We start from the raw sequence: 72,089 nt of genomic DNA, 5'->3' as shown, positions 1-72,089 counted from the left end.
CCAATAAATACAAACCCTGGTAATATAGTGAAACATAGGGTAAGGGTGATATACGAGGTACAAAAATATACAAGCAGCTCACTATTCCAAAGTGTTTTTCCTCTCTCCTCAGTGAAAAACTTAAAACCTTAAAACCAATACAGCTGAGACAGGTACTAAGTTACACAATCCTCATTTTTTTCTTTTCTTACAAAACCGTTCCTATGTTGGTGAGCTGTTTTTGCTGTAATTGGACAAGTTAAATAGGAGAGGGATTCTAGTTACCAACTACAGGAGCTGGCTCCAGCCCATTAAACTGTGAACTACGAAACTGTTTTACTAAAGCTGGCTTTTTGTTCAGGGGCCATTATTTTGGAAGCATTTTCTTGGCATCGAGTGCATATCTGAACATGAACAAGTCCAAATACGCTAACAGATGTCTCTGAAGCAAGAGCAGTATAAAACCAGATTTTCACTTCAGTTAGGAATATATTTCCATCCTATTTTAAATAAACTTTTAATTTTACAGTAGTTTTAGATTTACAGAAAATTGCTAAAATAGTACAGAGAGGGTCCATATGCCGCACATCCAGTTGCCCCTATTACAAACATCTTATGTTAATTACTATATATGTTACAACTGATGAACCAATATTGATAATGTTGAGGGTAGAGTATGTAAATAAATTCATTGAAATCCTTCTGGCCAAGAGACTTGTCTCTTTACCTTCAGTTATTTATTTAAGCGCTTTTTATTTATCATTTATATCATTGTTTATTTGCTTATATCAGTATGGACTCATGGATATTTACTTTATACTTTGGATTATAATCAAATACTAATTTATTTATTTTTTGTTGGAACTGATGAAAGATATTTGGAAGGCAGGCAGGCAGGGGCAAGGTGCCCCCCACCCTAAGAGGAAACCACCTTTAAAAGGATTTTACCCCATCTTGGAAGGAGCCCTCCACCGTTTTCCATGTGACAAAAAACTGACTGGATGAGGTGCAGGGAGGGTTGATCAGATTAAAACAGCCTGCCGACAAGCCCATGAAAACCCCTAGACTTAAAAATCCCAGCCGCAACCCTGTTGGGTCCCCTCCCTCTTCAGGAGCTTTGTAAGATCCCTTTCTTATCAATCAATAAACCTTGCTTTGCTGCCCACCATTCTGTCTGGTCCACCTCTTCATTCTTCGAAGCAGCTTGACAAAAAACCATGGGCACCAACGGAGAAGAAATCCTGTAACAAAACTATTCTGGCTTTGGCTATTAAGGGTCCTTTCAGCTGGTCCCTGTGCCCCTTTGACATAATCATTGTGGATTTTGTTGTTGTTGTTTTTTTGTTTTGTTTTTTGCACTACTTTCTGGCACGAAATGCTCTAGGCCCATCTTGTACCTCTCCTACCACAATTCTAAAATCAGCCATTTCTCCATGGAGCTCCATTTCTTTTTAGCATTAGTTATTCTGGTTTCCATGGGGGTTGCTTGCATGTAGGACCTCTCAGCTGACTGAATAAGGAAATATAAGTGTGCATAATACATATATATTATATTATATATGCATTCACATATCTATAAATATTTCTATATGACACCATTAGTACCTATATTAAATCTATGAGTTCATACTTATGTTTCCAACTATAATCCATTACCACATGGGTTATTTTAGCCTTTCTACCTTGCTCATCTCTAACTTCTTACTCCAATAGTGAGAAACCTGGCTCCCACCACCCACCATTTAGTTGTTCTGTTCAGTTTCAGTATACATGTAAAGTGTTGTCAGAACTGTTAACTATGTTCCCTTGGAAAAAAACCTGATCATCTAGAATACAGTGCCTATGCACTGTTTCTTTTGCCTTTGGTCCTAACAGATTATACTCATGTCCAAAGTTAGTTAGGCCAGGACCTTTTGCCCCCTTCCCTGTAAGTAAGATTATTTCATATATTTGTAATAGTTAAAGTATTTTGTCTTACTCTGTATTCCATTCTGAGATCCCCCAATCTTCTAAATTATGTATAATTTATACATACTAAGGTTCACTTTTTGTGCTCTAAAGTTTTGGGTACTTAACCAGATTCATAGTGTCATGCATCCACTATTACAATATCATAAAGAATATGCCCTAAAAATATCTCTTGCCTTAGTTTCCTTGCGTATAAAATAAATGGGAATTCTAACCTTCTCTGTTTCCCACACTTGCCTGCCCTTGTCCCATTTTCTGTTTGTTTCAGCTATGATTTGTGAGGTAGTTTTTTATTACAGAGAAAAAAAAAACTCTGTAATCTTCACTTTGATTTTCACAACACAAACTTTCCAAGTAAATCATTCCAATATTCTTTCAATAGGAGAAAGGAATTCTGACTCTAAAGTTGCACAGACTTTGACCAAATAAGATTTTAAAACTAAGCTGCTTCCCTTCCTTTCTGCCCAAATTCTTTTTTTTTAATTTTTTTTTATTTCTTTTCAGCGTAACAGTATTCATTGTTTTTGCACCACACCCAGTGCTCCATGCAATCTGTGCCCTCTCCAATACCCAACACCTGGTTCCCCCAACCTCCCACCCCTCGCCCTTTCAAACACCTCAGATTGTTTTTCAGAGTCCATAGTCTCTCATGGTTCACCTCCCCTTCCAATTTCCCTCAACTCCCCTCTCCTCTCTAACTCCCCTTGTCCTCCATGTTATTTGTTATGCTCCGCAAATAAGTGAAACCATATGATAATTGACTCTCTCTGCTTGACTTATTTCACTCAGCATAATCTCTTCCAGTCCCGTCCATGTTGCTACAAAAGTTGGATATTCATCCTTTCTGATGGAGGCGTAATACTCCATAGTGTATATGGACCACATCTTCCTTATCCATTCGTCCATTGAAGGGCATCTTGGTTCTTTCCACAGTTTGGCGACCGTGGCCATCGCTGCTATAAACAGTGGGGTACAGATGGCCCTTCTTTTCACTGCATCTGTATCTTTGGGGTAAATACCCAGTAGTGCAATTGCAGGGTCATAGCGAACCTTTCTGCCCAAATCTGTAGTAGTCATATTTAGTAAATATTATGACTGTGAAGTACGTGTATCACAGAATTATCTCTTCAACCAAAGCAAACACTTTTTGAGGAGAGGCTACTATAAAGCAGTGGAAACAGAAATAGTCCATGGTCAGTGTCTTTAAACTGCTCACCTTCTGGGAAACCAATAAGGTAGCCATGTCAAATGTGACAGTAAAAACAAAGAGTGCTCTGGAAGAAATGGAACTCTGCATCCCTGGAAAGTTTTTCACATTTCTGGAAAGAGGAGCTGCACTGATATTGGCCTCAAAGTATATAGAGGAATTTTGATAGATGGGGATATATCATATGGGAGGATAGTCCAAAGAGCAGCATAAGCCAAGGCATGGATGTGAGGAATTATAGGACATACTTACGTAATGTAAGGTAGTGATCTCCAATGGCTGGACACCAATAACTGTGAGAGTAAATTGGAAGGGAAGGTAGGAAAGGCAGCTTAGGGTGAATTAAGATTTCATTCTGAATATGATCCAGAGGCATGATTTTGTTGTTGCAGTTTTAGCAAAGAAGTAACAAATTCCAGACTGTGTTTCAGAAAACCAAAGTATGGCAGCAGTGTATATGGAGGATAACTTTGATTGGGGACTGACCAGAAATAGGGACATTACTTATGATGTTTTTACTGAAGTCATGAGATTGGATCTAGAGGTTTGAATAATGGGAATGGCACTAGAGGGCAGGGAAAGAGGAATGGATGGGAGGGTTAAGGGTGGGGTACCCAAGCTGGCCTCCTCCTGCAGAGGACAAAGTGACAGTTCTGAAAACTCCAGGTCTGTACTCAGCAGAGCTGTGGCACTTCATTACAGTGGCATACAGTAAGTGTTCAATAAAGGGTGCTTGTTGTTAACTGTATCACAGGCTTTCCCTTGAAATGAAAAAGGTGGTGGAGACTTTGGAGGACAAAATACAGAAACTTGTCCATCGTATAATTCTATCCTGTCTCCTTTTACTCTCAACTAAAATAAAACAAAATCATTTTTGCTCTCCTGCTTATACATATTTACATTATATTTACCAAATATCCTCTTCGTGAGAAATCAATTTTTTGTTGCTTACTTGTATTCTTTTCCAAATGAGAGAATACTTTTATAGACATTTGGATAAGAATTAAAATAAAATGAAACATGTTCTGCGTACTTCAAGGTTTGATTCACCATGACAACCAATATTTTCTATTATACATCAGCAGACTTCTTTTAACCTCCATTTGCCATTACGCTTCTTGGAAAAAACTTGATAACACTGCCCCATACATTTTAATAGCTACATTTTAAACACAATTCAACTCCTGAGACACTGCATGCCCCTTTCTTCCACTGGCAAGAACAAAGCTCAGAAATAATAACAAACGTGTGGCATTTATTGAATGCTTGGTATATGTTCTGAATTTTGTTGGAGTATTATAGATTATTTTATTTAATCATCAAGAAAATTCTCACAATAAGCAGGTAACAAGTGTTAATGGCTAGTGATATTATAGTTGTCATTCTTTGTAGCCTTTTGACTGCAGAAAATAGCTCATTTATTAAAGGTTTTGCTTTCCTGAACCTCTATTTTTCTAAAAAGTGTTTCCCTTTTATTTTTTTTTTTAAAGATTTTATTTATTTGACAGAGATCACAAGTAGGCAGAGAGGCAGGCAGAGAGAGAGAGGAGGAAGCAGGCTCCCCGCTAAACAGAGAGCCCTATGCAGGACTCGATCCTAGGACACTGGGATCATGACCTGAGCCGAAGGCAGAGGCTTTAACTCACTGAGCCACCCAGGCGCCCCAAGTGTTTCCCTTTTATCTTCATCTCTGCCTCTTCTCTTTTTCCAGCCTTAATGATGTAGAGAAGCCCGGCCAAGCTGTTTTCATCTTTTATGGACTAAATTATCTCCCCTGTCAAAGGACATATGTTTAAGTATTAGCCTCCAGTGTGCCTATATTTAGAGACCAGGACTTTAAAGAGGTGGCAATTAAGGTTAACTGAGGTTGTATGATTGGGCCCTCATCCAATATGAGATGTCCCTATAAGAAAAGACATCAAGGGTGTGTGTGTGCATAGATGAAAGACCATGTGGAGCCATAGCAAAAAAGCGCCATCTGCAAGCCAGAGAGAGAGGCCTCAAAAGAACCAAAATTGCTGAAACCTTGATCTTGGACTTCTAGCCTCCAGAACTGTGAGAAAATAAGTTTCTGTTGTTTAAGCCACCCAGTCTTTGGTACTTTTTTATGGCAGCTCTAACAAATAAATATGCCATCTGACCATAAGATTTTTCAATTTTATTTTACTTCTAAAATCTTCAACTTCAAGGGCCCTGGCCATAAAGTAATTTTAAATGAATTTATGTCATTTTTTCTATTTCACTCAATTTCAAAATATTTTCTAATTTTCATGTGGCTTCTTTGACCAATAGGCTATTAAGTAGTATGCTACTTAATATCTGGACATTTGGGAATAATCTAATTATCTTTCTGTTGTTGACTTCTATAATTCTACTGTGGTAAGAGAACATATACTCTACAATTTCAATATTTTGAAATGTATTGTTTTTGGCTTAGACAAATGTCTATTTTAGTAAGTAGTCCATATGCACTAAAAAATAACTTGTATTCTGTACTTGCTGAGTGTTATGTTTTTGTAAACATTAATTCTATATTCTGCTTTTTTTGTCTGGTTTTTTTTTATCACATACTAAAAGAGGTATATCTTCTCACATATTTAATGCCAAGCATTCAAAGACCTTATTTTTACAATATGGCTCTTATAAGCAGATATACTTGTTGGTTTGTTTTTCATTGTTTGTTTGTCTTAGTAAGTCAACAACCTTTGTCGTTTACTTGGACTGCTAAGTCCAATCACATATAATATAATTATTAGTATAATTTGATTTAAGCCTACTATCTTGGTATTCATTTTCTTTTATTCATTTTTTTCTGTTCCAGGTTTCTTATTTTTTTATTCCTTCTGTTCTACATTCTTTTTTTATGAAGTGTTTTTATTATTCCATATTATTTTAACATTTCACATGATTTTATTTCTTCCATTAACTTCTTGGGTAAACTGTTTTGCCTTATTATTTTAGTGGTCACCCTGGAGATTACAATAGGTATCCTGAACTTAAATATTCTACCTTAAATTGTTGGTACTTCTCAAGTATTGTAGGAACCTTATCACAGTTTTTTTAACCCTTTCAAACCTCTGAGCTATTTTTTTATGTATTTTATTTCTACTACAAATATCCTATTGAATATACAAAAGCAAAAGAGAGAGAAATTAAAGCATATCATTATAGAAAGTCATCAAAGCACACTGCCATTTTTCAACGACCACTTGCCACTTGCCACTTACCAATAGACGCACAGGAGAATGAGGCACAAACAAGTCAGCTTCAAGAGAATGGGAGCAGGGGTTGGCAGTTGAGAAGACCACTGCTCAGAACAACTCAGTCTGGATTTATTAGATACAAAAAACAGTCAACAAAGGAGTTGAAGGAGATTATAGATAAACAAGATATGTCTGATCAAGTAATATAGGATTTGTGGTTGAGTAAACACATTTAAAGGAATCACCTAATTAACTACAGGTGATCTCTGGAGAAGGGGAGATAACAGAAAAAAGAAGCAGGTGGTATTCCACCCTGAGCTGGCCAGGCCTTCTCAGCTGCTGGGCTTCAATGATGTATAACATCCTCTCCTCCAGAGGCCTGTTGCTGGTACGTGTTTAAGCATGTTTGGTCAGTACATTGTTCTTAGGGACAGTTACAGCACACAAGAAGACAATAGAGAGAGAATAAATAAAAGAACTACAAAATGGCAGAAATAATTAACAAAATGTCAATAAGGACTTACCTATTAGCAATTCCTTTAAATGTAAATGAATTAAATTCTCCAATCAAAAAACATACAATGTTTAAATGTATGAAAAGCAAGACTCCACTACATGTTGCCTATACAAGACTCACTTCAGATTTAACAACACATATAGGATGAGCGAAGGGATGAAAAATCATCAAGAAGATAAAAAGATTGTAAGTATGAATGAACCCAATATTAGAGTACCTAAATATAGAAAACCAATATTAACAAATCTAAAGGGAGAAATCGACAAAATACAGTAATATTAGAGAATTTTAATATATCAATTTCAACAGTGGATAAATTATGTAGACAAAATTAATAAGGAATTATTGGATTTGAACTAAATTTTAGACCAAAAGAACCTAATAGACACACAGAAGAGTCCATCTAAGTGGCAGAATACACATTCTTTCTAAGTGCATGTGGAACATTCTAAGGAATAGATCATTTGTTAGGTAACAAAACAAGTATTAACAAATTAAAGAAGATTAAAATTGTATCAAGTATCTTTTCCAACCACAATAATATAAAACTAGAAATCAGTATTAGAAGGTTTTTCTTCTTCTAAGTCACAAATAGATGGAAATTAAACATCACACTGCTAAATACTCAGTCAAAAAAGAAATAGAAAATTTAAAATATCTTGAGACAAATGAAAATGAAAACACAGTATAAGAGATGCAATAAGACTTTGTTTTCCTGAACCTCTTATGGGATGCAACAAAGCATTTCTAAGAGGAAAGTTTATAGTGGTAACTACTTATTTGAAGAAAAAAGAAATATCTCAAGTAAACAACCTATCTCAAATGAAGACCTTAAAGAACTAGAAAAAGAACAAACTAACCTCAAAGTTAGCAGAAGGAAGGAAATAACAAAGTTAAGAATTTAAATAAAGAAAACAGATATCAGGAAAACAATATAGAAGATCAAACTAAGCTGGATTTTTAAAATACAAACAAAATTGACAACTCTTTAGGTAGACTAACCAAGAAAAATACAAGGGAAAATTCAAATAAAATCAGAAATGGAAGAGGAGACATTACCACTAATACTGTAGGCATACTAAAAATCATGAGGTTGCTATGAACAATTATAGACCAACAAATTGGATAATCTAGATAAAATGGATAAATATCTGGAAACAAATAACCTACCAAGTCTGAATCACAAAGAAAAAGAAGATCTAAACAGACCGATAACAAGTAGTATGATTGAATCAGTAATTTTTTAAAAGATTTTTTATTTATTTATTTGACAGAGATTGCAAATATGCAGAGAGGCAGGCAGAGAGAGACAGAGGGAAGCAGGCTCCCTGCTGAGCAGAGAACCTGATACTGGGCTCAATCCGATCCCAGGACCTTGAGATCATGACCTGAGCCAAAGGCAGAGGCTTAAACCCACTAAGCCACCCAGGCACCCCCGAATCAGTAATTTTTTTTTTTAAAGGAAGAAAGAAAAAAAGTGCTAGAAAGGAAAATCCCAGGACCAGATGATTTCACTGGTGAATTCTAACAAACATTTAAAATAGAATTAACACCAATCCTTTTCAAATTCTTCCAAAAAATGAAAGAGAAAGGTATTCTTCCAAACTTATTTTAGGAGACCACATTACCTTAAGTGAGGCAAGGACACTATAGAAAGAAAAAAAGAAAATTGCACCTCATATTTCTGATGATCCTGGATGCAAAAATCCTTAACAAAATAATAGCAAACTGAATTCAACAGCACATTAAAATGATCTTAAACCATGATCAAGAGGGACTCGTCCCTGGGAAGGAAGCATTATTCAATATACACAAATCAATAAATATGATATGCCACATTAATAGAAAGATAAAAATCACATGATTATCTCTATAGATTCAAAAAAAAACTGACAAAATTCAACATGATTTAAAACTCTTTGAAAAATTGGATATAGAAGACAGTTACCTCAACATAATATAGACAATATATGATAAGCCTACAGATAACATTATACTCAATGGTGAATGATTGAAAGCTTTTCCTGTAAGTTCAGGAAAAAGATAAGTGTGCCCACTCTTACCACTCATATTCAACATAGATCTGGAAGTCCTCACCAGAGCAAAAAGGCAAGAAAAAGAAATAAAAGGCATCCAGAGGAAAGGAAGAAATAAAATTGTAGATGATATAATTTTATATATAGAAATACCTAGGGGCGCCTGGGTGGCTCAGTGGGTTAAGCCGCTGCCTTCGGCTCAGGTCATGATCCCAGGTCCTGGGTTCAAGCCCCGCATCGGGCTTTCTGCTCAGCAGGGAGCCTGCTTCCTCCTCTCTCTCTGCCTGCCTCTCTGCTTACTTGTGATTTCTCTCTGTCAAATAAATAAATAAAATCTTAAAAAAAAAAAAAAAGAAATACCTAAAGACTCCTTCAAAAAACTGACAGAACTAATATACAAATTCAGCACAGTTGTGGGATACAAAATTAACATATAAAAATCAGTGGTATTTCTATACACCAACCAGTGAGTTATCAAAAAATAAATTAAGAAAACAATCCCAGGGCGCCTGGGTGGCTCAGTGTGTTAAGCCGCTGCCTTCGGCTCAGGTCATGATCTCAGGGTCCTGGGATCGAGTCCCACATCGGGCTCTCTGCTCAGCGGAGATCCTGCTTCCCTCTCTCTCTCTCTGCCTGCCTCTCCATCTACTTGTGATCTCTCTCTGTCAAATAAATAAATAAAATCTTTAAAAAAAAAAAAAAAAAAAGAAAACAATCCCATTTATAGTAATATCAAATAGAATAAAACATAAATAAATTTAACCAAAAAGGTGAAAGATCCATATACTGAAAATTGTAAAATATAATATTTTACATAAATGGACATAAATGGAAATATATCCTATGTTTGTGGGTTAAAATATTTAATACTGTTAAAATGTGCATACTACCTAAAAGCAATCTACAGATTCACCGCAATTCCTATCAAAATTCCTATGGTATTTTTCACAGCAATAGAACAGACAATTCTGAAATCTGTATGGAACTGCAAACAACCTTGAGTAGGTAAAGCAATATTTAGCAAAGAACAAAGAACAAAACATCACACTTCCTGATTTCAAAGCATATTTTGAAGCTATAGTAAACAAAACACAATGGTTCTGAGGTACTTGGGTGGCTCAGCAAGGTAGGCTTCTAACTCTTGATTTTGTTTTTTGGTTTTTTTTTTTTTTAAGATTTTATTTATTCATTTGACAGAAAAAGACACAGTGAAAGAGGGGATACAAGTAGGGGGAGTTGGAGAGGAAGAAGCAGGCTTCCGGTTGAGCAGGGAGCCCGATGCTGGGCTTGATCCCTGGATCCTGGGATCATGACCTGAGCGGAAGGCAGACACTTAACAACGGAACCACCCAGGCGCCCCTTAACTCTTGATTTTGTATCAGGTAATGATATCAGAGTCATGAGATTGAACCCATGATGGAACCTACACTGAGTGTGGAGGCTGCTTAAGATTCTCTCCCTCTCTCTCTCTCTGCTCCTCCCCTCCCACCGCTTGGGCTCTCTCTCTTTCTAAAACAAAACAAAACAAAACAAAACAATATGGTACTGGTATGAAAATATACACACTGACCAATGGAACAGAATGGAGCCTCCAAATAAGCCATGCATATATCGTCAACTAATCTTTTCCAAGGGCACTAATAATACACAATGGGGAAAGAATAATCTCTTAAATGGAATTGGGACAACTGAATATCCACATGCAAAAAAATCTGGACCCCCATCTTATACCACTCCCAGAAATTAACCCAAAGTGCTTTACAGAGAAACATAAAATCTGAAATCGGAAACCTCCTAGAAGAAAACATAGTGAAAAGGCTCCTTGACACTGATCTTGGTAACGATTTTCTGGATCTGACACCAAAAGTACAATCAACAAAAGTAAATATTAATTAAGTCTGACTGTATTAAACTAAAAAGCTCTGCACAGTAAAAAAAAAAAAAAAAAAATCAACAAAATAAAAAGGCGATCTATGAAGTGGGAAAAACTATTTTCAAATCATATATCTGAAGAAAGGTTAATGTTTAAAATATATAAAGTATTCATAAAACTCTATACCAAAAAAATAAAATAAATATGAAGTCCAATTTAAAAATAGGCAGAAAATAGAAATTTTTCCAAAGAAGGCATACAAATGGCTAACAGATACATGGAAAAAGATGCCCAATATTGCTAATCATCAGGGAAATACAAATCAAAACCACAGTGAAACAAATATAAGCTCATATTTGTGAGAACGGCTATCCTCAAAAAGAGATAACAAATGTTGAGGATGTGGAGAAAATGGAACCATATTTATAGTTGGTGGAAATGTAAATTGGCACACCCAAAATGTAAATTGGTACACCCAGAAGTGTCCTCAAAGAATTAAAAATCAAAGTATCAGGGTGCCTGGGTGGCTCAGTTTGTTAAGCTTCCAACTATTGCTTTTGGTTCAGATCATGACCTCAGGTTTGTGAGACTGAGTCCCACGTCAGGCGCCTTGCTCAGCAAGGAGTCTGCTTGAGATTATCTCTCTCTCTTCCTTTACCCCTCCCCCCTCTTCCTAAAATAAATAAATAAATCTTTAAAGATTTTTATTTATTTCACAGATAGAGAGACAGCGAGAGAGGGAACACAAGCAGGGAGAGTGGGAGTGGGAGAAGCAAGCTTCCCACTGAGCAGGGAGCCTGATGTGGGGCCTGATCCCAGGACCCTGGGATCATGACCTGAGCCAAAGGCAAATGCTTAATGACTGAGCCACCTAGGTGCCCGATAAATAAATCTTTAAAAAAGAAATCAAAGTATCATATAATCCAGCAATCCCACTTTTGGGTATATATCCTGGAAAAATGAAATCAGTATATTGAAGAGATATCTGCATTTCTATGTTCATCAAATCATTATTCATAATAGCCAAGATCTGAAAACACCCTAAGTGTCCATGGTTGTATGAATGGGTAAAGAAAATATAAAATACATACACACACTGGAATATTATCCAGCCTTTTAAAAAAGGAGGAAATCCTTCTATTTGTAACAACTTGGATTAACCCAGAGGACATTATGCTTAGTGAACTAAGCCAGACACAGAAAGATAAACACTGCATGATTTCTTCTATATGTGGAATCTACAAATGTCAAAGTAATAGTAACAGAGATTAGAATAGTGGTTACCAGTGAGTGGGGGCAGAAGGAGGGTTGGAAAGATGTTGTTCAAATGGTACAAACTTTTGGTTATTATATTAATAAAACATAGAGATTCGAGTAAAGCATGGTGAGTATAGTTAATATTACTGTATTGAAATTTTCTAGAAAAGTAGATCTCAACTATTCTCACCACCAAAAAAAAAGGGGGGGGGGAGAAAGAAACTAACTTTGTGAGGTGATGAGTATGTTAATTAGCCTGATTGTGGCAGTCATTTCATAGCATAAAAGTATATCAAAACATTACTTTGCACCCTTTAAATATATAAAATTTTTATTTGTTCATGGGCACCTGGGTGGCTTAGTTGGTTAAGCATCCAACTCTTGATTTCAGCTCAGTTCTTGATCTCAGGATTGTGGGATTGAGCCCGTGTTGGGCTTGGTGCACAGGGGAGAGTCTGCTTGAGATGATCTCCCTCTCTGTCTCCCCCTCCCCCTGCTCATGCACTAGCACTCTCTCTTTCAAATAAATAAATGAAATCTCAAAAAAAATTTTTTTATTTGTTCACTATTCCTCAATAAAGCTGGAGGGGGGAGGTGCGTGGATACAGAACTATGCTAGTGTCAATACCAAGCATGGAATTAGAGAAGTGTTCTAGATTTCACATTGCCACAGCAGCTACCATAACCTTCTGAAACTCCATGGGTTTCTCTTTCTCCTAGATGTGTCCTGTTGGCAATAGCAAGCCAGACTGACACCCTACTCTCAGATTTGGCAAATGTCTCTAGAAAAAGCCCACCTAGAAGGGTCTGTTTCCTCTCGAGAATATTAATTATCTATCCATGCTACCATACTTTTAAATGTATTTTTTTCCAATATTTCTAAATTTTGATTCTGTTATATGTGGTTGCTAGGTAGAAGCAAGAGCTTCTTAGTACTTACTTTATCCTGCTTAGAAATAGAATTTTGAGGATGAATTTGAGATGGGAAATTTCTCGACAACCTTCCTCTTATTCCTTCACCAGCTCTCCATCTTGAAAATCACAGTGAGTCCTTAACTTAATACCAGATACTGTACTAGCTTCAAGTGATACAAACATGTGTAATACATATATGGTCCTTGCCATTATAGAGCTTAAAATTGAGTGGGAGAATTACATTAAAAAATTACATTACATTAAAAAAAATCAGCATACAATTTAAAAGGTAAGTGCTACAAAGGAAAAGAATGAGGTAAAAAGTGCATAAGGTTAAAAAAAAAAGGCAGTTGATTTTTTTTTTTAATAAAGATTATTTATTTATTTATTTTGACAGAGGCCACAAATAGGCAGAGAGGCAGGGCGGGGAAGCAGGTTCCCTGCTGAGCAGAGAGCCTGACCCTGGCTGGATCCCAGGACTCTGGGATCCTTACCTGACTGAAGGCAGAGGCTTTAACCCACTGAGCCACCCAGGCGCCCCTTAAAGGCAATTAATTCAGATTTCAGGGTCATGTCAATCCTCCCTAAGGCAACAATTAAATTGAGACCTCAAAAATAAGAAATTATTCCAGAAAAGAATGGAAACAAGATCATTTCAAAGGGAAGAAACATTGTATGTAATATTGTGAAGTGGGAAAGTATGACATTATGATTTGTAGTGAGATACATATATATATATATATATATATATATATATATATATATATATATATCTTATATATGCATATGCATATGCACATGAATATATATGCATTTATTTTATCTTCCTGTTTCTGGCACAGAGCTACCAAAACCCTTGGATTTCCTATGGTGGGAGTGGTCAAAGTATTTTTTTGTTGTGTTAATGAAGTGATTTATAGAAGGCACCTAAGGATGGGTGCTGGATAACCAACAAATGATTAGAGGTTGCAACTTTCAACCCTACCTCTTGACCTCCAGGGAGGGGAGACAACTGGCAATTGAGTTCAGGCATGTATGCCTAACAAGTTAATCAATCATGCCTGTGTAATGAAGCCTCGATAAAGACTCAAAAGGAGAGGCTGGGAGAAATTCCAGGTTGGTGAACCATGATGTCTGGGGAGAGTGGTGCATTCAGAGAGGCATAGATGGTCCATGTCCTTTCTCATATTTTGCCTTATGCATCTCTTCCACCTGGCTATCTTTGAGTATATACTTTCATAACAAACCAGTAATCAAGTAAGTGTAATGTTTCCCAGAATATTGTGGAACCTTTAATCTAAGGCTGGTTGGTCAGAAGGACAGGTGATAAACTGGGCCCGTGCTGGGCATCGGAAGGAGGTTGGGGAAGGTCTGTTGGGAATGAGTCCTGAGATTGTGGGGAACTGATGCTACCTCCAGGTAAATAGTGTCAGCCCTGAGTTAAATTGTAGGACACCTAGCTGTAGTCAGGAAGCACTATGTGGTATGTGGGTGGGGGACCCACCTATGTATTTGGTGACCAGAAGTGTTTTGTGTGAGCAGTAAAGGAAATGCAAGAGATGGAAGATGGACTTTTTCTCATACAGAAAGATGTTTTCATCAAGTATTTGAAAACATGCAAGCCTAAGTGAAGAGTGTGTCATAAAAGGAGACTAGTGTAGGAGGCCAGGTGACACAGTGAAGTGCCAGTTTGCTTTTTGGAGACTGAGTTGGAAGAGAAAAACTGAACACAGGGGGATGGATTAGGAGGCTATTGAAAATGACCATTTGAAAAATGACAAGGACTTGGATTAAGGTGGTAGCTGTGGAGGTAGATAACTGGTTGGATTTGAGATCTGTTTTAAAGGTAGAATTGGTAGGACTTAGTGGTAGAACAAACAGGGATCTGAGAGAAAAGGAAGTATCAGAAGTTTGGGGTTAAAAAATACAAAGCTTATATTTTGTTTATACAGATTTCACACAAAATACTTTAACATGTATTATATTATTTTGATTCTTACAATAACACAATGGGATCAACATTCTTATCCCCTTTACAGATAAAAAGACTCAAAGGAATCAAGTGGATAGTCCATTGTAGACCCAATAATTAACCCACAGCTGAGACCAAAACCAAATTCTGCAATACTGGTCCAGGGCATTTTTTCTCTTGATAGCTTTATTCCTCAATATGAATTTGAGAATTACAAGAGAGGACTTTGGTGGAAATTATCAGAAAGCTGGTGTCTCTGCCATGTCCTCAGTCACTACAAAAATCCCAGCCAAACCCATCACCAAGAAATTAAACCAATAATCTGGGACCAATAATAATAGCATTAGATGAAGTTTACTCACACCTTCACGAACTCAAACCTTTAACATGTATTATCTCATTTAATTGTCATAATAATCCTTTGGAATGGGTACTAATATTAACCCATTTTAGAGTTGAAGAAAATGAAGCACAAGAAAGACTAAATAATTTGCCCGAGATGACAGAACTAGTAATGGCCAGGCCAAGATATGCCAGAGTCTACACTATGCTGCCCATTGTCCATTCCAGAAGAAAATTTTAATAGCAAGAAAAAAAAACACAGCATAAAAATCTAATTGCATAGAAAACAACCATATGATTGCATGAAAACTGAATTCAGACCCAAAAGATCAGCCAGCTTTGTCTCTGACTCTCTAGCTTTCAGGCCATTCCTGGCCCCTCAAACCCTGCGTCTCCCCTGGTCTCACTCTCTACCTGTAAAATGAATGCCTTTTATTGCCTTATTTCTAGGGCTCTTTCTGATTCCTATTCTTTTGGTTAGGTTTTTTGTGTTTTTTTGGTTTTGGGTTTTTTTTTAATTTGCATGTAGATAATCATATTGTTGGGAGTTGATATAGTTTGTATTACCACCAGCCAAACCCTTCACTGGCCATACCCACCCAACTTTCTCTTCAGGCTTAGAAACCTTGCACTACCCCCAAGTTTCTTAGACCTTTCTCAGCTGGCTTCCAGGGTGCTCAGTTGTTAATAGCTTGGCAATTAACTCATCCTGCGAGCACATTCCTTGTGTTAAAGTGCTAAATTACAGAGTGTGTTTATCATATGTCAGGCTGACAGCCTCCTGCTGTCAGCTTTGATTTGCTAAGTACCTGCAAAAGATTTGGTGACTGGAACACCTGGTCTGCAGAGCAACTACTCTGAAAAGCTGCAGGCAGCATCTCAAGAGGATCCTGTGTGCCCTCATCATGCCCCTCACCACCCCCTCTGCTTTTCAGAAACAAGAAAGGATAAGCCCATGAATGAACCAAGATAGACTCTAGTCTGGACTGATATTAAGCCTCTGCTCTAGCTGACGCTATGATAATAATGGACAATTATGGTATTCTTATTACTATGTACCAGGATCTATGCCAAATACATCACCTGCATAAACTTATTTAATCTTTTCAACATCCCAGGAGCTTAACTAACACCCCTCCCCACCCCACACCCTGGCTGGTCATTCAGCAGGTGAGCAGTTGAGCAGAATTGGATTTACCCCCTCAAATCTCTGCTCAACCTGAGAATTTACCATCAGATTTCATAGTCCCTTCCCAGGGCCCTGTTCTCCACACCCCAGGCATCACTCTGCTTTATGAGAAGTAGTAATGAGTTAGCAAGCAAAACACTTTCTGCTGTGTTTTTTCTTTGCAGTTTCCTTCCACTGCTCAATTAAAACACAGTAGTTCTTACCCAAGCTGTGAAGAAGTCAGTGACTCCTTGATTAGGCAAAATAAGAAAAAGGATTTTGCTGAGTGGCTAATCAAAGCAGACTTTTCAGACTACCGTCTTCTCCATCCATGCAGAATAATTCCAATTTGATTCAGTCCCACTCTTTCTTTCTGAAATTTGCAAGCCAATGGTCAGCTGGCTTAGTTGGACATAGTATTTTATTAAAAAAACAAACACTAAAATCTAAGTGCCACTGCTAATGTTTATAATTTGTTGCACTCAGACATACATGAATGAGAATACTATTTTTTGTATATACAAACTGTCATCTTGAACAATTTACTTAAGCTTTTTCAGCATCAGTATCCTCATTGGTAAAATGGAAATAATACTAGTACTTATCTCAAAAGCTCATATGAAGATGAAAATGCAAAATTTATAGGGGAGAGGAAGCACGAGATTATGAAAATGTATGTGCATTTAAATCTGGTTTCTGAGACTTCAAGACCTTGGAAGAAGTCACCCTGTGTCTGTTCTTTGCCTTTATTTTTTTTTAATTTTATTTATTTATTTGACATAGAGCTAGAAAGCACAAGTAGGCAGAGCAGCAGGTGGAGGAAGAGGAAGAAGCAGGCTCTCTGTTGAGCAGGGAGCTCGAAGCGGGACTCGATCCCAGGACCTTGGGATCATGACCTGAGCCAAAGGGAGCTGCTTAACCGACTGAGCCACCCAGGCATCCTGTTCTTTGCCTTTAAATGGGAATAATAACACTGCTGTAAGGGTTGTGTTAAGAACTAAATGACTAGGGCGCCTGCGTAGCTCACTAGGTTAAGTAGCCGACTTTTGATTTCAGTTCAGGTCATGATCTCAGGATCGTGGAATCCAGCTCCATGCTCAACATGGAATCGGCTTGTCCCTCTCCCTCTGTTCCTCTCTCTCTCAAATAAATAAATGAATAAAATCTTTAATTAAAAAACCTAAATGACATTATACATATGTATGTATGTGTGTGTATATATATCTCACCTCATGCAACATTTGGCACAGAATACTTGCTCAGTCAGTATAGTTTCCTAACTTGACAAGCATTCATATTTTAACTTCTTAATTTTTTTCACACACATATACACTAGATGACTTACCAAGTCAGTAGAGAAGGGAATATTCATTAATTAGGTTGTTGAAGATGAAAGTCACTCAGTGGATCTGATATCTTTGCAGACCAATTAGTTTCTCTCAACTCTTGAAGTTAGGTGCTGTAACTCCAGCCACACAAAACATATGGGTCAGAAGTAGGACTGAGCAAAATGGTGCAGTGGAAAGGTATGAACCTGCAGTCACAGAAACAGCTCATGAGTGCTGAGGAGAGGATAACAGCACAACATGTTGATCCTATATGTACAGAGTATTGTGATTTTTCTCTTGATTCTACTTAGCTGGAATAAGGGTCACTTCAAAGCCAAGTCTATTCTGAGGAGATGGGATGTTTGCTGGGGGCAAGTAGTGCCCTGCTGTGTCTACCCTTCTTAAACTGGGGCTCTTCTACCAGGACCTCAAGTTCCTATAGTTGACAAAATATTTCCCACTATTTTCAGTTATTTTATTCTCCTTTAAGTATAAAGTTATTTGACATAATTCTTCAATTGGTAATAGGTAATTGTCATTCATTATTATGAATAATGGCTAATAATAATATTTTGAGGTACTTACCTCAAAAGCTCATATGAAGATGAAAATGCAAAATTTACAGGTGAGAGGAAGCATGAGATTATGAAAATGTATGTGCATTTAAATCTGGTTTAATAATAATAATAATTTATAATTTATTATTAATTTAATTAATAATAATAATTCATATTATTCAAAATATCAAAAATGTTTCCATGCTAGATTTATATAAAAATATAGTTGTAATGGCCCTTGGGAAAAGAGGAGTCAATTTTGCATAACACATGCAGTCTTCGGTTGCACTAAGAAGTGTATCCTGAATAAATACACAAATGACTCTTTCCTCCAGGAGGTATCTGCACATACGAGGGAACTAGAAACAGGGAGATTTCTTAAAACTTTTTTTTTTAAAGATTTTATTTATTTATTTGTCATAGAGAGAGAAGCAAGAGTGAACACAGGCAGACAGAGTGGCAGGCAGAGGCAGAGGGAGAAGCAGGCTCGCTGCCAAGCAAGGAGACCGATGTGGGACTCGATCCCAGGACGCTGGGATCATGACCTGAGCCGAAGGCAGCTGCTTAACCAATTGAGCCACCCAGGCATCCCAAGAGATTTCTTATTCTTAAAAGTTAACTTCTGGACTGAGAGGAAGGTGGTAACCTCAGACCCCTGGTACAAGAGAGCCTAGTAGGTCGGAGGCCAATACCCAAGTGACAGATGCAAAAATATGCATGCAATTTGAACCCCTAAAAACATTGCAGAACAAAGGGATCTGGTGAAAAAGAGACAACGTGATGAGCTGATGAAAGTACTGGGTTTAAAGTCAGAGACTTTTATTAAGCTCCTAGTTATGTGACCTGGAATAAATTATCATCCTTTCTCAACATGACCTTATTTTTCTGTAAAAGGGGATAGTACTGTCCACCTCAGCAGGATTTTGTGAGGATTAAGTGAATAAGACACATAAAATCCCTAGACTGATTTTTGGTACAGAGCGTGAACAAATGCATGGGAACTTCTTTGATTCTTAAAACCTTGTGGGGGAAACACCATTCTTTCAAAGCGTTGGAGATTTTCAAATTTTTCCTCTGCCCTCCATGTTTGAAAAGAAACACCCAGTCTAATATTTATTGATACTAAGACCCTTTGTTGAGCACTTACTAATGCAGGCATGAAGGAAAGTGATTGACATGCATTCAACATTAAAAGGTGCTTTTCATGATCACTTCCTTTTTACAGATTAAGAGACTGAGGCTCTAACTTTAAGTAACTCCATCAGTGACCTAGTTAGGAAGTGGCAGAATCAGGATAGAATCCAGGTCTACCAGGAGAGCCGATACACTCAATGGTGGCACTTTCCAGCAACACTAAATTCTTGGCTGCATAGCCTCATTTATCCTGCTCCCACACCCCCTCTTGACCTCTTTTTAGTATCTTTTCTACAGTAAAGCCTAACTCATTAGGGATTTATCAACATTCTGATGTTGAGGCTAACAGTACACAGACTCAGCAAATATCTTCTTCATATCCGGTGTAAATGAATGGTGCAAGAATGTGTTTGAACTACTTAAGAAACCAAACTGCCTCAGGCATTCCCAAGGGCGTTATAAAATACTCAGTCACACACATAGGCTGAATATCCTTGTTCTTATTTATCCATTATATCAGGTCACCTCAACTGGACAAACACAGGGGAATCCTAACTCCATTCCTATCTGTCTGTGACACTGAGCTAGAAGTACCTTTAGAGTTTACTTTGTCTTATTTTCTACCAAACAGAACTGGGCCCTAGAGGTTAATAGTAGCAATAGAGTAGTAGTAGAAGCCTTGATGGCAGTGGCAGTGGTGGCAGCAACAAACACGGAATTTTTATCTTCATTTTATAGGTGAAGAAACAGAGGTTGGATAACTTGTTCAAGGTCAATTACCTAAGAGGTTATGACATTACCATATTTGCACAGTATATACAACTGAAATCTTAAGTACCAACTCCATCTTAAAAGCATTGTCATAAAAAAAAAAAGCATTGTCACATTAAATGCCCTCATACTATCCTATGTGAGTTTGGTGGATGCATATTTTCTGAAATGTGCAAAAATAAATATAAATAAAGCAGATATAAATTATAAAGCATAAAAAGAGAACAATGTGAACTGCGAATAAGGCCATTTGATCTTCTGTGAAGAATGAGAATAAGTATCAGCAAACTTCGCCCTGTGGACCAAATTCAGTCCACCATTTATTTTTGTAAATAAAGTTATTGAAATACAGTCAAGCCCATTTATTCATGTGTTGTCTGTGGCTACCTCTGTGACAATAACACAGATGAATAGTTGCAACAGTGACTGTATGTCCTGCAAAAGCAAAGAACATTTACTATCTGTCTCTTGACAGAGTTTGCCAACCCCAGCCTGGAGCATCACCAGTTCTACTGATGTCCTTCATTCCTCTCCGGGCACACGTCAACCTCCCACCGCTCCTCGGAGGTAACTGCTATTCTGAATTGGGGTGTAGCATTATCTTGTTTATTTAAAGAGAGAAGTTTTAGCACATAAGTATTTATAGTATTTTACACAGATGTGTTTGCCTTTTTAAAGGAAGTTCTCTACGGAAGGACACAGAGAAATGCACAAGCCTTAAGTCTGCATGGAGGATATTTCCAAAGTGAAAGTAGTTTTGCAGGGTTGTGGTAGTAGCAGAGGTATTGTCCCCATGTGATCACTACCCAGATCACACTACAGTACACTGTCAGGACCTCAGAATACATGCTCCCCAGGTCACTGTCCTTTCATGAAAGAATGTATGATTCTGATATCTGTTACCATCTATTAGTTTTGCCTTTTTTATCTTTATGAAAAAGGAAACATTGTATAAACTTCTATATTTGGCTTCTTTACTCAGTTTTATGTTGGTGAGATTCATCCACATGGTTCCATATCACCATAATTTGTCAATTTCATTACTCTATGGTATACTATTATGTGACTATAACATAGTATTTTTAATATTTTAATTGAGTTGTAGTTTTTATTTCCATTATAATTTTTCTCAAGATTAAAACCTTTAGAGGGCTTTTGTTTTAAATTTTCTTTTAGTGTTAGTTATTTCTTTAAATTTATCTTTAAAAAGGTATGGGCACCTGGGGGTTCAGTTGGTCAAGTGTCTGACTCTTGATTTCAGCTCAGTGTCATGAGATCGAGTCCCACATCAAGAATCATGCTCAGCATAGAGTCTGCTTGAGATTCTCTCCTTCTCCCACTGTCCATCCCCCTACTCATGCTTTCTCTCGCTCTAAAAATAAATAATCTTTAAGTAAATAAATAAATAATCTTTAAGTAAATAAATAAATAAAAAGGTATTTCTAAGTGCATTGTGATTATAAAATGTGTTCTAATAATACACATGTTCTAAAATTTATTAATAATTGTTTTATGAGCTAGTTTTAGGTATGCTTTATAAATGTGCCATATGTGCCTAAAAAAAAAAATTCTCTAGTTGTTAGAGGCAGTGTTCTTTACATTTACTTTATCAGGCTTGTTACAGGTGTATTCAAATTTCTGTATCTTACTAATTTTTCACCAGTTTGTCTTAAAATTGAGAAAGATATATTGAAAATGTCCATCATAATGGTGGATCTATCAGTGTGCCATGTAGTTCTTATGCTAAAGATATAATGCTATATATATGCTATATATATTATATGCTTATATATATAATGTTTTATATATGCTATATATATTACATGTAATATATATAATGTCTCATATATATATATATGTAATTTTATAATTATTATGACTTCCTGGTAAGTTGAACCCCTCATATCAGCATTTCATACTAATTTACTTTATACCTAATCATTTTCTTTATTGATCATAAAGTATAATCCATCTTATCACTTAGGTTTCTCTTGGTTTGTACTTGGCAGTTATGCCTGTTTCCATCATTTTTCTTTCAAGCTTCCCACAGTCTAGTGTCTTTTAAATATAAGAGAATTGGATTTTTAAAAATTTTATATTATAATCTATTTCCTTATCGACAGGCATAATCCATTTTAATTCATTATGATTATTAATATATTTGAACTGACTTCTACCATTTTATTTGGTGCTTTCTATTTTTTTCTCTCCTTTTAATCTATCTCCTTTTTTTTTTTACTGACTGAGAGAGATATTTGTTTTCCAATTCCACTTCCCTCCTTTAATTTGTTGGTAATTAAATACTCTGTTTTTATTCTCTTATCCATAACATTTTACCATAAATACACCTAGAATTTAATCAACAGAACAACAACAATAACAAAATACCAACAAAACAACAGCAAAAAACTTTCTCAACTATCCAAATGCACTCTTTTTAAAAAGCTGTTGGTAATTTTTTAAAAAGCTGATGGATTATAAATGCTTAATCTGTTTGATTTATAATATTTTATAACCTACTTCCAAAGGAAATCCTTACTATGTCTATTTTCAGACCTCAGTAGTAATAGGACATGGGAATTTGTATTCCTTTTCTTTTTCTTATTAGAATTTTCAAGAGTTATCGGAACTTAACAGCATATGAAATAAAACTTTTATAAAGTAAAAGGTAATAGCCTTGTAGCCAGATTGTGACATGTCACAGAATATGAATAAGGCTCAGATAAGACCACGTTAGGATCATATTTGGAATACAATAGAGATAAGGCCACTCTGCAACTACAATTGACTACTACTACAACTTCTGACTGACATGCGTGATGCTGATGCTTCTTTACCAGTGACAACAATAGCCCCCATAATCCTCCCACCTCCTCAATAAAACATACAGTTTCCAATCAATAACTTGTCCCTTCTTCCTTCATCTCTCCTGAGACTCATCCAGCACGAGCCTGAGCAAGTCTTCCTAGCCTCCTTCCCCAAACACGCCCCCATGGTTTATCTGGAAGGTGCTCTATGCAAGTGAAATAAATCAAACTTTTTTGCTGGGTTTTCCTAGTGGGTTTTGGCCAGTGGACTTCAATAACTTTGATCTCCAATTTTAAAAATAACAAGTAAACTGCTTAAATAATGATAAGATCATGTTGGTATTCCTTTTATTGCAACTTAACAAGCTTTCTAGAATAACCTATGCAGAAAAAGCAAGTTATTTTAACAAAATTGGCTTTTGATGGTAGGGTCAGAAACAATCACAGCTGAAGTACACATTGTTTAGATTTTGAAAATAGTACTTTATGTCTCACTAATCTAAAACACAATGTGACGGTATAGAAAAAGCATCAGAAGAGTGCATTGTAGATTCCATCATAATTACCCCTCATGTATCACTTATTCATCCTGAATCTTATTGTTTCCAGCTGTAAGATGGGCATATTAATAACCTACCTGCTGATCTCCCAGTGTACTGAGAGGAGAACATAGACATATGACCGAAAGTTTATTTATAGTATCATTGTATATCTGTAAATATAACATATATGTGATAGCAGTTGTTCTCAAACATTGTTGTATACTAAAAATCACCTGCGGTTTCTGTGGGTTTTTCTTGAATAACAATGTCCCTATTTAAACAGAATTCTGAGGATTAGACCTAAAATCAGTGTTTTTGAAAACCCCTCAGATGTTTCCAATATGAAGCCAAGTTTGCGAACCAGTGAGTTAGAGCAGTGCTTTTCAAACTTTAATGTTTTTAAGAATCCCTTTTGTTCTTGATAAGATGAAAACTCTGCCTGTAATGGGACTCCACATAGCATAGTTTCAACAAGTTCCCAGATGACACTGATGTTGTCCATCTATGGCTTGTGGAATAAAGACCCTAGAAAATATCTTTAAAAGACTGGAGGAAAATAAAAACTGTAAATACTCTTATAACTCAAATTGATAGCAAAAGCTAATACATCATCTTGGGACCAGAGGCAGTCACTACAAAAGAAACTTCAAGGAAAATACTTGTGTATGAAATAATATTTTGTGGTTCTAATCCCTCCCTACCTATCTCTCTCATCTTCCAGTTGGAGGAGAGAAACCAGCTAGAAAGACTAACACACAATGGGTAAGAAAACAGGAAAGAACAGAAAAGTGAACATTTAATGAATTTGGTTTATAAGACATTAAAGAAATTAAGCATTCGTTAAAATTTTCACTTTGGCAAAGTGAAACTAATTGTCAATATGTACATTTAAATTGTACTATTTGTACTGTACTTTTATAAATAATGTAGTGTTGGGAAAAAATGCACCAATATATGTGATTGCACTGTGAAATCTCCTGACTGCACTACAAATAGATCTTTCATTAGGGAATCATAAAAAAGAAACTGAATAGATTCTAAACATTAATGAAGCTTCAAGATCCAGTGAGGTTAAGTAAATATATATTTAAGAGGTTCCACAACTCTATAACCAATACTGCCCAGAGACCAGTGAATTGGTTTAAATCACAAGCCAAAGAAAGAAAAAAAAAAAAAAAGATGATGCCTGATTATTATATCTCAAAACAGCGATTCTGCAACTTTCAACATTGAGGTTGAGAACCTATTATGTATTGTTATTAAAAGACAAGACTTGTTTCCTACCTTTAAGTAACTCCTTAAATCTAGTAAGGATGTTGCAATATCACTGCCGGAAATTAGATGATTTAAATTTCCCCTGTGAGCTGAGTTCAGTCTTGGGTTTGCTACTTATTTTTCTTTCTACTTCCCAGAGCTTGGTGGACAGTAAGAGGCCCTTTTATTTATTTATTTATTTATTTATTTTAAGATTTTATTTACTTATTTGAGAGAGAGAGAGAAAGGGTGAGCAGGGAGAAGGTCAGAGGGAGAAGCAGACTCCCCACGGAGCTGGCAGCATGATGTGGGACTCCATCCCGGGACTCTGGGACCATGACCTGAGCGGGAAGTAGTCGCTTAACCAACTGAGCCCCAGGTACCCAGTAAGAAGCCCTTTTAATCTTGCTAATGAAATACACTTTGAGGATAGAGGAAGCAAAAAGATTAGAGTAGAAAAAATTGTATTATCTTCATGTGCCAAGGCAGAGCAAGATCCACCATTCATGAGATACTGGCAGATAAGTTGATGTGAGGCTTCATAACTTCCAAGAAATCATTGTCTGGACTGCAGATACACAGTGGAAACAGAATTATTGTTCCAAGAAGTTAGGGACATGGGACGGAATGGATGGCATTGGAGCTGGAGTTTTATTGTTCCCTGAATGATCCATGCTTTGATTTGAACATTAAGTTCTCAAACGTGCTGTTAGGAATTCCTGCCTAAAGATATCACCCTGGGGTGCCTGGGTGGCTCAGTGGGTTAAGCCTCTGCCTTCGGCTCAGGTCATGATCCCAGGGTCCTGGGATTGAGGCCTGCATTGGGCTCTCTGCTCTTCAGGGAGCCTGCTTCCTCATTTCTCTCTCTCTGCCTGCTTCTCTGCCTACTTGTAATCTCTGTCTGTCAAATAAATGGATAAAATCTTAAAAAAAAAAAAAAAAAAGATATCACCCTGAATCTAGAGACTCTCTAAGGAGAGAGAATGAGCAACTGGGGAGTCTGGGAAAAGAAACCAGGCATCAACAGCCACGTCTTGATGAGCTCTTACTAGTTATGTCTTTTAACAGGCCCCAGGTATAAATGTTCCTGTCACCATTTTCAGAAAAGCTAGAAAATCCTCCTCACCTTCTCTGGGGAAACTAATATACCTAAAAAGTCAAGAGGCAACTGACATTTTCCTCTGAGACAAAAATGTCCATTCTAGACATATTCTATCCAGTCGGGGAAGCTGCTCTGAATATGGCCAAGTTGTGTAGTTTTCATAATTAAACTTCCATGTTCCAGTACTATTACTCTGTTCCACAGTTAGAGATGAAACACCACGTACAAATGCTCATAGGGTTCTTCTGCACAAGAGAATTTCAGTTCAAGTTTCTTGGATAAGAGACTTAATCATATGCCAACTAAAGAATAAAGATCACAGATGTGGTTTTGTCCAGCATTTTGATAAAGATTGTGAAACCCTCAGATATCAATGGCCTCTTTTTCATTTGTCTTTGGTTTTCATCAACTTGACTATGCTGTGTCTTGATACGAATCTCTTTGTGTTTATTCTACTTGGGATTCACTTAGCATATTAGATATGTAGAATACTGCTTTTCATCAATATAGGGAAAATTGCCCATGATTTCTTCAAATTCTCCATGTTCTAGTTTTCTTTGCATTCTTATTACATGCAGGTTAGTACTCATGATATTATCTCACAGTTCAGAGGTTTTGTTCATTGCTTCTTTATAGTATTTTTTTCTATCTCCTTTAGATAATTTCTGCTGCTCTTGCTTCAAATTCAACTGATTTCTTCTGCCAGTTCAAATGTTCCATTGGATGTTCTAGTGAATTTTTCTTTCTTGCTCTACTTTTTAAATCAAGACTTTCTGTTTGGTCTTTTTTATAATTTTTCTTACTGAAATTTTTATTTTTATTATTGATCAACATACTTTCATTTAATTCTTTAAAAATGCTTCCCTTTAGTTCTTTGAATATATTTGTAATAACTGCTGTGAGGTCTTTGCTAAATTCAGTTTAGGAGCATGTTTGCCATTGACTATATTGACTGCTTTTTTCTTGAGTATGGCTCATACATTCTTGTTTCTTTGCATATCTCATAATTTTTTGTTAAACTGGAAATTTTATTTAAACTAGTTGTTTCCTTCTTTATTTTTTTTAATTAATTTATTTATTTGACAGAGAGAGCTCACAAGGAGGCCGAGAGGCAGGCAGAGGTGGGGGGTAGGAAACAGGCTCCCCACCGAGCAGAGAGCCTGATGTGGGGCTCAATCCCAGGACCCTGAGATCATGACCTGAGCTGAAGGCAGAGGCTTTAACTCACTGAGCCACCCAGGCACCCCTTTCCTTCTTTATTTTTAACCAGAAACCAACCTTTGGCTTGGAATTTTTTTGTTCCAGTGGAAAAATTATCCACCAATTTTTCAGCACAATGTACTTTCACATGGAATGTTAGCAGAGATTCAAATAGAACATACTTTTAACAGCTTTTGACTTTTTGGCTCAAAATAATCATCTCTCCCAGAATTATTCTCTTTATCCCTCATATGATTTGACAATGAGCAGATTTCTCATTAAAAAACAAAAAAATTAATTTTTTTCCTTGAGTTTTTGTGGTTTTTTTTGTTTTTGTTTTTGTTTTTACTTTCTAATGTAGATGACATACAATATTGCATGAGTTTCAGACATACAACATCGTGATTCAACAACTCTATATATTATGCTAGGCTCACCACCAGTGTAGCTACCATCTGTCACAATACAATGCTGTTACAATACTACTGACTATATTCCCTATGCTGTACTTTTCATTTCTGTGACTTATTCACTCCATAACTAGAAGCCTGTACTTCCCACTCCCCTTCACCCATTTCATCCCCTCTGGCAACTACTAGTTGTCTGTATTTATGGGTCTTTTGTTTTTCTTTGTCCATTTGTTTTGATTTTTAGATTCTACATATAAGTGAAATGATATAGTAGTTGTCTTTCTTTGACTTATTTAACTTAGCATAATATTGAATAGGTCCATCTATGTCTTTGCAAATAGCAAAATATCATTCTTTCTTATGGCTGAGCAATATTCCTATACACACACACACACACACACACCCCCATATACACACATGTAAACATACACTTATTATAAACATATATAAATATACACATGTATATAAATATGCACACACACACACACATATATATATATATATATATATATATATATATACACACACACACACACACACACCACACCCCACATCTTATCCATTCATCTACTGATGGATACTTAGACTGTTTACATATCTTGGCTATTGTAAGTAATGCTCAATAAACATAGGAGTGCATAGATCTTTTCTAATTAGCATTTTTGGGTTTTTTTGGATAAATATCTGGTAGTAGAGCTACTGGATTATATTAGAGTTATTATTGTATTAGATTAGATTAGAGTAGTAGAGTTACTGGTATTTCTATTTTTAATATTTTGAGGAATCTTCCTATTGTCTTCCATAGTAGTGTACCAATTTAGATTCCCACTAATAGTACATGAAGGTTTCCTTTTCTCCACATCCTCACCAGTACTTTTTATTTCTTATCTTTTCTATGCCAACCATTCTCACAGGTGTGGGGTAATAGCTCATTATGGTTTTGATTTGCAATTCCCTGATAACTAGTGGTACTGAGCATTTTTCCATGTGTTTGTTGGCCAACTGTGTGTCTTCTTTGGAAAAATGTCTATTTTTCTCATTTTACTTGGCTTTTTTTCTCCTTTTGGTGTTGAGTTGTATAAACTTGTTATATATTTTGGATATCAACCACTTGACATATCATTTGCAAATATTTTCTCCCATTTACCTTATCACATTTGCCTTTTTGTTTTGTTGATTTTATTTGCCATGCAAAAGCTTTTTATTTTGGTAGCGTCCCAATAGTTGTTTTCTTTTCTTTTCTTTTTTTGCTTTTGTTTCCCTTCCCCCAGAAGGAATATCCATAGATATGTTGTTTATGTCCAAGATATTACTCCCTATATTTTCTTTTAGGAATTTTATGTTTTCAGGTGTCCCATTTAGGTCCTTAATCTGGCTTAAGATTATTTTTGTGTGTAGTATAAGAAAGCAGTTCAGTTTCATTCTTTTGCATAGAGCTGCCTAGCTTTCCCAATACCATTTATTGAAAAGACAGTCTTTTCCTTGTTGTATATTCTTGTTTCCTTTGTTGTAGATTGGTCATTTAAATATGGGACTATTTGGGCCTGTCTATCCTGTTCCATTGATCGGTGTGTCTTTTTTTCTGCCAGGATCTTGCTGTTTTGAATACTTTATTTTTGTAGTATAGCTTGAAATCTATATTTCAAGATATTGAAATATTGTCATATTTCACAATATCTGTGTGGTATTGTGATACCTCCAGTTTTTCCTCAAGATTGCTTCAGCTATTTGACATCTTTTATGGTTCCATGCAAATTTTAAGATATTTCTAGTTCTGTTTAGAAAAAAGAAAAATTGTATTTTGATAGAAATTACATTGAGTGTGTAAATTCCTTTGGGTAGTGTGGACATTTTAACAATATTGATCCAATTTGTAAACATGCTATATCTTTGTATTCATTCTATTATCTTCTATTTCCTTTATTAATGTCTTATAGTTTTCAGAGTATGGATTTTTCACCTCCTTAGTTAATTTTTTTGGTTATTTTATTCTCTTTGGTACAATTCTAAATGGGATTGTTTTCTTAATTTCTCTTTCCACTACTTTGTTATTAGTGTATAGAAACAGATTTCTGAATATTAATTTGGTATCTTGTAACTTCATGGAAATCACTTATTCTAATAGTTTTTTGTGGGGTTTTTTGTACAATCTTTAGGGATTTCTATATATAGCATCATGTTTTCTGCAAATAATGGCAGTTTTACTTCTTCTTTATCAATTTGGATGACTTTTATTTCTTTTTCTTGTCTGATTGCATAGCCAAGAATTCTAGTCCTGAATGAAAGTGTTGAGATTGGGCATCCTATCTTGTTCCTGATCTTAGAGAAGAAACTTGCAGTTTTCACCATTGAGTAATATGTTAGCTGTGGGTTTTTCATATATAGCTTTTATTTTGTTGAGCTATATTCCCACTAAATCCATTTTGTTGATAGTTTTTATCATGAAAAGATGCTGTACTTTGTCAAATACATTTTCTGTATATTTTGAAATGATCATATGATGTCTTATCCTTCCTCTTGTCAATGTGATGTATTACACTGATTTGTGAATATTGAATCACCCTTACATCCCTGAACTACACCCCACTTAGTCATGGTGAATGATCCTTTTAGTTTATTGTTGATTTTGGTTTGCTAATATTTTGTTGAAGATTGCATCTATATTCAGGAGGAATATTGTCCTGTATTTTGTTTGTAGTGTTTTGTCTGGTTTTTGTATCAGGATAATGCTGGCCTCAGACAATAAATTTGGAAGTCTTTCTTTCTCTTTTTTAAGAATAGTTTAGGAAAACTAGGCAATAACTCTTTTTTTAAGTTTTTATTTTAATTCCAGTTAGTTAACATACAATGTTATATTAGTTTCAGGTGTATAATATAGTAATTCAGCAGTTCCATACATCATCCTATGCTCATGGAGAAAGAAGATGTGGCATCAACTCTTTTAAATGTTTGGTAAAGTCCATTCATGAAATCATCTGGTTATGTATTTATGTTTTTTGAAAGTTTTGATTACCAGTTCAAATTTTGTTACTAGTAATTGGTCTGTGCAAATTTTCTACTTCTTTCTCATTCTGTTTTGGAAGATTTGTTTCTAGGAATTTATCCACTTCTTCTAGGTTTTCCATGTTCTCACAGTAAATATGAAACAAAAATCTCCTCAAGATTCCCACAGGGGGAGGGAGGAAGGAATCAAATACACCATAGTGCTCCATTTACCTTCAGAAGAAATGAGTCAACCAGAGCCTAGAACGTGCTCAAGTATTATCAGAGCCTACCTGACCTAGGCAAAAGGAAAGGGAAATAACTAACTATAGCCAGCTCTACCTTCCATATAGGATAAAGGAAATATTAAATTCCTATCTACTCTAGTGATCCATGTGTGAGGAGGGAAATACCAACTCCAGCTCACTGTAGTTATCCTGTCCCACCGAAGAGGGGAAAAATGTGAAAAAACATATGTGAAGTTCAGTTCAGAGGCACAGCCTTACTAAAAGGCTAAGACCTATTCATAGGACTGTAGAACACGTGCCTCACACACATATACCTCTCCACATCATTAAAGTCCTACTCATAGTACTTTATTTTACCTGGTACATCATATCTGACTATCAAGAAAATGTTACAAGTCATACCAAAAGGCAAAACCACAGTTTGAAAAGACAGAGCAAATATCAGAACTAGTTATGGCAGGAATATTGGATTCTCAGACTAGGAATTTAAATGAGTGCAATATAGTAGGGCTTTCATTAAGTAGAAAGCATGTAAGAACAGATAGGAAAAGTAAACAGAGAGATAAAAATCCCAAGAAAGAAAAGAATTGCTTCAGAACAAAAACACCAACAAAAATGAAGACTGCCTTCCTTCAATGGGCTTACTGGTAGACTGGACATATCCAAGGCAAGAATCTTTTAGCTTGAGGATTTTTTTTGATTGTTACCTCCAAAACTGAAAAGCAAAGAGAATCAAGACTAGAAAACAAAATAGAAATGTGTGACAACTCCAGTGTGACAACTGCAAAATGCATAACATTTGCATAATAAGAATACCAGAAGAAGAAGAGAAGAGAGAACAGAAGAGCTATTTGAAACAATCACAACAGAAATTTTGCCCAAATTAATGTCAGACACCAAACCACAGGAGGCTGAGAGAACACTGAACAATATAAATACCAAACAACAACAAAAACAAAAGGAAATACAAAGGCTATACCTAACCATATCATTTTCAAACTACAGAAGATCCAAAATTTTCCAGGAGGAAAACCCACGAAAGGGTGCCTCCTACCATGACTTAGGCTCCTGGTTTTAGCTCACAGAATTGGCCACATTGAGCCTCCAGAAATTTGTCAACTGCAGTTCAGGTTTTCCTACCCTACTACTGGTTTCCAAGGCAGTTTCCACTCCTGAGTCTCTGCTCTGGTAATCTGTGTCTCCCTGTATTCACCTGTCTCTCCAATCTTGGGGACAGCAATTTGCCCTGTGACCTCCCTTCTCATACTAATAATACTCATAACTGAATACAGATACTATTCAATTTCCATTATCTCTTGAACCAGAAGGATATATAAACTAGGGAATTATGCTATGACCGGTTCCAGCAATATGTACAGGAAAACAGGAAGTCATTCCACAGAAAGGGAGAAGAATGACATAAGCACTTAGCAAGGAAAAGGGATGGAAGCCCTGGTAGGCCCATAGAGCAATTTATGGTTAACAGCCCCCGGTTTTAGTTAGCTCCAGTTACCACTTGCTCTGCAGACTCACTCAAAACTTAGGGCTTTAAACAACAATGATTTTAGTACACTTCATGATTTTGTGGGTTAGGAATTAAGGCAGGGCTTGGGTGAGTGGGTCTCCTGCTTTATATGCCATTGACTGAAGTTACTTCAGCCAGCAGACAGACCAGTCTAGAGTGCCTATGATGGTCTCCACTCATATATGTGGTACCTTGGTGAAGCTGGCAGGAAGCCTGGGCTCAATTGAACCTGTCAGCCTGACCCTCTCCAGGTGACCTCTGCAGCACAGCACTCCTAGTCAGACTCATTTCAGAGTGACTCAGAATTCCCCTCCAGAAAGTATCCCAAGAGAGGAAGTGAAAGCTGAAAATCCATTAAGGTGCCAGGCTAAAAACTACCACTACTTTCTCTTCTGCCCCAAATCTATTCATTAATTCCAAAGCAATTCATTAAGTGCAGTTTAATTTCAAGAGGTGAAAAATTAGACTTGACCTCTTGATGAAAAGAGTAGAAAGGAATTGGCAGCCATCCTTAATCCTGCATGGTAGCTGGCAATGTTTGGGTTTCTGAATGTTGTGTGCCTCCATAGGAAGGAGCCCTTTTGGGCAGGCTACATTGAGCTACTTTTAGCTATTTATAAGTTATCATATCAGTGGATAACTTATAAAAACAATGCTTTGTATTTGGTTGACCCTTGAGATTTCTTTGAATGTACCACACCGAATGAAAAAGTAGGGGTTCAGTAGAAAACAGGTTTATGAGTTTAGGCTTTGCTGCAAGAAAGATCTAGGTTCAAATGCTGACTTTATGACTTCCTAGTTTTGTGACCTCAGACAAGTGACTTTCCTTCTCTAAGCTTCAGCTTCCTTATGTGTGAAGGGGAAAGATTAACAGTGCCTACCTCATTCAGTGATGTAAGGAGTTAAGTGAGATCATAAACATAAAACTCCGAGCCCAGTGTCAGGCATGTAGTAAGCACCTAATCATTATTGCTGTTATTCTTTTTATTAATTGTTGTTGTTAGAGTTTCGAGTCAAAAAATATATAAAAGAAGGTTATACACTCAAGGAATATACAACCTAGCTGGAAGACAGGGTATTTCTATTAAGAGAAAAATAACATTATAGCTAGCTAGCATTAAATTAAAATGAGAGAATGGTAAAGAGCAAGTTCATACAAGTTATTAGAGGAAAAGAAAATATTCTAATTTGGGCGCTCAGAAAATATTCCAAAGCAAAGGTCAGTTTTGAGACCATCTTTAAGTAATGCAGTAGAGTAAGGGAGAGAATTTTAGGCAGTTTGATTAGCAGAAACAAAGATAATCAGGTAAAAATGTGCGTCACGTTCTTAGAAACACTTAGGGGACATTGTAGCTACTAATTCTGTAGGAGGTAAGATGAAAAAAAATGTAGGTAGCTGACAGAGCAAAAGCCTTGAATGCCAAGTTAAGGAATTTGTAATTTATAATTAAGACTTGGAAATTCCTTGGCAGTTTTAAAATAGTGCTTAGTAATAGCATATTAATCTAACAGAATACAGATACAAACTTGAGTGAATCGAGAGAAATTCAAAAAAAGGGAGATAATTAACCTCATAGTATAGATAAGAATGAGTAATTGTGGAGGCCATATGATGATAGAAAATGGGTGAATGGTAGGCATGTCAGAGATGTCATATGGACACACTGACAGGACTGACAGGAATTGTGACTGAGTAGATATGAGGAAAATGGAGGCATTGATTATGTCAACCATGTACTGATTCTGAATAAGATAATAATTACCCTATCGACATAAATGGCAAAGTCTGAGAAGGTAGTTAATTTGGAACAAGAGGGAAGCTAGAGAAAAAAGAGCAAGACTTGTGTGGAAAGACAAAGAATGAGAAGCTAGAAGAGATTAATAAAGTATAAGACATCATCATTGCTTCTTCTAAAGAGAAACCTATACTAGAGTCCATGTTCATTCAAACCAGAAACACAGACATTTACACACTTGAGTTACAATGACAAAAGTTACAACTTTTGAAATAATGGATCATGAAGGAGATAATTTGTAATTCCTATCCCAGAGATCTGCTGTTTTGATTTTCAGAAGGACTTAACCAGAAGCTAAGCATTATACTCTCAAATAGAGGTATGAAATAAAGTGTTCTTCCTCAACCCATTTCCCTACATTTATTCACATACAAGTGTTGAGATAGTTGATGTAAAAGGAGTTGGACACATAAATTCTTTCATTGCAGTTATGTGTTCTAGGTCCCCTCAGCATATGTATTCTCTCTCTCTTTCTCCCTCTGGGTGAGTGAGTGTGTGTGTGTGTGTGTGTGTGTGTGTGTGTGTGTGTGACAGACCTATTCTCAGAGGGAACCACTGAATCCTTCATCGGCAAGTACTCCCAGACATAGTGGGGCCCAATGTTTGTTCTTCTGTCAAAGAGTAGTTCTTCTATGCACAACACTCTCCGCCTCTGTGGCTCTAAATGTATTTCTTGGCTGGAGGCAAGCAGAAAGCTACCTCACCCAACATCACATACAGTCCAGCCAGATGAGCAAGACAGTCACTCCATAACCCACAGAGGATTGTAAGGAAATACTTGGGAATCCCAGGCCCCAAATGGAATGTGAAGGTCATGGTCTTAAATAACCACTGGTCTCAGAAGTAACCATGAATACTTACTCCAAAGTAGAGAGCATTCCTAACTTACCTTCCTACCGACATTTATCTTCTCCACTGCCTTAGTCCATTCAGGCTACTATATCAAAATACCACAGTTTGGAAGGCTGGGGAAATCCAAGATCCAAGCACCAACATAGTCACCAACATAGGGGCCCTCTTCCTATTTCTTAGCCAGCACCCTCTCTGAGTCTTCACATATTGAAAGGGGCAAGAGATTTATCTGGGTCTCTTCTATAAAACACAAATCTCAATCATGAGAACTCCCCTTGTATGACTTAAACAACTCCCAGAGGCCTCACCTAATAGTATCATCTTGGGGGTTAGGATTTCAGCATATTAATTTGGGAGGACATAGACTTTTAGACCATAGCATGGATTATAACCTAATTAATCTTCTCAGAGAAAAGCTGTGGCTGTACCCTTCTCCCATGTAAGTAATTTTATAAATAAATTATCTGTTTTCTAGGTGATTCTGCAGCATTTATTGCCCTTCTGAGTGGCCTCATTATATCCATGTGGAGGATTCCTCTTATATTGTATACTGTCTTGGCAAAAGGACATTTTCTAGTATCACCCTCCAACTATGGTAGCACAATAGCTATCTAGTTCAGTTAGGACCTGTCAGGAGACCCACGAGTGTCCAATCAGAAGACCTCTGCCTGGATCTTGAATCCTAACCTAGTGCCAATAGCAAAGATGGCAATGACTATAACCAGTCCTTCCTGACCACGTTCTTCTGGTGACCAGACAGCCTTGGTTTCCTGAACCCTTTTCTTTTTCTTCCCTGTTCCTGTTTCCAGTGGGACCAAAGAGGTGTCCTCACTTGGAGCCCACCCACCCTATTTTTCATGTCCAGGGTCCAAAATTCCCTGCTCACAGGCTACAGCCTGCATTCAGTTCTTCCTCATATTTACACTCATGAGGGTAGACCATACTGCCACTGGTGCACACATTCCTGGTTATGGGATGATTTTTGTAAGGTGGTAGGATGCTAATATAATGATGTGAGGTATCCATATGTGTACTGGCAATGCCCTTCTATGGCCTACAAATGTGTACAAAGAGAAGAAAGGGAGGTTCTTCAGAGAAACCTTGAAGAGCAATCAGAGGCCAGGGGTACTGGGGCACTTTGTGGACACATGTTGCCCAGTTTGAACTCGGTAGGGTGAAGAGAAACCTTGTGGCTTATGAAGCGCTTAGAATCAGGGGAAAGGGGTTTTCAGTGGACAAGCAGCCAAATTTGAGCAGAAAGAGTTTCCTTATCCCCACAGAACAGCTCAAAGAGGGAGAAAAATGTAGAAGCTTATCTCAGGGATTTCCTGAGCCATCAGAAGTGGAGACTGAGGATGGAGCCAGCAAGGCAGGGAAAAATTCTTTTCAGTCATGTCTCTACATTCCTGTCTGGCCTCTGCTGTGTCTGCATATCCCCAGAGAAAATGTGCAGGCCATCCACAGTTACTTAGAAGTTGCTATTGCTCTGTACATATTTTTTTAAAGAAGACTTATTTGTCAAGAGCAAAAGATAGAACATATTTCATATAATCATTTATTAGTTTTATTTATAACTCACAAATATTTAAACATAAAGTATATGGACCTCCATTTGTACTCTTGCACTGGCATCTCAAATGTTCTGGATAGCCTACTTGCCCTTCTCCAGTTTTATCTTCAGGCTCCTCATCAATTCTGTAAGCCCCAGGGTGCTTTTCAACAATCTCTTTTTACTTATTCCATCAGGATCAGGTTTTATTTCTTGCAGTTGGGAACCTCCCAGACATACTTGGCATCAAATGTTGGCCTTCATTTGGTTTACTAAACCTTTGTCTTATTTCTGTCTTTTGTTACCTAGTGACTATTGTTTGGAAATGTGTGTGTGTGTGTGTGTGTGTGTGTGTGTGTGTGTGTGTGTATGTGTTTAAACACAGAAAATATAAAGATGAAAAAAACATCACCTAGAATTCAAATAACATTTTGTACAGAATCTTTTTCAATATTTCATTTTTGGTAAAACACTATTATAATCACAGTTTTATATTTATCCTTTTCACTTAGTGTAATAATTTCCCCATCATTAAATATTCTTCAGAAATGGTATTTTTAATGACAGATTTCCATTGTGTGGATATTTCATAACTCATAATTTATCATAACATAAATTCTTGAGTTTTTTTCAGTGACATAAATGATGCTGAGATTCAGATCTTTGGGCACAAATACTTTTCTGCATTTCTTATTTCCTTAAAAATAGATTCCTAAAGAACAGACTATACATTTTTAACATAATTGATACAAACTAACAGATTTTCCTCAAGCAGGGTTTTATCAGTTTGCCTTCAGCCAGCCGAGTTCAATAATGACTGATTTCCCTATAGCTTCACCATCCAGTTCTCTTTGTCACCGAATGCCCTAAGGGCCATTATTTGCTGTCCATTCTAACCCTAATGGAGAGTCCCCAACACACACACAGACACACACACACACTGCCTCCACACCTCACCTCCCCATCAAGGTAAAGGTGGTGCCATGACAGGATTTAAGAACAAGATGGAGGGGCGCCTGGGTGGCTCAGTGGGTTAGGCCGCTGCCTTCGGCTCAGGTCACGATCTCAGAGTCCTGGGATCGAGCCCCGCATCGGGCTCTCTGCTCAGCAGGGAGCCTGCTTCCTCCTCTCTCTCTCTGCCTGCCTCTCTGCCTGCTTGTGATCTCTCTATCAAATAAATAAATAAATAAATCTTTAAAAAAAAAAAAAAAAGAACAAGATGGAGAAAATAGAGGGAGTAGATTGTGAATAGAACTAAACGGGGAATGGAATTCTCTCTTGACATTTTCCCTCTTGGTATTGTTTAATTCTTTTTGGTCCTGTGAAGTTAGAGACCCAGTTCCTCCTTCTAGAAGCCTAAAGGACTTCTTACTCCCAACCTGAAGAAAACAGGATACTACTGAAGGAAACACTTGGGCCAGCCACTGATGTAGGTAAAAGGTATGTCCACTGGTTGGTTTTAGGCCCTTTCAAAAGATACATAGAATACAAAGGAGTTGGAATCAGAGACTGAAAATTACTAATAAAGAGTATTTGTCTGTACTCCTACACTATTGGTGGGAATGCAAGCTGGTGCAGACACTCTGGAAAACAGTATGGAGGTTCCTCAAAAAGTTGAAAATAGAGCTACCCTATGACCCAGCAATTACACTACTGGGTATTTACCCCCAAAATACAAATGTAGTTATAAACCCCAGTTTATAACAGCAATGTCCATAATAGCCAAACTATGGAAAGAGCCCAGATGTCCATCAACAGATGAATGGATAAGGAAGATATGGTATATATATAAACACAATGGAATATTATCCAGGCACCAAAAAAATGAAATCTTGCCTTTTGCAAAAACATGGTTGTAACTAGAGGGTATTATGCTAAGCAAAATAAGTCAGTCAGACAAAGACAATTATCATATGATCTCACTGATATGAGGAATTTGAGAAACAAGACAGAGGATCATAGGGGAAGGGAGGGGAAAATGAAAAAAGATGAAACCAGAGAGGGAGACATGAGACTCTTAATTTCAGGAAACAAACTGAGGGTTGCTGGAGTGGAGGGGATGGGAAGGATGGGGTGACTAGGGGATGGACATTGAGGGGAGTATGTGCTATGGTGAGTGCTGTGAATTGTTTAAGACTGATGAATCACAGACCTGTGTCCCTGAAACAAATAATACATTATATGTTAATTTTTTTAAAGGCCACATTATCTTCAGAAACATTTTTTTAAAAAAAAGTATTTGCCTGAATTAACTTCAGCATGTCTTCCTCTATGAATAAGAGAGATAGGGTGATAGGGTTAGTAGTAACTATGCTTAAAAGATGATCAAATATTTGGTGATTTGGGGTTTTGCCATTAGAGACCCAACATGATTAACTTTTATCTCAGATTCATTTCCAACAGGCATTTGCCACAAAGCAAATTAGTCAGATGGAGTTTGAGGTCTGGTTATCTGGGTGACTGATAGAAAATGGAGTGAAATGATGCCTCTCATAAAAATCTCAAGAATAAATGAATGCCATCTAAATCAGCTGTTACATCTGGAAGCATCCTGGAGGCTGGGTTTGGAGTGAACCAAGTGGTTTCCCAGAATGTCTTAGTGTGAGAAAAGTCAGAGATCAAGTGTAGATTCTATGGAAAAGAGGAACAACCTGAGAAAATCAAATCTGCCTAACTTAGGTGGTTGGAGGTGGGAGAAAATTCCCATTAAGCTTGAGACAAAGTAAGAAGCCAGGGAAGGCCCAGCAAGGAATAGAGTTTTCATGACCATACCATTGGGGTACCCATTGTTATGGAATGTGGACTGCCTAGAAGATGGATTCATTGGGCTGGTTTAAAAGCACCATTTTTATCAGAGATAGCTTTGGATTCCTCTTTACAAGAGTAATGGGTGTTAAAATAATGGAGGCATTCTACTAAAATCAAGAGGAATAATTCATTCAGACAAATAGCATCCTTCATAATGCAGCACTCTCCCCATTCACCCATGTCCCATGTACCACTAGGAATTTCACTGCTAAAGACAGATTGGTCAAAAATCCCATCTGCACATTTTGAGGCTTCCCTTTCCTCTCTCTCTCATTCTTCTACCTTGACCTTTTTGTTTCTCCGATGAGGATCCAGATTTACTTCTCAAGTTTAAAACACAAAATAAAACAAAACAAAAAACTAGACAACACAGGGTCTTTAAAAGTGAAATTCTAGTCTTCATCTTAGAATATTGGGTAGTTGGAAAAATCTTAAATTCCTGCTGTTCACTGTGAATACCAGAAAGATTATGTATACATAAAGTATGTATATGCCATTTTGGATAAGATCACTTTCTGGAAATGCCTCTCCTCTCTTGTGCCTTGTGCGCTTTTATGGAACTAGAGGGTATTATGGTCTCTACTGTTGTGAGAAGGACTTGAGCTATGGTCATGCTTTCCCTAGCTCAAATCCCCTTCTCTGTTATTTTGGTGCCCTCAGAAAGCCAGAACCTCTAGGGAAGAATGTCCCAAATCATAACATAGACCAGTTGGATTAACCTGATTACATGAATTAAAACAAGTTTGCCACCAACTCTGAATTAAATGTTAGAAGGCATCAGGGTCCCATATTTATTTGGTTTCTATCCTAAAGATAAATGGTGCAGGGGGTGTCTGGTCTTAGAGAAGGAAACAGAATTCATTCCTTCCATAAGGATCAGTAGATTTACAGACCCTGAGCTCAGAAAATCTATGTCTTGTCAAAGAAAAACATGAAAAGTACAAGTATACTCAGCATTTGTGAATGTTCCAGTTTCAAGTTTCTAAGCTGGGGGGAACAGAGAAAGTAGAGGTGGTAGGAGAAAAAAGTCAGTTATGCCTCTTAAGTGCACATCAGATTTGGAGGCTAATCTTTGAAACTGCATTTGCCTTTATTCTTCTTGACTTAAGTTAATGGGATGAAAACAGCTTCAGAATACATCATTTCTTTTCCAATTTCGCAAAGCTACAAATCCTTTATTAAGGAGAACTGACCTTCCACACTCAAGTCAATGTGTCTTTGTTCTCTTAATTTAGCCAGCAAACAGATAGCCACTCCAATGTCACTCGCCAAATCTGGCAAAAGACAGCAAGCATTTAATTAGCCCTGTGTTGAGTCTAAAATAGACAAGACCATCACTAGAGGAAAATTTGTTCCAGAAGTGCAGACTCAATAGGATTTGTTATTTCCTATGTCTTGATGAAATGTTTTAGGAATGGGGAACAACACGAAGGATGTCCACTATTCCTTTTGTTTGTTTAAGCCACCTTGAAAGATCATTAACAAAAATGGTGAAACAGAAAGAATGTGGAATTTAGAGTCAGACAGACAGACTTAGATCAAATACTGGCCCCATCAACTATCAGTACAATGTTAGCCATCACTGAACATGATTTTTTCCCAACCTGACCTCACACATTAGAGTCACTTGCACTTCAGCCAAAGAATCTCTTTTTAAACAAATACTTCAGATGCTGATGTGCTACCAGGTTTGAGAGCCTCTGCCCCATATTCTCTACACCTCAGTGTCCTCATCTGTAAGATGTGGTCCAATTCCTATTTCACGTATGAGTACTGAAGAAGATAAAGGATATGAAATACCTATTTTACTGAACTGCATTCAGTACATACTAAATATTCTCTTTGAATTAATAAATTTTATTTTTTAACATATAGTATTTATATTAATTTCAGCTGTACAATATAGTACTTGGATTAATATTTTGGAGATGATTTTCTACAGAAAATTTCAGCTTGCTTTTAGGTGGTAACCTATTTAACATAACTACCATGTATCCTTTGTTTCTTTAACACAAAAATTAGTACATCATTATTGCGCCTATAGGAACCCAACAGATCACAAAGAAAACATCTCTCATCAGAGAGGCATGAGGATAAAATTTTTTTTTATCTTTAACCAAAGATTTTAACTCTCTGCAAAATCAGTTTTAAAAAATGGATTTGAAATGGAATTACGTGTCCTCCCTCCATTTTCTTATCTTCCGAAAGCAAATGGAGATGCAAGAACCACTTTGCAGTAGGTGATCATGCTAGTTTTCTGAGTCATTTCCTCAAGGTGTCCTTAAAAGTAGCAATCATCTCTGTTCAAAGCAGTTCTCTCCCATTAGATATATCAGCTCCCCCAAATGTTTGACACCTTTTAATAGCTGCTTTCTGTTACCTCAAAAAGCATCACCTGGGTGAATTAGCTTTTTTCCAGCCTTGTCCACTATGAAAACTGCAGCATCAAAAAACAACATTCAAACTCCTACCATGGCAATTTTTTCATGAACAGACATTCCATGATGGTGACCATGTATCTGTATAACATTGCTTTGCTTTCAAACCCCTTCCATAGCCTCATCCTATCAGCTCTCTCAACACTGGAGGAAAACAAGGCTGTATCACTGTTTCATTTTTAAAGATGAGAAAACGGAGGAATCTGAGACACAGTAAGGTCACAGAGCTGGCTAAGTGACCAAAATGGAAACAGAAACACCAGATTCCTAGTTTGTATTCTTCAGGACTCCAACCTCAGTTGGCTTAAGCAATGTTGGCTCTTAAACCCAGGAAGTACACAGAACAGATATTGTCTTAGGCAGAGATGGCCACAGGACTTCAAATGATATCAAGTGATAGTGTCATGGAGTCCCTGTATATATATTTCTGCATGTGTGTGTGTGTTTCTCCCTGTCTGTGTGTTTGTATCTGTGTGGTCTCTAAGTATACATGCCTAAAGTAATTCCTCTTTCTCTGTCTTCCTTTGGCTCCTTCTGCCTTTTTCTGTCTATCAGTCTCTGCCTCTCTTTTTGTTTTGCCCCATCTAGATCTCCTCTTTCTGTTATCAGCTCTATTTCCATCTTTTTAAACTTCATTCTCAGATTAGTTTGTTCCATATGGTAGCAAGATCGTCCCTTGAAGTTTCAAGCTTCCCAGCTTATGGAAACATAGAGTGTGTTGGGAATATCCCTCTTTCTCCCTCCCTCTTTCCTTCTCTCTCAAAAGTCGAAACAAACCACAAAACTGGCTCTGGTTGACTTCACTTGGGCCATATGCCCTCATATGGACCCTGCTGGCACCCTGGTTGGCCAATCTGAGAAACATGCTGGCCCTTTGGCAGGGATCTCTTGATTCATTCCCATCGAAATCACTTGGAGAGAGGAAAAACAGTTATCTAAAGGAAGAGCAGGCAGCTCTTACCAAAAAAAGAAGTCTGCTGAATTGGCAAAACAACACATATCCCAACAACCTACATTTTTAGTGCACCATATATTGCCTCCTGTCATATAGTATTTTTAAGGATTCTTATTCCTTTAAAGTTAGGTCAGAAAGAGAATTCCATATGTTGCCTAAAATAATACCACATGGTAACAGTCACTGAGGGTAAAAGCCATGTAGACAGGCTAATCCATAGAGGACTTGTATAAGAAACATATATCTATGCAAAAAGAATATGATGGAAGGAATGTTTCGCAAATCATATCATTTGAGGCTTTATTTCCCCAGTTAACAAATGGACTATAAAATAAGTTGTAGAGTCCTTTGGAAACCACAGAGTTCATTTTGGCTAGTTCAAACAGAAAAGGGTTTATTATAAGCTTACATGATTTCTGGGAACCATACTGGGATGCTACTAAGTCAGGATCAAATGCAATTAAGAGAAAAGTCCAGTCATCCCATGTGCTGTACTATGGAAGCTCTGCTGCAAGTATCAACCACAAATTAGACCAATGATGATGGAGACAGAGAGTAGAAGTTTCACCCAGCTGCTCCAGGAGAGCCTCCACTATAGTGTCTGCAAGAAGATCCAATCTCAATGTACATAGCTACCACCTCTTATTTTCTCACACACACACACACACACACACACACACGTGTGTGTGTGTGTGTGCGCATGTGTGCGTGTGTGTATGTATATATGTATATGTATATATACATTACAACACAGACTTGCTCCTGGATTTAAGAAGAAGTTCTGAGATAATGGATTCTGGGAACACGTGTAGGATACTTGAACGTCTGGTCAAAAAGCATGGGCTTTGGATTCAGGCCAATCTGGGCTCAAAGATATGTGATTTTACTTTAACTTCTTTACATTTTCCATCAGTACCCTTTGTTCAATAGGAATTCTATAGAGATCAAGTATTTAGAGCACCTGGCACATAGTACATACTCAACACAAAGTACTTCTTATTGTTTTCTATGAAACTAAAAAAATGTGTGAAAATATGTAATAGACGTGTCTTTTTCTTCTGTCTTATGATCATCTTTTTGACCCATCTTTCTACACAATTGCACTGAATATATTTCTCTACAAGTGTTTGTTGCAGAAGTCTCTTCAGACAAAATGGTAGTAATTGGTAGCCTTTATTTCCAATTTCCAAAACCCCCACCTGAGACCTGCCTCGCATCTCACAGCTGCACTGCTAACTCCAACCACACACAAGCTGGCTCCCTGCAACACAGACAGCTCTTCCCATGGCCCTGGATTGGGAGTCATGAGGCACTCCAGGACAGACTGCTTAGATCTCTACTTCCTGGACACCAGGCCTGTCTCCATGGCATCATTCAGCTGAAAATAGACAAGAGGTTTATTTCAAGATCCATAGAGAAGAAACAGATAGATTGTGGCAATGATTAGAATGAGACTGACAAGGCTTTCTGCAGTTCCAGAACCAGCCTTTCTCTTCCAGGAGATTTTAGGCCCCCAAAGCCCTATTGTCCCTCACTCCTCCTGGCCCTCACAATCAACTGCTAAGCCTCATATTTTGAACTAGGATTCTAACCTAATTTTTGCTGTTTTCTATCCATTGCTTTTTGTATCCTCTATGATACTATAAAGTTCTAGAGGGGAGGAATCAAGATCTATTCTTTTTCTATATCCTCCCCCCACCCAGTTCCTATATCAAAAATATGGCTTTGACATAAATGACTTGTCTCATCTACTAATTAGCTACATGATATTAGGCAAATCACTTCCCCCAATTTTAGCGTTTTGGCAGGGAGTTATTTAAATAAGATACATTTAAAACATCCAATATAATAGTTGTCACAATAAGAGATAGCTCTCCTTATAAACAGTTCCTGAAAATGTGGACACTGAACTCAGTCCATCCAGGTTTTTGTGTTGTCTCCTGTACTTATCGGAAGTTTTTTATAACTTCATTTTGTATCATTTCTACATCTTTAAACATCAGTCCAACAATAGTCTAGTCTGTAATGTATAGTTTTGTGAGGATTGAGGGTAACAAGCCCTAAAAAGTGCTTAGAAAAGTGTATGTCTGGCCCACAGTAAAACTTCAGCAAAATTCTCCATTGCCCTCTTATTCAAGGCAAAATTCATACCAGCGGAAAGAATATAGATCGTCTGAATCTTCTCAGTCTTTCAGAAATATATTTTGGGTTTTTAAAGTTAAGTAAATATTGGGATGCCTGTGTGGTTCAGTCAGTTGAATATCTGACTCTTGGTTCCAGCTCAGGTCACAATCTCCGGGTCATGGGATGGAGCTCTGCATCAGGCTCCACACAGAGCACAGAGTCTGCTCAAGATTCCACCCCTCTCCCTCTGTCTAGCGCCCTCCTGCCCTACTCACAAGTGCTCTCTCTCTCTCTCTAAAATAAATAAATAAAATATTTTAAAAATTAAATTAAATATATTATACACTATCATTTTTTTAATCACCACACCCCTTTTGCACTTGGAATATTGCTTGCACTTACGCTTGTTTGTTATAAAACAAATGGTGGAGGTACTTCTGATAAACTAATTATTATGAAGCATCAGGGCTTTTAAATACAGCAAGTGAGTACATTAATCTCTGAAGTCCCCTGTATTTTCTCCTCCATACTCCAGGGGCCAGAGATGGTCTGTTGAGGCAACATGGCTCCCCCTGATGGAAGAAGGAGATTTGGGCCCTTTTGGCTCTTCTAGCCTAAGACCAGGGCAGTGCAAGTATAAGAGCCTCCCAGCTTCTCACACTACAGCTACTGTTATGTAGGATGTTCTCTTCTCCTCAGGACTCTGGCAGCTGAACGCCACACAAAGCTCCAACCCACAGTCCTCATCCCTGTCTCTGAATTCTTATTATGTTCCTTCTTTCACTTGGAATTGCTTAACTCTTGCTTGTCTTTTAACTTAATATCATTCTGTTTAGTTTGCTCAGCTGTGCCTATAATCTTTGCTCTTATCTGTATTGGATTTTCCACTTAAAATTACTCTTTATAAATATATTTCTAACAGAGGACCTTAAACTTCACCTTCTCTTCTATCCTGTTTCTGTGCCTACAAAAGAAAAACTAGTTTACTATCTTAAGATGAGGACAGTTAAAGTAGACATATTCTAGAATAATGAGTTTTTTTTCTGAATTGTATTTTTTTATTTTTTATAAACATATATTTTCATCCCTAGGGGTACAGGTCTGCGAATCGCCAGGTTTACACACTTCACAGCACTCACCATAGCACATACCCTCCCCAATATCCATAACCCCACCCCCCTCTCCCAACCCCCTCCCCCCATCAACCCTCAGTTTGTTTTGTGAGATTAAGAGTCACTTATGGTTTGTCTCCCTCCCAATCCCATCTTGTTTCATTTACTCTTCTCCTACCCCCTTAACCCCCCATGTTGCATCTCCTCTCCCTCATATCAGGGAGATCATATGATAGTTGTCTTTCTCCGATTGACTTATTTCGCTAAGCATGATACCCTCTAGTTCCATCCACATCGTCGCAAATGGCAAGATTTCATTTCTTTTGATGGCTGCATAGTATTCCATTGTGTATATATACCACATCTTCTTTATCCATTCGTCTGTTGATGGACACCTAGGTTCTTTCCATAGTTTGGCTATTGTTGAAATCAAAAAAAGCTATTATAGAATAATGTTTAATAAAGGAAAACATGTACTATGTGCCTGGTATGAGCCCTCAAGTTCTCTCAGTTAGGTGAAGAGGACAGACATAAAGAACATACTCCACTATGACATGAGAAAGCATGTCCATGTCTTGGCCCTAAGGCGAGGCATCCTCCATATTAATAGCTCAAACAAGGTTCAGAGATCTGCAAATGTGTCTTCTTATTAGAATCAACTATACTTTAGTTTTTTGTTTTTGGAGTTTTTTTTTCCCTTCATGAGCTTCCATTCTCTTTCATTTGGTGTTCACTCATCTCTTTGGAGGTCTTCCAAAAAAAGAGAGGCCATTTCATTCATCTGAAGCTTTGTTCTCCTTTTTTAATCTTTCAACTATTAGTATCTTTAATTTCTCCTCCCTATTCCTTAGTGTTTGTGTCCTCTCATCTTTGCCCTTTCCTTGCTGATTTTTTCCTTGTTTAATTCAAAAGGTGGTATGATGTTATGGTTCTATATTGTGTTTTGGCTAGAACAGGAGGTTTTCATTACTGTTCTTATCTAGGGAGAAGAAAAGACAAGCTCAAGATAATAGTGTTTTTTCTCTGATTTTGAAGAGACATCAACTCTTCTTGGTCACCATTTCTTAAAAGAACCTGCACGTATTTTAAGTGGTAAAATCAAATCCCAGACAGTATAAATGACATGCTTGGTGCCACCTACCTATTAATGGCAGACTAAGATTAAAACTTGAGGTCTTAGATCTCTTATCCACTGCTCTTTTAAGTCTATACAATTCCTTTCTTGAGGGGGGTAATATTTGTTATTAGTCCTTACAATGAGAGAAATCTTAAATATTACTATTAGAAGAAAAAAAACCTACCAGTTTTGTGTTATGGGTCCCCAGTATTTTAGAAATCTTAAATATTTCCCATCATCCAAACATGTATTCTGATAATACAGTTTGAGTCAAAGCTAAAAAGTCACTAATTTTGTAATTAAAATACATGATGTTTGTCCATGTTAAAGTCAGAGTAGCAAGCAGATGGACACTGGATGCCCATTGTAGAGATCAATACAAGGACATCCCATCTCAACAGAGGATTAGCTTCTAAAGCAAACACCAAAAATAGTCAAAATCATCCTTCAACACCCCACAAGAGGCACTACCTTGGCGATCGTAATACTAAAAGCATATCCAACACAGACTACATTTGCTCCTATTTTGAAACAGATTGCTCTTTCTTCAGTTGAGCACCAGATGAAGTGGTGAGTTGGCTTGCATTCAGGGGCAATGTTGTATGAAAAATATGTATCTTTAAACACTAACACTCAGCAGAGTGAGATGCTCACTCCATGGGAAGCATGAGAGAACTTAGTATTAAGGGAAGAACAGCAGATCCATACCTCCTGTGTCAGGCTGCCTGGGCTGTATGTTAGAGTAATCACCTGCATTATTTAAACTCTAACCTCCCTCTTTGCTTCTGACTTTCATTGCTGAGCTTCTGGAGTTAAAATTGTCAAAATTCAATGTTTGTTGGGACTTCACTGAATTTGCCTGTGAAATTTAGTCAGGTTGCTTATTATAAATCACTGACTGGGAATAATGAAACTACTTATATAAACATATGTACTTTTTCTTCCTGACTTCTCTGCCCAAAAGTCCCTGTGCTTTCATTTCAACCACATTTATCATCACAGCAATTGTATGATGATGGTTTTTAAAAATTGGTATAAGTGAGAGTCAAGAGAATGAGGTTTTAATAGTGGTTCTACAATTAACTAGCTGAAAAACCTTGTAAAGTTTGTCTAACCTCTGAATCTCAAATTCCTTGTCTTCAAAGACAGGCTCAGACAAGACACTCAAGGTGACTTTCAATACTAAATTTATGTTAGAAGTTTATAAAGCTGGTTACTGCGAGCACTGGGACTTCAACCAAAAATAGAACACACGACTGCGGTTTAGCACTATGATGCCTGTTCCTACTTTTTCTCTCCTATTTCTCCATCCTCTTCTTCCTTCCCTAATCTCTCTGACCTCTTCCTTCTCTTGCCACTTTTCATACCTTTCTCCCTCCTTTCTTCCCTCCCTTCCAAATCATAATTGAGTGCCTGATTATGTTAGAGACTGCACAGGCCCCAGGGATACACAGATAAACTTGAGATGAGACCATACTCTGTCTGGTACATTGAGGAGTCTTTTCTTTTCACTTATCTTAAATGTAGTTGAGCAAGTCCAGTCTGATACTATTGTCATAGAGTAATTCAGTGTGAAGTTTCTTTGGAAAGTCACATCCTTTGTTTAATTTGGATAAGCAAAAGTACTTTCTTTAGGTTCCAACAAGGAGTCACACAGATCTGTCTAAATTATTGAAATGTTTCCTGAAGCTGTCTATGCTCTATTTATTGGTAAAGAAAGAAAAGGGACTAAAAGCTCTGAGCATGCTATTCAGGGACATGTGGAATCTTTCCTCCATTATACTCCATTCATCTCTAAGGTCATTCATCTCCAATGCCACAGTGTGGTTCACAAGGAAGAGCCCAGGTATGGAGTTAGACAGACATAGTTTACACGGCTCTAGTACTTACTAGCTGGGTCACCTTGAGTACATAACTTCACCTCTCAAAGTTGCTGATTCTGCATCTATAAAATTTAAGTGATATTATCCACCTAGCAAAACAGTAGTGAGGAATGACATTGTGTGGGTAAAGAGACTGAGAGTGTGTTGCACACATAATACATGCAGAAGAGAAGGTAACTGAGCATAATTACGAGCATAATTCAAGGAAAAGGAATTCACATTCACACACCTGCTATGTATCAAGGATAATATTATTAAGCTAGGACAGGCTACAGTGACAAATTGGTCTCAAAGTGTCTAGAAGTTCAAAACAAAATAGAAATTCATTTACCATTCATCTAATAATACAAGTGGATGTTCCTGGTGGCAGGAACATCCTGACCTCCACATGGTAATACTGAGACCCAGCCTTCTTCTATCTTGTGTCTCAGCCACCCTCAGCATCACATGCATTCAGATGACAGAGAGAGGTGGAAGAAGACGTCCCTACTTCCTGACAGTCTTGGTCCAGAACTGATATGTGTCACTTCTGCTCTGACTCCATCCTTGAGAACTACTCACCAGGCCACATCTGGTTATAAGCAGGAGCTAGAAAATGTAGTCACTGTAGGAAAACCACTACCCAGAAATGATTATACCCCAAAGAAGAACAGCAAAACCTTACTCTGCTGTAGTGACTGACTGATTATGAAGCCACTTAAATCTCTGGTGTAGATATTATCACCCCCCACATCCTACTGATAATGTTAAGTTAGTTATTAAGTAACCTCCAGGTCACCAGGATCTAAGTCTAGGTTTTGACTCCAAGGCTGGCATTCCCAATCTTGCCTCCCTATAGTCTTATGAGACAGAGTTCACAGATTACTGAATGATGGTTTAGTTAGACCCACATAGGATGCCCAAAGGGGTATTAATTTACACAAAAGATGTGCATTTATGACTTTTATTTTTTTTTAATAAATTAGAACATTTGGTGACTCTGGATCCCCATTGTAGCAAGGCAACAATTGCCTACAGATTACTCCCTCACTTTCAGTGCTTTTGATGGGACCTGTGCCTTCGGGTTCACTCACCACTATCCCCTATCTCCACAGTTTATCTCTGTCCAGCTCCAACCACTGACATCATATACTTGGACTTTCTAGGCTTTTAAACCTGTCACTTCTGCTATAAAATATATCTTTATTTTATTTCTTGACAGGAAGTGTCAACATTTTGCTCTCAAATTTGTAATAGTCATGAGGAGAAAAAAATTAAATACATGTTTCTTTTTGAAACTGTCAGAAAAAGATTACTTAACACTTTTTATCTCTTCAAATTTTGTGCTTCCCTCCAGTATTTCTCACCCCATGTTTATTGTTCAATCCTGATTCACAAAGCTTTGTAAATAAATTTCCCTGCAGCTTGGCTCCAGTGAGTACAGAAGAGCTCTCCTACTCCATAACATTGGTTTTCTGTCTCTTTTTCTAGTTCCCTCCCTCTCTGCACTTATCTACACCTCTCATTGCACTCCCAACAATTACTTTGTTTCTATCACTCCTGGCCATCTAATCGATGCATCAGCTGTCTGTCAACAGAGAGTTTTGACTCCCTGTTTTCAAGATTAGAGTTTAGTAAGGAAGTGCAAAAGCAAGGACAAAGGACTGAGGGAGGCATGGAAATGATTGGAGAACAGGAGAGCACAGCGTGGGCCAATAATTCATCCCCTCTATGGGCCTGCCCCTAACCCTGAAAATCATTGCTGCCTGAAGCATGAAACTTCAGAGGATGGGGACTGTCTGGCCTGATCAATCTCATCACACGTAATTACTTACAATTTCAATTCAAAGTCATAACTCTGACTGATCAACAAGATTCTGCTTTGACATTATAGTAATTTGCAGCATGAAAAGGTCTCCATGAAATTCTCAATTTCTCTATTATTTAGGTTTCCCAAAGGCCTATTTTCTTAAATAGTTACCTCACTATGTGCACTTTCTGTCATCAATTGGAATCTTCACTCAACTTTCTAATTGACCATTCTTCTATACTTATTACCTTAATAATCCTTTTCCACCTTCCTCAAGCAACCCTTCTAAGTGGAAGATCAAGAAAACTGTGTTCCCATTATTCCAACATAGTATGTTCTGAAATGGCTCCCACATATCACGAGTTCAAGAAGAAGCATCTAAAAGTTCCATGCTCCTGGGGCACCTGGGTGGCTCAGTCAGTTAAGCATCTGCTTTCAGCTCAGGTCATGATTTCTGGGTCCTAGGGTCAAGCCCCATGTTGGGCTCCCTACTCAGCAGGGGGTCTGCTTCTCCCTCTCCCTCTGCCCCTCCCCCTGCACACACTCCCCCCACCTCCATTGTGTTCTCTCTCTCTCTCTCTTAAATAAATAAAATAAAATAAAAAGTAGAAAAATTAAAGTTTCATGCTCCTATAAATGTTGCTAAAGCTAATAAATATATAGTTCTTTAGCATATTTATGAGACAAGTTAACAAATTAAAAGCTCTGAAAATATCTGTTAACAAAACAAAAACCATTTAAATGTAACTGTATTTTCCATACTTATTCTACTATAGAACCCATCCCACCTTTATCATGAAACACTTAGTCATGCCTGCTGAAATTAGTGTTCTATGATAAATATTTTAGGAAATGTTTTCCTAGCACTAAGATGTGTTTTATTAGATATAAATGCTTACTTGGTTTTTGTCACCTTTTTCAATTTTACTACACACATGCTAGAATAAATTATTGGTTATAATTCTTTATCGCTTCTAATAATCTTTCTCCTGTAACTTTTCAGTTCTCATAAAAAATGATTTGAGCCTATGACCATGTGGTTTGCTTTAGCCAATGGCATAAACCAGACACAATATGAGCAATGGCTTAAAATGGACTTGCACAGTTGAGCTTGTTGTCTTGAGCTTCTGCAATGATCATGAGAACATGTACCAGCTAACCCAGTGGTCCCAGAAGGAGGAAGAGAGGCACATGAAGCACAATAGCCCCAACCCCAGCACCAGCCAACCCACAGACCTGCAACCAGAAGTAGGATTTCCCCAGCTGACCAACAAAGCATGCTCAAGAAATCAAAGCCTGTTTTGTATGCCTCCAAGATTTTGAGGTTGTTGTTATGCAGCTCTAGTTGATTAATATAACATGCTAAGTTCTATTCTAGAAAATGTCTAGCTACACGAGAAAAAAGGAATCTCTATCTTTAGTGACCTCATAGTAAGAGAGTAGAGAAAGAACTAATTATAATTCAAGACAAAGTTAGAGTGTCAAAATAAGCATCAATAATATACTGCAGGAACATAAAAATAAAACTGATGTGATCCATGCATTTTTTTAGCAAGAAGGTAGAATTTTGGCTGGTTCTTAAAGCATTGAAAGGAGTACACTAGGAGAAGAATCAAGAAGGAAGATATTCCAGGTCCTCTTTGTGGAACAACATGGACAAAGAGAAGTATAAATGTTTTCCTTCTCAGGGAATGCTGGTGTTCTTTTGTGTGTATGTATTGGTATACCCTATTTGTAACCAAGAAAACAAGATGACTACCCAAGATCACATAGTTAGTACATAGCATAAGTGGGTTCTAGAACCTAGGATTCCTGACTAGTTCTAGACTTCTGTTGTATAGTTGTTCACATAGTCAGCTATAGAATGTAAAAACAAAAATAGAAAATTAACTTGTTGTTGTGCTTAGGAGTAACCACAGGGATCCAGGAGTACATAAGTGAAGTTATGTATATCATGCTGGCAATCATAATCATAAGAACCACAGAAAGAAGAACAAAAACTGCAATACCCTTAAGAGTCGATATTTATTACTCATCTATCATGTGCTAGATATTGTTATATGTTTACCTCTTCTTTATAATAATTCTATGAGAAAGGTACAAATATTTGCCCCATTAAATAATTTGATATAATCAAGAAACAGAGAAATTATTCCACTTTCCCATGGTCACATGGTAAGTGGGGGAAGTAGGACACAAACCCATCTCTGTCTGTCCCAAGAGCCTGACCTCAAACCAACTGTGAAAACATTTAGTAAAAATTTAGTAAAAAAAAAAAAAAAATAGTTCTCTAGGGAGGAGAATCTAATTTTCTAAAAACTTCTGTTGTCCAAATCCTGACTATATTAATGAAATCCCAAGTACCAAACTGTCTTTAAAACTTTCCATGTGATTCTTCTGTAGAGCCAGTGTTAAGAGCCATAGTTATACAAGCTTGAAATCTGAAGCAGGTGGGGGAGCTGGATTCAGGATAAGAAAACAAAACAACAGGCCAATCAGACAGAAGGCAAATAAGGTAACTGGCCTAAAAGAATATTCATAAGTTTTTACATCACTTAGGAAATGCTTAGAACTAATTTACTGATAAAGACAATGTTCTAAGTAGAGAAAGATCTCTACAATAGCCCACTAGCACCAAGGGGCATAACTGACCCATATAATGAATAATCTAAAGTACCAATAACACAGGGTTATATTTAGGTTCTTCCAAGTAAGAGGTAAAATAACAGATTCCATGATCTTTCATAGATAATTTTTTTTCTTAGTAGAAGCTAGAAAGATCAGTTTATTTATTTTTAAGGCTTTATTTATTTGTTTATTTTTACAATATTGTGTGCATTTTTTTTCATTTTATTTCTTTTCAGTGTTCCAAAATTCATTGTTTATGCACCACACCCAGTGCTCCATGCAATACATGCCCTCCACAATACCCACCACCAGGCTCAACTAACCCTCCAACTCCCTCCCCTCCAAAACCCTCAGTTTGTTTCTCAGAGTCAACAGTCTCTCATGGTTTGTCTCCCCCTCCAATTTCCCCCAACTCACTTCTCCTTTCCACCTCCCAATGTCCTCCATGTTATTCTTTATGCTCCCCAAGTAAGTGAAACCATATGATAATTGACTCTCTCTGCTTGACTTATTTCACTCAGCATAATCTCTTCCAGTCCCATTCATACTGATATTTTTTAATTGTGTTATGTTAGTCACCTACAATAGATCATTAGTTTTTGATGTAGTGTTCCAAGATTCATTGCTTGCATATAACACCCAATGTTCCATGTAATAGGTGCCCTCTTTAATACCCACCACCAGGCTCACCCATCCCCCCACCCCTTCCCTCTAAAATCCTCAGTTTATTTCTTGGAGTCCACAGTCTCTCATGGTTCATCTCCCCACTGATTTCCCCCAACTCCCTTCTCCTCTCCTTCTCCCAATGTCTTCTGTGTTATTCCTTATGCTCCAAAAGTGAAACCATATGATAATTGACTTTCTCTGCTTGACTTATTTCACTTAGCATAATCTCCTCCAGTCCCATCCATGTTGATGCAAAAGTTGGGTATTCATCTTTTCCGATGGTTGAGTAATATTCCATTTTATATATGGACCACATCTTCTTTGTCCATTCATGTGTTGAAGGGCATCTCAGCTTTTTCCACAGTTTGGCTATTGTGGACATGGTTGCTATGAACATTGGGGGTACAAATGGCCCTCCTTTTCACTACATCTGTATCTTTGGGGGTAAATACCAGTAGTGCAATAGCTGAATCATAGGGTAGATCTATTTTTAATTTTTTTAGGAATCTCCACACTGTTTTTCAACAGTTGGCTGCACCAACTTGCATTCCCATCAATAGTGTAAGAGGGTTCCCCTTTCTCCACATCCTCCCCAACATTTGTTGTTTCTTGTCTTGTTAATTTTGGTCATTCTAACTGGTATAAGGTGGTATCTCAATGTGGTTTTGATTTGGATTTCCCTGATGGCTAATGATGATGAACATTTTTTCATGTGTCTGTTACTCATTTGTATGTCTTCATTGGACAAGCATCTGTCTGTTCATTTCTTCTTCCCATTTTTTGACATGATTATCTGTTTTTTGGATGTTGAGTTTGAGAGTTCTTTATAAATTTTGGATATCAGCCCCTTGTCTGTAGTGTCATTTATGAATATCTTCTCCCATTCTGTGAGTTGCCTCTTTGTTTTGTTGACTGTTTCCTTTTGTGTGCAGAAGCTTTAACCAATGCGACAGAGTGGAGAGACCAGATATGGACTTCAACTTTATGGTCAAATAATCTTGGACAAAGCAGTAAAAAATATCCAATGGGGAAAAAAAATAGTTTCCTCAATAAGTGGTGCTGGGAAAATTGGACAGCTGTGTACAGAAGAATGAAACTCGACCATTCTCTTACACCATACACTGAGATAAACTCAAAATGGATGAAAGACCTCAGTGTGAGACAGGAATCCATCAAAATCCTAGTGGAGAACATAGGCAGAAACCTCCTTAACATCAGCCACAGAAACTTCTTTCAAGACACATCTCCAAAGGCAAGGGAAAGAAAAGTGAAAATAAACTTTTGGGACTTCATCAAGATAAAAACCTTCTGCGCAGCAAAGGAAACAGTCAACAAAACAAAGAGTCAATCCTGGTTTAATTCTAACTAAAATTTTGAAATGATGCACATTTGATTTTGGCATCCCCTCACTTTTCTTTTTCAGTTGGCTTATATGCTTTTACCTGGTACCCGAAACCAACATATTTCCCTTCACTCCCCATGGCAGTGGACACAGTCAGGCCCTTGAGGCAATCTGATCTATGATATGTTTGTCCCTCAATGGCAGAGGTCCCCTGAGCAATACTTGCTCTCTTGTAAAACTCCCTGAGGCTGGTGTAGACTCAGAGTCCTTCTCAGCTATAGGCAGGCCCTGAGAAGCAACCAGCACTGGTGCTTAGGAGGACAAACCGATTTGCCACCCCGGACCTGAGAGCCAAATAAGTTGGTAATGAGGCAGCAAAACAGCTCCAACATGTGCTGAGGTTGACTCAGGGCAAGAAAGGGCAGCTGCTGGGTGCAAATGCTTCCCCTGCCTCCTCCATGTGTTTAACTGCTCCTTAGACCTTTCTGTCAATTACAAGGGATCTTCTTTTTGGTTTCATTTGCCAAATCAGACCTCACATTTGCATGCGTACTTCTCCAATAAATTTTTGTGGCAATCTCACTGACTATAGATCCAGTTAACACATGATAGAAGTTAAAATCCCTCACATGCATGGCCTTCTTTGTAGAAGTCCACATCCAAGTGTGGAGCCGCTTTGGTCCTCTTGAAAACCCTGACTGATTCAAGGTAGCTGGTATTTCCATCATTTTTCAGATGATCAGTTTCGTGCTCAAATGGAAGGAATGTTAGAATTTTAAGATATTTCTTGAAGGAAAATTGTCTCCGCTTACTATATAGTTTATTTCAGGATTGGAATCATGTATTCAGCCAACAAACATTTTCTGAGCACCTACCATGGGTTAAGCATCAGGCTAGTACCTAGAAATATATAAATGAGTCACGGTTGATATCCTGAAAAGTCTATAGTCTGTGACAGAGATCAACAAACTACAGACTATGGGCCAAATTTGGCCCCATTCCTGATTTGCTAAATCAGGGTTTATTGAAACACACACAGGCCATTTGTTTATGTATTATCTATAGCTATATTTGTGCTACAGTAGCAGAATGGAGTAGTTGCTAACAGAAACTGCACCCCACAAAGCTGAAAATATTTGCCATCTGAGTCTTTACAGAAGTTTGCTGACCTCCCCAATCTAGTAAAAGTAGGCTTATGTGAAATCAAGTGGTGCTGGTGTTATTACAAAATTCTCTGTGGGATATATTGTGAGGAAGGGGTGGCTTCTCAGAAGATATCTTGAAAGATAACCAAGCAGAGAGATAGAGTACAGGAATGCAGGCAGAGGTAATAGTGTGAACAAATAATGGAAATAAGAAACAACAAGGCTGATGAGGAAACTGTCTGCAACTCAGCACAGCTGGCATTTACGGTAGGGTTGCAGGTGGAGGAGGAAGAGTCAGCAATGAGTGGTGGTCAAGGACCACCTCTGAAGAGTTTCATATGCAATCCTAAAGCCACTGACTGTAGGCCCAGGAATTGTTGAGATTTTTATGTGACAGATCCCTGCTATATTAAAAATGAAATACTATAATTCTCTTACAGGCTGAGAAATCCACCAAGAACATTAGTGTTCAGTCACCATGATGCCATTACAGCATAAGATGATGTATAGGGGCACCTGAGTGGCTCAGTGGGTTGGGCCTCTGCCTTCAACTCAGGTCATGATCTTAGGGTCCTGGGATCGAGCCCCATGTTGGGCTTTCTGCTCAGTGGGGAGCCTGCTTCCCCCTCTCTCTCTGCCTGCCTCTCTGCCTACTTGTGATCTCTCTCTCTCTGTCAAATAAATAAAATCTTTAAAAAAAAAAGATGAGGTATAATTTCAAATGAATAAACTGAATCTCTGTCAAATGGATATCCAGCTATTTCCTCCCTTTATAATAGTTCACAGTAACTAGGAAGAGTTAAAGGATACCAATGGAGTACAGGATGGGAGACCTGCCTTAATCTATGGGAGTTGAGAATGTTTTCCCAAAGACGTGACATTGATGGTAAGATCTGAGAGCTGAGGAGAGAATAGCCAGGGAAAGAGTCAAAAATCACTTGAGAACTTTGTTTTAACATTTTAAAATCTGCAATACTGAGTCATTCTAAAATGATATTCCTTTTCCTGGGTTGAGGAGGTCATTGGATTAAATACCATTGAGTCTGTCAGTAACATGGAGATAATAATGGTACCCAGATCAAAGGTTGCTCTAAGGACAAAGTACAAATGGATGGTGTTTAACATAAGGTCCAGCATCAGCACACAGGAAGCATGCCAGAAAGGCTGGTTCTCAATCTTAGTAACTGTTTTTGGTTTTGGTTTTGTTTTCTTCTTCTTTTTGTTTTCTAGCAATGATGAGCTGTATTGCCTATTTTATACCCTTCACAGAGTCTAGGCATAAAAGAATTTTGGACTACAGATTGTTGTAGAATATCAATTAATACAGTATTTTTGGTGAATCGTGACTCTTCAGTCAAAAGCAAAGGAGCTTTACCTCTCACTAAGTATGGGAATCTCTGCTTTCAAATTTCTAACAGATGGTCTTCCAATACCCACTTGGATGAGGCCAATGACCACTTGCTCCCCAACTGGGAAACTCTGATAGCAGGAAAATTCTTCTCCATATGGAGCCCAAATTAACTTTCCTGAAACAGCCACCCATTGGCCTAACTTCTGTTCTCTGGACCATATTGAATATGGCCTATGCCCCTTCTACATGATATCCCTTCAAATCTCCTGATAGTAGCTTTCCCACACAGAGTCCAGACTACAGGATCAGGCCCCTCCATTACACTGCACTGTCTTCTCTCTGTGACCTTCAGTAATTTTAAAAGACAGAGTTCCCTTACAACAAACCTCACATCTAATTCATCTCTGTATCTACCCAGCAGAGTGTCTTTTCAAAGCAGGTACTTTGTGATAAATAAATGTTTAATGTTTGTGATAAATAAATGGAAAAAATCTATTTCAAAGCATATTACTCTTTAAAGAGCAAAATAAAACTGAATAATCTTTCAGCTAATTTTATGCCAAATTCTAGTGTGCATCAGAAAACATCATGGGCCACTTAGCAAAGAAGTTGATTTCTGGGCTACATTAGAGACTCTGATTCCATCATTCTGGAATTTTTCTAAGCATTTGCCTTCGTATCAAGCATCTGTATATTTGAATCAGGTGGTCTGTTGGAGAAATACTGCTTTAAACAACACTACAGGCAGGGATACCTGGATGGGTCAGTTGATTAAGTGTCTGCCTTCAGCTCAAGTAATGATCCTGGGGTCCTGGGATCAAGTCCCACTTTGGGTTCTTTGCTCAGCAGGGAGCTTGCTTCTCCCTCTGACTGCAGCTCCCCCCTGCTTCCAAATGAATAAATGAATAAAATCTTAAAAAAAAAAAAAACCCTCCAGACATCAAACCAAACAACTTCTTTTAAACTTTATATTTGGAAGTAGCAAACACATTTCAGTCATTTCTACTTAGAACAACTTTTCATTTGCCCGCTTATTATTTTTTTCTCCGTGAAGCATTTTTTTTCTGAGTTACCCAGCCATAACTACCCTCCCATGCTGAGAGGTAAGTATGCTCCATCTATTACATTCTTTTCAAACCTCCTAAGGAGGTAATTAGTCATTGCAATTGATTGCAATTTATTAATCAGAACAGGATGTTAGAGTTTGGGGGTGGGGAAGCACAGTGATGAAGTCTAGTATAAATGCAGGGCAAATGCATACAGTGACAGGAGGATAAGGCAAAAATAACTGCCAAATCACAGGATGTTTCGAACTGATACTTGCTTTGTACAGTGGTGTCCTGATCTATATAAAGGGGATATTAAAACTTGGCTGGTCTACCTCTAGAGCCAGGTGTAAGATTTATTCTATGAATATTTATTGAGTGTCTGCGATGTAGCAGGTACTGTCCTTGGTGCTAAGGGTACATCAGAGAACAAAACTAAATCCTTGCCTCGGAGAGAGATTAAAACAAAATTAACTTCATACATTTATATTATACTATATTATACTACCCAGGAATTAAGTAGAACTGAGTCATGAGATAGAGAGTGAGAGGAGGAGGGTGCAGGTAAGGTCTCCCATTACATGGGAAGGTTGCAGAAGGACTCTCCAAGGAGGTAATATTTAAGTATAAATTTAGGTGATGTGAACGAGCATGCCCCAGGAAGGTCTAATAGGAGAAACTCCAGGGAGAGGGAATTACCAGGCAAAATGCCTAGGTGGGCACAATAGGATGAGTGTACTCCACATGTTGAAGAATAGCAGGAATACATGACTTCAATGGAGTGGCCAAGTAAAGAAAGTGGTGGAAGAAAATAAGATAACACAGATGGAAGCATGTTGAAAAGCAGTCTATAATGGGGTACTATTCTTACAGGATATTAAGTCACCGAAGGACCTAAGTAATCACTCAGTCTAGTCTATCCATTCTATAGGTGGGAAAACACAACCCCAGAGAACTTAATAGACATCTCCATAGTAGAATAGTGCCCAGGTCCTGTGATTTGTAACAGAGCATTCATTGTCATCTGTCCTGGTTTTCTGCTTACTCTTCCTCCATTTTTTTCTTTTTCTTCCATGAATTTCCTTTCTTCCTTTCCTTTTCTGCTACCTCGTCATCTGAGTCCCCTTATTTCTTTTCCTTTTTCCCTCCTTGTCTCTATGCTTTCTTTTTCCATTCTTTTGCCTCTCTCTTCCTGCCCATGACATCAGTCTTTTCTAATTTCATGGTTTGTGGTCAGTGTTAGGTCAAGACAGCAAGATTTATCCCTATATGAAACACTTCTGACCAACAGGCATATGCTATTCAGTATCAGATAACTTCAAATTCTAACATCTACAGATCTCAAAATAATCATTTTCTTAATTTTCCCTCTACTCTCTTGAAAAGCTATCTGTTATTTTGGCTAAAAAATATCCTGTCCTAGTGTCTGACATATAAACCACCTCCATGATTACAGAGGTATGTATCTTCATACATAGAAGTATGTATGTACTTCTATGCTGGTTGTTTGGTACAGAAAGTGCAAAGAAAGGCCCAAGCGTAGCAAAATCCAAACCAAGCCTCTAATACAATGGAGCAGGCATTAAGTAAAATTCACTGCCATTAGGTAAGGGGGAGGATAAAGACTAGCCAAACCAGAGGAAACTGCTATCCATTTTAAAGAGATCTATTTGTTTATGTCTAGCCCATTTCTGGAAGCAGGTGTCTTATTTCAGCCCAGAATCTTATAAGAGAAGCTAGGAAATGGTGATACTTTGTGTGTTGCTATCAGTGATCCAAGTAGATGTCTGATCTCTAAACTGAGTGTAGAAGCAATGCACTGTGAGTTTGTCACATCCTCTTCCCAGCACACATCCCCAAGTGAATCCTAATACAAATCCCTGGCCATTATATTTCAGTTTTATATTTCTAGACACATAGCTAGGGAATGCAGAGCTGGCATCTGTAGAAATTGATTTTTCTTTTCCTGTAGAAAGAGCCCTTTTCTGTCACAACAAAGCATATTCTTTTCCTTAGAAAGAAAGTAAAAGGAATTACTGGGAGTACTTTTATCCTGCCAAACAGCCAACATCAGTCTTCCACACAGCTTTTCAACTCCTCCAACTCTATCAGTTGCCACTAAAAAATATAACAGCTACATACACATAACAGAGTCTCTAAAAACTAATAATCTAAAATTTGCTCCCAGAACTAATCTCCCTGGGACTCAGTTTGTTAATCTGTAAAATGAGAGTGTCAAATAAATAATGTTTATATCTGTGGTTACTACCACCCTATTCCTTCTAGATTCTTTCTTCCTCGCATCAGGAATGATGCTACATGGGTTATAGAATAAGTCTAAGACTTCTCCCTCCTCTCTCTCCTTACCAGTGACCAAAGAAAGAAAGGCTCTATGGTTTTTAAACCTGATATTATTAAAATCATATATTTTCATGAAATTTCAGAGGGAATAAGAAGGAGATTAAAATTTGGTTATGAGTTGTTGTGGGATGCTGTATGGTACCTCATGGTGGTTTGGGGATTCAGCTTTAAAGCTTGATTACATTTATATGTAGAGTATAAATGTGTAGGAGAATATGATTGATAAAATGTATATGTTTATAGAATGAACCACACAATGTTGGAGGGGAGATCTGGCAATTACTCTAAAAAACAATGATAAAACTGGACGGAATTGAGAGAACCTGGGTGGCTCAGTCACTTGAGCATCTACCTTTGTTTAGGTCATCTCAGGGTCCTAGGATCAAACCTGGGTCTCTGCTCATCAGGGAGTTTGCATCTCCCTCTCCCTCTGCCCTTTCCCCTCTGCTTGTGCTCTCTCAAATAAAATAAAATAAAATCTTAAAAAAATAAAAGCAGAATTGTTAATAGCAATCACTGTAGGACTCTGAAAGTTGATCAAAGGCATACAATAAATTGAGAAGTATTTACTCAAGAAAAACTATTAACCATCTCTAAGGACAGTGAAAGTTTGTGACTTTATAGGCTGTTCTCATGGCATGGTGGCTCTACTATGGCTGGGCAGAGTGTAAGAACAGAGAGCTCTACTACCATGTAGGGTTAACTTGATTTGGAACAGAGTGGAGAGGAGTCACATGTCTAAGGGCTTTATTGAAAACAATAGTGATCTTTGTGCCAATCTAGGGGAGACAAACCTCACATCTGCCAGAGATTGTGATAATGACTGGGCCAAATAACACATTAGCCAGAAATATAGCAAGGAAATACAATGAACAAAGTAGGCATGAGAAGTTTTGATAATAATCCAAACGTTTCTGGTAGTCTAGAAGGCTGTCTGCATGCTTGGGAGAGTCAAGAGGAGGTCCTAGTGGAGCACCTGGTTGGTTCAGTTGGTTAAGCATCTGACTTCAGCTCATGTTGTGATCTCTGGCTCCTGTGATGGAGCCCTGACTCAGGCTCCCTGCTCACTGCTTGTCTATTTCCCTCTGCCCCTACCCCCACTTACACACACACACTCTCTCTCTCTAATAAATAAATCTTATTTTTAAAAAAAGAAAGAGAGAGAGAATTCTCTAGCTATCTACTCATCCCTAGATGAATTTGAAGCTTTGCACAATGGAAAATAAAATCTGACCCATATTTGATAACTTCTTGAGCTTTGAAGAATTCTTCAATCTACACACAGAACCACTGGCAAAAAGGGAACATCTCAAAGTGTTTAAATACAACTTCTGACCAATCTTTGGCTGACCACAAAGCTCTGCTGATAGGAGCAAACCTAAGAAAGCCAGTCTTTAAGGTTAAAAAAATTCTTTTTCCAAAAAATAACCTGAGTAAAGACGTCACTGATTATACAATGCAAAATAGAAGGATTTGATAGACTGAATCCAACCAAGTCACTAAACAAACAACTAAAGTGAAAACAATTTCACTTAGGATGGCGAAATCAGAATCCAGAGTACTACAATATATCTAAAATGCCCATTCCCAACCAAAAAAAAAAAAAAAGAAGAAAAGAAAAGAAAAATGAAACATAACAGGAAAGTTTGTCCAATCCACACACAAAGAAAGCATAAATGGAAAAACATAAGTAGAAATTATCGTTGAGGGTATCCAGATGTTTACTCTAACAAAGGCTACAAAGCAGCAACAAAGGGAGAATATGAAGGATAATTAATGTATTCAAAGAAGTAAGGAAATTAAGTTTAAAGAATTAAAGGAAAATATCACAAATCACTAATGGAGAATATCAGTAGCGATAAAAAATATAAAGGAGAACAAAACTGAAATTCTGAATTAAGGGTACAATAACTGACATAAAAGAATACATTGAAAGGATTCAATATACTAGAGCTGGCAGAAGAAAGAATCAGCAAAAAAGAATAAAATAGAGACTGTACAGTCTGAAAAAGGGGAAAAATGAAGAAAATAAACAGGTCCTCAGAGACCTATGGAGCTATATCAAAAGTACTAACATGCATAATTGGAATCCCAGAAAAAGAAAAAGGAGCAGAGAAAATATTTAAAGAAGTAATGGCTACAAACTTCCAAAATGTTTGAAAAATATTAATCTGCATATCCAAAAAGCACAACAAATTCTAAGTATGGTAAAGACAAAAAGATAAACTTCTAGTCACATCATAACCTGTTGAAATTCAGAAACATAATATCTTGAAAGGAACCACAGAAAAAAAGCATCATCAGAAAAAAAGCAGAAACCATAAAGCAATGGGATAACATATTGCAGATCCTGAAAAAACATTGACAACGTGTAAATGTTAATTCTATGTCCATCAAAATTATCCTTTAAAAAATGAAGGGGAACCATTAAAAAGTGAAGGTGAAATACAAGTATAAAAAGTATTAATTCCTAGCAGATCTGCCTTTGAAATAAATCCCAAAAGAAATCTTCCAGGTTAAAATGAAATGAAACTAGACGATAACATGAATTTACACAAAAGAAATACATTGGTAGAGGTAATTGCAAGATATGCATTAAAAAGTATATAACATTTTTTCTTTCTTCTCTCAACTTCAAGACAACTGTACTAAAAACTTTCAGAAACTGTATTACTGAGTTTATAACATATGGTTATATAATATATTTGAAAATAAATACCCAAAGTAGGGAGGTGCTATAATGGAGATATAATAAATATAATATAATATAATATAATATAATATAATGGAGCTATAATGAAGACAAATTTATATTTTTTTTTTAAAGATTTTATTTATTTATTCGACAGAGAGAGATCACAAGTAGACAGAGAGGCAGGCAGAGAGACGGAGGGAAGCAGGCTCTCTGCTGAGCAGAGAGCCCGATGTGGGACTCGATCCCAGGACCCTGAGATCATGACCCGAGCCGAAGGCAGCGGCTTAAACCACTGAGCCACCCAGGCGCCCCAAATTTATATTTTTTACTGGATTTAAGTTTGTATTAATCTGAAGTCAATTGTGATAAATAAAGAGGCATGCTGTAATCCCTGAAGCAACCTTAAAAATAAATAAAACTTTATGTAAGAAAAATATCACAAAGGAATGTAAATGGCACACACACATACACACAAATTCAAAAGGCAGTATAAAAAAGAACATAAAAACAGAAAAAGGAAAAATACATAGAAAATAATTAGCAAGATGATAGAAATAAATTCAACTACATTAAACACTAAATATAAATAGATGAAAAATTCCCAAGGAAAGCCAGAGGCTATCAGACTGACTAAAACAAACACGAGACCCAAAAATATGCTACTTGCAAAGCTTTAGATACAAACATACTGAGATATAAACACTTTAGATACAAAGACACAAAATTAAAGCAAAAGAATAAGAAAAGTATACCATGCAAAGAATAAAAATGAGAGAGCTGGAGGAGCTATACTAATACTAGACAAAATACACTTTAAGATAGAAAATGTTAGTAGAAGCAAGGGGGATATTTTATAATAGTAAAAGAATTAGGAATATGTAACAATTATAAACATTTTTGTACATAACAGCAGAGTCTCAAAATACATGAAGCAAAACCTTAAAGAACTGAAAAGAGAAATAAATAGACCATCAAACAACAAAAATAACTGGAAACTTGAGAACCCTTCTCTCAAAAATTGACATAAAAACTAGACATAAAATTAGCAACCATATATAAGACTTAAACAACATTATCAGCTATGAATCAACATGATATAATTGACATCTAGGGAACAATTCATCCAACAACTGAGAAATATTCATTCTTTTTAAGTGCATATGAATCATTTTCCAGTATTGACCATATGCTAGGCTATAAAGCAGTAGCAATACACTGAAAGTATTCAATTACACAAAAGATGTTCTCACAATGGAATTGAATTAGAAATTAACAAAAGAAAATAGGGGAAATTCATAAGTATTTGAAAATATAAAAACACTTCTACATAACACATAGGTCAAAGAAAAAATCATCAAGGGTATTAGTAGATATTTTTAACTGAATGAAAACAAAAGCACAACATATAAAAACTTATGAGGTGTCAGTAAAGCAGTACTAAGAAGAAAACATATAGCTTTAAATACCTGTATTGATAAAGAAAAAAATAAATCAATAACATAAACTTTGATCTTTAGAAACTAGAAGAAAAATGTAAACTAAACCCCAAAGCCAAAGCAAGAAAATGGAAGTTAATATTAGAGCAGAAATCAAGGAAACTGGAATCAGAAAAAAAAGTCAATATAACCAAATGACAAACTTTTATCTAAACTAACAAAGAATGAAAAGGAAGACAGAGATTACCCGAAAAAAAGGAGACATCATAAGCAAATTGATAGAAGTTAAAAGAAGTTTCAAAAACATTATGAATAACTTCATGCCAATAAATTCTTCAGCTTGGATGAAAAAGAAAAATTAATAGAAAGATTTAAATTAATAAACGTGACTCAGGAATAGATTGAAAATCTGATCGACCTAAAATCCACAAGGAGACTGAATTATGATTAAGAATAACCCCACAAAGTAAAGTCCAAGGCCAGATGGCTTCACTGGTGAATTCTTTCAAACATTTAGATAAAAGATTTTAGTAATCCTCTATAAACTCTTCTAGAAAACAAAGGACGAGGGAATACAACTTATCGTTTAAGACCCTGATACCAAAGACAAAGACATCGCTCACCAAAAACAGACCCAAAAACTGCATGCCAATATTTTTCATATGTAGATACAAAAATTTTTCCAAATATACTAGCAAGCACAATCAAAAACAAATTAAAATATTTACACATTGTGAACAAGTGGAATGTATCCCAGGAATGCAAAGTTAAACTATCCTCCAAAATCAGTTAATGTAATATACCATATTAATTTACCAAAAAAAAAGCAAAAACTACATGATCATCTTAATAGATGCAGAAAAATCCTAATTAAAACATCCAAATCTCATTCATTATTAAAAAGGAAAAATAAACTCTCAACAAACTAAGCATAAAATAAAATTTCCCCAGCCTAATAAAAAGCATTTACAAAAACCTATAGCTAACATTAAATGAAATAATGAAAGTCTGAATTCTTTCCCTCAACATCAAGAACAAGGTAAAGGTGTCTACCTTTGCCATTTCTAGTCAATAATAAAAGTTTCAGCTAGTGGAATCAGGTTATAAGAGAGACTACAGAGCATCCAAACTGGAAAAAGAGAAAGAAAAACATATTAATTTGCAGACACATAATCTGCATGTAGAAAATCTAAGGAATGCACACACATATACTACTAGAATTAATGATTTCAGCACTGCCACGGAATAAAAGATCAACATACAAAATCAATTATAATTCTATATGCAATCACTGAACAATTCAGAAATAAATTTTTTAATTCCATTTATGATAGCATTGTAAAAATAAAAATATATATGAATAAGTTTAATAAAAGAAGGACAAAACTTACAAAACATTATAGAAATAGATTAAGAAGACTTAAATAAATGGAAAGAGATTCTATGTTCATGGATGGAAGATTCAGTATTATTGAGATGAATTTTCCCCAAAACTGATACATAGGTAAGGTATTGAGTCTTATCAATACTTCAGCAGGCTTTTTTTTTTTTTTTTGCAGAAATTGACAAGCCAACCTAAAATTATGTGGAAGTGCATGCAAATGACTCAGAGTAGCTAAACAGTTTTGAAGACAAAGAATAAAATTAGGGGACTCATATTTCCCAATTTCAAAGCATACAAGAAGGCTATAATAATCAAGATAGTGTGGGCACCTGGGTGGCTCAGTGGATTAAAGCCTCTGCCTTCAGCTTGGGTCATGATCCCGGGGTCCTGGGATCAGCCCCACATCGGGCTCTCTGCTCAGCGGGGAGCCTGCTTCCCCCCCACCTCTCTCTCTGCCTACCTCTCTGCCTACTTGTGATCTCTGTCTGTCAAGTAAGTAAATAAAAATCTTAAAAAAAAAAGATAGTGTGATATTAGCATAAAAGTAGATGTATAGATCAATGGAACAGAATTGAGAATCTAGAACTACTTTTTTACATTTAGATCTATTAATTTCAACAAAAGGGCCAAGGCAATTCTGTGAGAAAGGATAAGCTTTTCAAAAATTGGTACTGGAACAGTTGACATTCACATTGAAAAAAATGTATTTAGACATTAATCTCACACCATATGAAAAATTAACTCAAATGGACCATAGAGCCAAATGTAATCACAAAAATTATGAAACTCTAGAGGAAAGCATAAGAGAAAAATCTTTGTGACTGCGGATTAACCAAACATGTCTTAATTATAAAAAAGCACATTGATTAAAAAATGATAAATTGATCATCAAATTAAAACCTTTGTAGTTCAAAAAATACCATTAATGGAAAAATAAGTTACAAATTAAAAGAAAATATTTGCAAATCATCTATATAATAAGGGACTTATATTCAAAATATGTAAGAAACAACTAAATAAAACAAGCCAGTTTTTTTAAAAGCCTGCTTGAAAAACAGTTTCTGAAGTTGCTAAACATAGATTTACCATATGATCCTGCAAATCTGCTCTCAGTATCTACCCAAGAGAAATGAAAACATATATCCATGCAAAGTCCTGTATGTGAATGTTTACAGTAGCCTTATTTATGGTAGTCAGAAAAATCTGAATGACCATCACCTAATGAATGGATAAAATGTGCCATATCCCACAATGGAATGCTATTCAGAAATAAAAAGGAATAAACTATTGATATATGTGACAATATAGATGAACTTCAAATGCATTAATGAGGGAAGTAGGCTAGGTGGAAAGAACATGGTCTATCTAAAGCAGCCAATTATTGTCGTATAGAAATATTGTCACGTGGGCTTACTGTTGCTGGGTCTTCAGATTTTACAAAAAGAGTGAGAAAGGAACATTTGTATGTAAATTTTCTTCAGTGGTCATCTGCAGATGACCTCTGGCTTTTTTGCTATCTGCTGGATTATTCCAGAGGTGAGGAAGTTTGGCCTTCTAGAATTCTGCCTGCCTCCTACATGGTATCCTCAATTTTGTCACTTGTTCCCTAAAGTCTAAAATATTTACTATCTGGTCTTCGTAAACAAAGTATGCCTCCTCCTGCCTTAGTTGATTTTCTTCAATACATGATGTCAGCTGCTTATGCCCATCCTGATTCTTATAGACTGAATGTGTGTGCCTGGGAGGAGGTTATATTCCCAAACAAAAATTTGGGCTGTTTCTGTTTGCTCAAACAAAAATAGAACTTCAGTTCTCTACTTGTGCATTTTATGTCTAGCTGTCCTCAGTTTTCTCCTATATAAGCTCTTTGCCACATTTCACATTAACATTTGAGATAGAAAAATGGGGGCAGGACCCAGATGTTCCTGAACATCTCAGCTTCCTGTTTTCCACCATTCTGAAAATCCATTTCTCTCCAGCCCTTTGTTTTTCTCAACAGAACATATTGACTGTAACATTCTTCCCCCAAATGTGAAATGCATTCTCTTTCAAACATAACATTTCTTTAGGAGTTGAGATAGATTTCTAGACTATGACACTGCTTCATTGTTTTTCTGTCCAGTTCTGTATTGGTATCACTCTACTTTAACTACAGTCACTTAATGTTGTATTTACTATAAAAGGGCTAGTTCCCTGGGCATACATTCCTTTGTCATTAATCTGTTTTCTATGTCTTACCTTTTTTTTTTTTTTTAACCACTTAAAGTACTGTGTTTAGGGGCACCTGGGTGGTTCAGTGGGTTAAGCCTCTGCCTTCAGCTCAGGTCATGATCTCAGAGTCCTGGGATGGAGCCCCACATCAGGCTCTCTGCTCAGCAGGGAGCCTGCTTCCCCCTCCCTCTCTGCCTGCCTCTCTGCCTATTTGTGATCTTTCTCTCTGTGTGTCAAATAAATAAATAAAATCTTAAAAAAAAAAAAAAAACCCTACTGTGTTTATCTCCATACTCTAGATCAGAAAACTGATAACAAACTGAGGCAGTGTCCTGCCCCAGGTGTGGATCAGCAAGGATTGGACCTTAGGTCTATCAGCCTCCTCCTTGTATTTTTGTATATATTTTGTATTTTTGTATGTGTGTAGTTTTTTATTCCATTTGTTTTTTGCTCTTTTCCAGTATTTTATAAAACCCTGCTTGAAATGTTTAAACCTCTGTTCAGATAAGTATATCCCAGGGCATTTGCCTGAGACAGAACCTAGTACAAAGGATTTACAGCTGGATTATCACATCTCTAGGGCCTTGTGTAATGGTGGCAGTATGGAAAACAAATTTTACAGAATCTCCAAGTGAGGATAAAATTTAAGGGACAGGGTCATAGACCATTTTATAAAACTTTTCATTTGAAAACATTTCAAACTTAGAAGTTACACAAATAGTGAAGAATATATATATATATATGTATGTATATATTCATTTATATTTATATTTTATATATATATACTTTTTCCTGAATGTTGGAAAGTAAGTTACATTCATTATTGCCCTTTATGCCTAAACACTGCAGTGTGTATTTCCTAAGAAGGCTATTTTCTTCTACACCCACACTATAATTCTCAGCTTCAGCAAATTGAACAGTAATATAGAACTTTAATCTACTGTCTACATTTCTTGTCAGTTTACCCAATAATGCACAATGGGACAAAGGCATTGAAGAGTTTGGTGTGATGACTGTTGACAAAGTTTTTAAAGAGGTGTGGGGCACCAAAGAAATGGGCAGAAGTTTTGTGGGAAGTCCTATTAATAGTCCCAGGAACCTGTGATATACCACTGTTGGTCTTCTTGCCTAGATGAGTGGGCGAGGCAGGGGCAATGGGGTTCATCTTGGCCCCAGCCCCAATACCTCTGCTGAATCATGAGCCTAAAAAGAAATGGTTCTAATTTCTAAGTTTTTGCATATTTCTTATCTTCAAAGCCTCCTTACAGCTCAATTCAAATCAGTGAGTGGCTTGTCTTCTAAGTTTGAGAATCTCCCTTGCTCCTCTGTCTTGTACTCTAAATCTTCCTACCCATCTTGCCAATTTATTTGTGAGCTCCATGAAGGCAAGGATCTCATCTCTCTCATTTTCTATTGACTTACCTGCCCTGAGAACAGAGGGAACAGAGCCTCGCATGGAGTAAATGTTCACAGTTCAAACATTTGCCTGAGTTGGTTTTCTTCTTTCCATCCTCCCATCTGTGGGTCAGATCAGGACACTTTGGTCTACAATTCCTCTGGCAGGCATGCCTATTTCAGTGAAAATGAAACAACTAGAGGAGAGTGCTCTGGCTGGGTTTTTGATGTGACACTGATAGCAAGCTTTCATGTTTCAGTTTCCTTTTTATATAAACACTGCTGCTTCTTGGAGGGCTAGAACCTTGCATGCTGAGTCAACACACAAATCTCTGTGGATTTAAATTTCATGATTGCTTTGCAGAGATGTCATGGGTAGGAACAGGATCCCCAATTTTGAAAGGTTATGATGTGTAGCTTCTGTAGCTCTCTGAGGCTGAAAATCCCTTGGCTTCCTTGCATCTCCTCCATGAGCTGTAACCTCATTATGCAGTGATGACTGTCACTCACGAAGAAGGATAGGGGATCAGAGCTCTCGCTCATTATACACATCGTCACTCAGAAGGATTCTTATTTGTGGCTTTCACTTTTCATTTAGCTTTTTCTGCTCAGGTCAAAAAGATTAAAATTAAGAACCAAGGAGAGAGGAATCAAAATATTAACAGATTTTTGTTTATTTGTTTTAATATGTCTCCTGACCTCTTTGGATACCAGTTTAAGGTCATAGAAAAAAAAAGTTCCTGACCTCTTTGGATGCCAGTTTAAGGTCATGGAAAAAAGAATTAAGACTATGGGACCTGGTCTGTCATTATTCTCTGTGTGACAGTTAGCAAGTTAATGTCTTACAGTCACTATTTCTTCCACCATAAAATGGAAACAGCAACTAATCTGATGGGTTGTTTTAAATGAAAGGGAAACTCATTTACAAGTTATGCTCTTGGGGACGCCTGGGTGGCTCAGTGGGTTGAGCCTCTGCCTTCAGCTGGGGTTGTGGTCTCCGTCCTGGCATTGAGCCTTACATCGAGCTCTCTGCTCAGCAGGGAACCTGCTTCCCCCTCTCTCTACCTGCTTGTGATGTCTCTCTCTGTGTCAAATGAATAAATAAAATCTTTAAAAAATAATAATAATAAGTTATCCTCTTGTCCCCCTTGTGCTGGGGATCTTTAGTGTCAATGGATTGTCTCCATAATCACCCAGCATCCATTTGGATGCTGATCTCAGCACCTCAAGTTTTGTAAAGAACCCACCCACACAAGTGTCTTTATGAGCTACGTCAATTTTACCACAGCTTTTATAAGAATGAGGAGGAAGGTTATATTATATACATGATTTTTTTTTTTAATTTAATCCCACTTTTTGGTTCCCCTAAAGACATTTAGTTGAGCTGCTGTAGGTATGACGCAGGCAGGGTAACTTTCTGATTCTTCCTCCAACAGGGACAAGTCAGCCTGGCCCCTCTCATTCCCTTCTTAAGGAATTTGAATTCCTTACCTTGCTATTATTAAGAAGAATAGTTCCTACCCTCTAAAGCCTTGGAGGCTATCCCCTGAGGCACTGAAATCCTAAGGGACTTATGAGAATTTCAAAAAGTAAACAGCTATCTTTAGTGGGAAATTGGTGTCTTTGTAAAGAATTTAAAATCTCCATAGAGTCAGACTGCTTGGATTCAACTCTGGTTCTGTAATTTACTAGCTTGTGACCTTGGGCAA

General features: G+C 37.1%; 1 long non-coding RNA gene across 1 annotated transcript; it reads right to left on the bottom strand.

The window, feature by feature from the left end:
- Positions 1–16,603: 16,603 nt before the first annotated feature.
- On the bottom strand, positions 16,604–70,529 carry LOC125100908 (uncharacterized). Its single transcript, XR_007127691.1, has 3 exons — positions 70,408–70,529; positions 17,783–17,971; positions 16,604–16,810 (listed from the first exon to the last, which is right to left on the bottom strand). It is a non-coding gene; the product is annotated as an uncharacterized LOC125100908 (long non-coding RNA).
- Positions 70,530–72,089: the final 1,560 nt, after the last annotated feature.

Source organism: Lutra lutra, chromosome 5 (genome assembly GCF_902655055.1).
Source record: "Lutra lutra chromosome 5, mLutLut1.2, whole genome shotgun sequence".
NCBI classification, from domain to species: domain Eukaryota; kingdom Metazoa; phylum Chordata; class Mammalia; order Carnivora; family Mustelidae; genus Lutra; species Lutra lutra.
The sequence above is the reverse complement of the archived record's forward strand: the minus strand, read 5'-3'. Positions and strand labels throughout refer to the sequence as shown.